The sequence below is a fragment of the Schistocerca piceifrons genome, chromosome 2, assembly GCF_021461385.2.
Source record: "Schistocerca piceifrons isolate TAMUIC-IGC-003096 chromosome 2, iqSchPice1.1, whole genome shotgun sequence".
In the NCBI taxonomy this organism is placed as follows: Eukaryota; Metazoa; Arthropoda; class Insecta; order Orthoptera; family Acrididae; genus Schistocerca; species Schistocerca piceifrons.
This window is the reverse complement of record NC_060139.1, coordinates 1,137,033,431-1,137,105,519: the sequence shown is the minus strand read 5'-3', so window position 1 is coordinate 1,137,105,519 and position 72,089 is coordinate 1,137,033,431.

Below are 72,089 nucleotides of genomic sequence, written 5' to 3'. Positions count from 1 at the left end.
TTATAGATCCTGATGCTTCACTTCAGGTTTTCTGTATACCTTGGACCTTCTTATTGACGATGAAACACAGAAATTGCATCGGAATTAAATAGAAAAGGTACAATGCCGATATAAGTACAAGAAGACTGACTCTTATTACTGACTATGTTTTGAACGATTACTGTGACACCAGTTATACATTCCGATGCTTCACCTCAGGTTTACTATATCCCTTGGACCTTCTTATTGACGATGAAACACAGAAATTGCATCGGAATTAAATACAAAAGGCAAAATGCCGACTTAAGTACACGAAGACTGACTCTTCTTACTGTCTATGTTTTGAACCATTCCTGTTACAATAGTTATAGATTCCGATGCTACACTCCAGCTTTACTGTATTCGTTGGACCTTTTTATTGACGATGAAACAAAGAAATTGCATCGGAATTAAATACAAAAGGCACAATGCCGACTTAAGGACAAGAAGACTGACTCTTCTTACTGACTTTGTTTTGAACCATTCCTGTGTCACTATCTATAGATTCCGATGCTTCACTTCAGGTTTACTGTATCCCTCTGACCTTCTTATTGACGATGAAACACAGAAATTGCATCGGAATTAAATACAAAAATCACAATGCCGACTTATGTACAAGAAGACTGACTCTTCTTACTGTCTATGTTTTGAATCATACCATTGATACTAGTTATAGATTCCGATGCTTCACTCCAGGTTTACTGTATCCCTTGGACCCTCTTATTGACGATGAAACACAGAAATTGCATCGGAATTAAATAGAAAGGGCACAATGCCGACTTAAGTAGAAGAAGGCTGACTCTTCATACTGATTATAGTTTGAACCATTCGTGTGACACTAATTATGGATTCCGATGTTCACTTCAGGTTTAATCTATCCCACTGACCTTCTCATTGACGATGAAACACAGAAATTGCATCGGAATTAAATACAAAAGGCACAATGCCGAATTAAGTACAAAAAGACTGTTTCTTCTTACTGTCTATTTTTGAACCAGTCCTGTGACACTAGTTGTTGACTCCGATGCTTCACTCTGGGTTTACTGTATCCCTTGGACCTTCTTATCCACGATGAAACACAGAAATTTCATCGGAATTAAATACAAGAGGCACAATGCCGACTTAAGGACAAGAAGACTGACTCTTCTTACTGACTATAATTTGAACCATTCCTGTGGCAATAATTATAGATTCCGATGCTTCACTTCAGCTGTACTGTATCCCTCTGACCGTCTTATTGACGATGAAACACAGAAATTGCATCGGAAATAAATAGAAAAGGCATAATGCCGACTTAAGTACTAGAAGACTGACTCTTCCTACTGTCTATGTTTGAACCATTCCTGTTACATTAGTTATAGATTCCGATGCTTCACTTCAGGTTTACTGTATCCCTTGGACCTTCTTATTGACGATGAAACACAGAAATTGCATCGGAATTCAATACAAAAGGCACAATGCCGACTTAACTACAAGAAGACTGACTCTTCTTACAGACTATGCTTTGAAGCATTATTGTAACACTAGTTATAGATTCTGATGCTTAACTTCAGGATTACTGTACCCCTCTGACCTTCTCAGTGACGATGAAACACAGAAATTGCATCGGAAATAAATACAAAAAGCACATTGCCGACTTAAGTACAAGAATACTGACTCATCTTACTGTCTATGTTATGAACCGTCCCTGTGACACTAGTTACAGATTCCGATGCCTCACTCCAGGTTTACTGTATCCCTTGGACCTTCTTATTGACGATGAAACACAGAAATTGCATCGGAATTAAATACCAGAGCACAATGCCGACATAAGTACAAGAGGACTGACTCTTCATACTGACTATGTTTTGAACCATTCCTGTGACACTAGTTATGGATTCCGATGTTCACTTCAGGTTTAATCTATCCCACTGACCTTCTCATTGACGATGAAACTCAGAAATTGCATCGGAATTAAATACAAAAGGCACAATGCCGAATTAAATACAAGAAGACTGACTCTACTTACTGTCTATTTTTGAACCAGTCCTGTGACACTAGTTATGGACTCCGATGCTTCACTCCAGGTTTACTGTATCCCTTTGACCTTCTTATTGACGATGAAACACAGAAATTGCATCGGAATTAAATACAAAAGGCACAATGCCGACCCAAGGAAAAGATGTCTGACTCTTCTTACTGTCTATGATTTGAACCATTCCTGTGACACTAGTTATAGATTCCGATGCTTCACTCCAGGTTTACTGTATCCCTTGGACCTTCTTATTGACGATGATACACAGAAATTGCATCAGAATTAACTAGAAAATGCACAATGATGTCTTAAGTACAAGAAGACTGACTATTCTTACTGACTATCATTTGAAACATTCCTGTGACACTAGCTATAGATTCCGATGCTTCACTTCAGGATTTCTGTATCCCTCTGACCTTCATATTGACGATGAAACACAGAAATTGCATCGGAATTAAGTACAAAAGGCATAATGCCGACTTAACGACAAGAAGACTGACTCTTCTTACTGACAATGTTTTGAACCATTCCTTTGACACTAGCTATAGAGTCCGATGCATCACTTCAGGTTTACTGTATCCCTCTGTCTTCTTATTGACCATGAAGCACAGAAATTGCATCGGAATTAAATACAAAAGGCACAATGCCGACTTAAGTACAAGAAGACTGACTCTTCTTAATGTCTATGTTTTGAACCATTCCATTGACACTAGTTATAGATTCAGATGCTTCACTCCAGGTTTACTGTATCCTTTGGACCTTGTTATTGACGATGAAACACAGAAATTGCATGGGAATTAAATAGAAAAGGTACAATGCCGACTTAAGTACAAGAAGACTGACTCTTCTTACTGACTTTGTTTTGAACCATTCCTGTGTCACTAGTTGTAGATTACGATGCTTCACTCCAGGTTTACTGTATCCCTTGGACCTTCTTATTGACAATGAAACACAGAATTTGCATCGGAATTAAATGCAAAAGGCACAATGACGAATTAATTACAAGAAGACTGACTCTTCTTACTGTCTATGTTTTGAACCATTCCTGTGACACTAGTTATTGTTTCCGATGCCTCACTCCAGGTTTACTGTATCCCTTGGACCATCTTATCGACGAAGAAACACAGAAATTGCATCGGAATTAAATACAAAAGGCATAATGCCCACTTAAGGACAAGAAGACTGACTTTTCTTACTGACTATGTTTTCAACCATTCCTCTGACACCAGCTATAGATTCCGATGCTTCACTTCAGGTTTACTGTATCCCTCTGACCTTATTGACGATGAAACACAGGAATTGCATCGGAATTAAATACAAAAGGCACAATGCTGATATAAGTACAAGAAGACTGACTCTTCTTACTGTTTCTGTTTTGTACCATACCATTGACACTAGTGATAAATTCCGAAGCTTCACTCCAGGTCTAATGTATCCCTTGGACCTTCTTATTGACAATGAAACACAGAATTTGCATCGGAATTAAATAGAAAAGGCACAATGACGAATTAAGTACAAGAAAACTGACTCTTCTTACTGTCAATGCTTTGAACCATTCCTGTGACACTAGTTATACATTCCGATGCTTCGCTCCAGGTTTACTGTATCCCTTGGACCTTCTTATTGACGATGAAACACAGAAATTCCATCGGAATTAATTACAAAAGGCACAATGCCGACATAAGTACACGAAGACTGACTCTTCTTACTGACTATGTTTTGAACCATTCCTGGGACACTAGTTATAGATTCCGATGCTTCACTTCAGGTTTACTGTATCCCTTGGACCTTCTTATTGACGATGAAACACAAAAATTGCATCGGAATTAAATACAAAAGGCAAAATGCAGAGTTAAGTACACTAAGACTGACTCTTCTTACTGTCTATGATTCGAACCATTCCTGTGACACTAGTTACAGATTCCGATGCTACACTCCAGGTTTACTGTATCCCTCTCACCGTCTTAGTGGCGATGAAACACAGAAATTGCATCGGAAATAAATACAAAAGGCACAATGCCGAATTAAGAACAAGAAGACTAACTCTTCTTACTGACTATGTTTTGAACCATTCCTGTGACACTAGTTATGGATTCCGATGCTTCACTTCAGGTTTACTGTATCGCTCTGACCTTCTTATTGACGATGAAACACAGATATTGCATCGGAATGAAATACAAAAGGCACATGCCGAATTAAGTACAAAAAGACTGTTTCTTCTTACTGTCTATTTTTGAACCAGTCCTGTGACACTAGTTGTAGACTCCGATGCTTCACTCCAGGTTTACTGTATCGCTTGGACGTTCTTATCCACGATGAAACACAGAAATTGCATCGGAATTAATTACAAAAGGCACAATGCCGACACAAGTGCACGAAGACTGACTCTTCTTACTGACTATGTTTTGAACCATTCCTGTGACACTAGTTACAGATTCCGATGCTACACTCCAGGTTTACTGTATCCCTCTCACCGTCTTAGTGGCGATGAAACACAGAAATTACATCGGAAATAAATACAAAAGGCACAATGCCGAATTAAGTACAAGAAGACTAACTCTTCTTACTGACTATAATTTGAACCAATCCTGTGGCACTAGTTATAGATTCCGATGCTTCACTTCAGGTTTACTGTATCGCTCTGACCGTCTTATTGACGATGAAACACAGACATTGCATCGGAAATAAATAGAAAAGGCACAATGCCGACTTAAGTACTAGAAGACTGACTCTTCCTACTGTCTATGTTTTGAACTATTCCTATTACAGTAGTTATAGATTCCGATGCTTCACTTCAGGTTTACTGTATCCCTTGGACCTTTTTATTGACGATGAAACACAGAAATTGCATCGGAATTAAATACAAAAGGCACAATGCCCACTTAACTACAAGAAGACTGACTCTTCTTGCTGACTATGCTTTGAACCATTATTGTAACACTAGTTATGGATTTCGATGCTGAACTTTAGGATTACTGTACCCCTCTGACCTTCTCAGTGACGATGAAAGACAGAAATTGCATCGGAAATAAATACAAAATGCACATTGCCGACTTAAGTACAAGAATACTGACTCATCTTACTGTCTATGTTATGAACCGTCCCTATGACACTAGTTACAGATTCCGATGCCTCACTGCAGGTTTAATGTATCCCTTGGACCTTCTTATTGACGATGAAACACAGAAATTGTTTCGGAATTAAATACCAAAGGCACAATGCCGACTTAACTACAAGAGGACTGACTCTTCTTACTGACTATGCTTTGAACCATTCCTGTGACACTAGTTATGGATTCCGATGCTTCACTTCAGGTTTAATCTATCCCTCTGACCTTCTTATTGACGATGAAACACAGAAAATGCATCAGAATTAAATAGAAAATGCACAATGATGACTTAAGTACAAGAAGACTGACTCTTCTTACTGACTATGATTTGAACCATTCCTGTGACACTAGCTATAGAGTCCGATGCATCACTTCAGGTTTACTGTATCCCTTTGACTTTTTATTGACGATGAAGCACAGAAATTGCATCGGAATTAAATACAAAAGGCACAATGGCGACTCAAGTACAAGAAGACTGACTCTTCTTAATGTCTATGTTTTGAACCATTCCATTGACACTAGTTATAGATTCAGATGCTTCACTCCAGGTTTACTGTATCCTTTGGACCTTGTTATTGACGATGAAACACAGAAATTGCATGGGAATTAAATAGAAAAGGTACAATGCCGACTTAAGTACAAGAAAACTGACTCTTCTTACTGTTTATGTTTTGTACCATACCATTGACACTAGTTATAGATACCGATGCTTCACTCCAGGGTTATTGTATCCCTTGGACCTTCTTATTGACAATGAAACACAGAATTTGCATCGGAATTAAATACAAAAGGCACAATGACGAATTAAGTACAAGAAGACTGACTCTTCTTACTGTCAATGCTTTGAACCATTGCTGTGACACTAGTTATACATTCCGATGCTTCACTCCAGGTTTACTGTATCCCTTGGACCTTCTTATTGACGATGAAACACAGAAATTGCATCGGAATTAATTACAAAATGCACAATGCCGACTTAAGGACAAGAAGACTGACTCTTCTTACTGACTATGTTTTCAACCATTCCTGTGACACTAGCTATAGATTCAGATGCTTCACTTCAGGTTTACTGTATCCCTCTGACCGCCTTATTGACGATGAAATACAGAAATCGCATCGGAATTAAATAGAAAAGATACAATGCCAACTTAAGTACTAGAAGACTGACTCTTCCTACTGTCTATGCTTTGAACCATTCCTGTGACACTAGTTATAGATTCCGATGCTTCACTTCGGGTTTACTGTATCCCTTGGACCATCTTATTGACGATGAAACACAGAAATTGCATCGGAATTCAAAACAAAAGGCACAATGCCGACTTAACTACAAGAAGACTGACTCTTCTTACTGACTATGCTTTGAACCATTCCTGTTACACTAGTTATAGATTCCGATGCTTAATTTCTGGATTACTGTATCTCTCTCACCGTCTTAGTGACGAGGAAGCACAGAAATTGCATTGGAAATAAATACAAAAAGCACAATGCCGAATTAAGTACAAGAATACTGACTCATCTTACTGTTTATGTTTTGAACCGTCCCTGTGACACTAGTTATGGCTTCCGATGCTTCACTCCAGGTTTACTGTATCCCTTGGACCTTCTTATTGACGATGAAACACAGAAATTGCATCGGAATTAAATACAAAAGGCACAATGCCGACTTAGGTACAAGAAGACTTACTCTTCTTACTGACTATGTTTCGAACCATTCCAGTGACACTAGTTATGGATTCCGATGCTTAACTTCAGGTTTACTGTATCGCTCTGACCTTCTTATTGACGATGAAACACAGATATTGCATCGGAATTAAATACAACAATCAAAATGCCGAGTTAAGTACACGAAGACTGACTCTTGTTACTGTCTATGTTTTGAACCATTCCTGTGACACTAGTTATAGATTCCGATGCTACTCTCAAGGTTTACTGTATCCCTTGGACCTTCTTATTGACGATGAAACACAGCAATTTCAACGGAATTAAATAAAAAATGCACCATGCCGACTTAAGGACAAGAAGACTGACTCTACTTACTGACTTTGTTTTGAACCATTCCTGTGACACTAGTTATAGATTCCGATGCTACTCTCCAGGTTTACTGTATCCCTAGGACCTTCTTATTGACGATGAAACACAGCAATTTCAACGGAATTAAATAGAAAAGATACAATGCCAACTTAAGTACTAGAAGACTGACTCTTCCTACTGTCTATGCTTTCAACCATTCCTGTGACACTAGTTATAGATTCCGATGCTTCACTTCGGGTTTACTGTATCCCTTGGACCATCTTATTGACGATGAAACACAGAAATTGCATCGGAATTCAAAACAAAAGGCACAATGCCGACTTAACTACAAGAAGACTGAATCTTCTTACTGACTATGCTTTGAACCATTCCTGTTACACTAGTTATAGATTCCGATGCTTAATTTCTGGATTACTGTATCTCTCTCACCGTCTTAGTGACGAGGAAGCACAGAAATTGCATTGGAAATAAATACAAAAAGCACAATGCCGAATTAAGTACAAGAATACTGACTCATCTTACTGTTTATGTTTTGAACCGTCCCTGTGACACTAGTTATGGCTTCCGATGCTTCACTCCAGGTTTACTGTATCCCTTGGACCTTCTTATTGACGATGAAACACAGAAATTGCATCGGAATTAAATACAAAAGGCACAATGCCGACTTAGGTACAAGAAGACTTACTCTTCTTACTGACTATGTTTCGAACCATTCCAGTGACACTAGTTATGGATTCCGATGCTTAACTTCAGGTTTACTGTATCGCTCTGACCTTCTTATTGACGATGAAACACAGATATTGCATCGGAATTAAATACAACAATCAAAATGCCGAGTTAAGTACACGAAGACTGACTCTTGTTACTGTCTATGTTTTGAACCATTCCTGTGACACTAGTTATAGATTCCGATGCTACTCTCAAGGTTTACTGTATCCCTTGGACCTTCTTATTGACGATGAAACACAGCAATTTCAACGGAATTAAATAAAAAATGCACAATGCCGACTTAAGGACAAGAAGACTGACTCTACTTACTGACTTTGTTTTGAACCATTCCTGTGACACTAGTTATAGATTCCGATGCTACTCTCCAGGTTTACTGTATCCCTAGGACCTTCTTATTGACGATGAAACACAGCAATTTCAACGGAATTAAATAAAAAATGCACAATGCCGACTTAAGTACAAGAAGACTGACTCTTGTTACTGTCTATGTTTTGAACCATTCCTGTGACACTAGTTATGGATTCCGATGCTTAACTTCAGGTTTACTGTATCGCTCTGACCTTCTTACTGACGAAGAAACACAGAAATTGCATCGGAATTAAATAGAAAAGTCACAATGTCGACTTAAGTAGAAGAAGACTGACTCTTCTTACTGTCTATGATTTGAACCATTCCTGTGACACTAGTTATAGATTCCGATGCTTCACTCCAGGTTTACTGTTTCCCTTGGACCTTCTTGTTGACGATGAAACACAGAAATTGCATCGGAATTAAATAGTAAAGGCACAATGCCGACTTAAGTACAAGAAGACTGACTCTTCTTACTGACTATGTTTTGAACCATTCCTGTAACACTAGTTACGGATTCCGATGCTTCACTTCAGGATTACAGTATCCCACTGACCTTCTTATTGACCTTGAAAGACAGAAATTGCATCGGAATAAGATAGAAAAGGCACAATGCCGACTTAGGTACAAGAAGACTGACTTTTCTTACTGTCTATGTTTTGAACCTTTACTGTGACACTAGTTATAGATTCCGATGCTTCACTTCAAGTTTACTGTATCCCTTGGTCCTTCTTATAGACGATGAAACACAGAATTTGCATCGGAATTAAGTACAAAAGGCACAGTGCCGACTTAAGTACAAGAAGATTGACTCTTCTTGCTGTCTATGTTTTGAACCATCCCTGTGACACTAGTTATAGATTCCAATGCTTCACTTCAGGTTTACTGTATCCCTTGGACCTTCTTCTTGACGATGAAGCACAGAAATTGCATCGGAATTAAATACAAAAGGCACAATGCGGAATTAAGTACAAGAAGACTGACTCTTCTTACTATCTATGTTTTGAACCATTCCTGTGACACTAGTTATAGACTCCGATGCTTCACTCCAGGTTTACTGTATCTCTTGGACCTTCATATTGTCGATGAAACACAGAAATTGCATCGGAATTAAATACAAAAGTCACAATGCCGACTTAAGGACAAGAAGACTGACTGTTCTTACTGTCTATTTTTGAACCAGTCGTGTGACACTAGTTATAGATTCCGATGCTTCACTCCAGGTTTACTGTACCCCTCTGGCCTTGTTATTGACGATGAAACACAGAAATTGCATCGGAATTAAATACAAAAGGCACAATGCCGACTTAAGTACAAGAAGACTGACTCTTCTTACTATCTAAGTTTTGAATCATTTCATTGACACTAGTTAATGATTCCGATGCTTCACTCCAGGTTTACTGTATCCCTTGGACCTTCTTATTGACGATGAAACACAGAAATTGCATCGGAATTAAATACAACAATCAAAATGCTGACTTAAGTACACGAAGACTGACTCTTCTTACTGTCTGTGTTTTGAACCATTCCTGTGACACTAGTTATAGATTCCGATGCTACACTCCAGGTTTACTGCATCCCTTGGACCTTCTTATTGACGACGAAACACAGAAATTGCATCGGAATTAAATACAAAAGGCACAATGCCGACTTAAGCACATGAAGACTAACTCTTCTTACTGACTTTATTTTGAACCATTCCTGTGACACTAGTTATAGATTGCGATGCTTCACTTCAGGTTTATTGTATCCCTCTGACCTTCTTACTGACGAAGTAACACAGAAATTGCATCGGAATTAAATTGAAAAGTCACAATGTCGACTTAAGTAGAAGAAGACTGACTCTTCTTACTGTCTATGATTTGAACCATTCCTGTGACACTAGTTATAGATTCCGATGCTTCACTCCAGGTTTACTGTTTCCCTTGGACCTTCTTATTGACGATGAAACACAGAAATTGCATCGGAATTAAATAGAAAAGGCACAATGCCGACTTAAGTACACGAAGACTGACTCTTCTTACTGACTATGTTTTGAACCATTCCTGTAACACTAGTTACGGATTCCCATGCTTCACTTCAGGATTACTGTATCCCTCTGACCTTCTTATTGACGATGAAAGACAGAAATTGCATCGGAATAAGATAGAAAAGGCACAATGCCGACTTAGGTACAAGAAGACTGACTTTTCTTACTGTCTATGTTTGAACCATCCCTGAGACAGTAGTTATAGATTCCGATGCTTCACTTTAGGTTTACAGTATCCCTTGGTCCTTGTTATAGACGATGAAACACAGAAATTGCATCGGAATTAAATACAAAAGGCAGAATGCCGACTTAAGGACAAGAATACCTACTCTTCTTACTGACTATGCTTTGAACCATTCCTGTGACACTAGCTATAGATTCCGATGCATCACCTCCGTGTTACTGTATCCCTCTGCCCTTCTTATAGACGATGAAACACAGAAATTGCACCGAAATTGAATACAATAGGGCACAATGCTGACTTAAGTACCAGAAGACTGACTCTTCTTACTGTCTATGTTTTGAACCATTCCATTGACACTAGTTATAGATTCCGATGCTTCACTCCAGGTTTACTGTATCCATTGGACCTTGTTATTGACGATGAAGCACAGAAATTACATCGGAATTAAATAGAAAAGTTACAATGCCGACTTAAGTTTAAGAAGACTGACCTTTCTTACTATATATTTTTGAACCAGTCCTGTGACACTAGTTACAGACTCCGATGTTTCACTCCAGGTTTACTGTATCCCTTGGACCTTCTTATTGACGATGAAACACAGAAATTGCATCGGAATTAAATACAAAAGGCACATGCCGACTTAAGTAAAAGAGATCTGACTCTTCTTACTGTCTATGATTTGAACCATTCCTGTGACACTAGTTATAGATTCCGATGCTTCACTCCAGGTTTACTGTATCCTTTGGACATTCATATTGACGATGAAACACAGAAATTGCATCAGAATTAAACAGAAAATGCACAATGATGACTTAAGTACAAGAAGACTGACTATTCTTACTAACTATGTTTTGAACCATTCCTGTGACACTAGTTATAGATGCCGATGCTTCACTTCAGGATTAATGTATCCCTCTGACCTTCGTATTGACGATGAAATACAGAAATTGCATCGGAGTTAAGTACAAAAGCACAATGCCGACTTAAGTACTAGAAGACTGACTCTTCTTACTGCCTATGTTTTGAACCATTCCTGTGACACTAGCTATAGATGCCGATACTTCACTTCAGGTTTACTTTACCCCTCTGAACTTCTTATTGACGATAAAACACAGAAATTGCATCGGAATTAAATACAAGAGGCACAATGCCGACTTAAGTACAAGAACACTGACTCTTCTTACTGTCTATGTTTTGAACCATTCCATTGACACTAGTTATAGATTCTGATGCTTCACTCCAGGTTTACTGTACCCCTCTGACCTTCTTATTGACGATGAAACACAGTAATTGCATCGGAATTTAATAGAAAAGGCACAATGCCGAGTAAAGGACAAGTAGACTGACTCTTCTTACTGACTTTGTTTTGAACCATTCCTGTGACACTAGTTATAGATTCCGATGCTTCGATTCAGGTTTCTTGTATCCCTTTGACCTTCTTACTGATTATGAAACACAGAAATTGCATCGGAATTAAATAGAAAAGGCACAATGTCGACGTAAGTTCAAGAAGACTGACTCTTCTTACTGTCTATGCTTTGAACCATTCCTGTGACACCAGTTAGAGATTCCGATGCTTCACTCCAGGTTTACTGTATCCCTTAAACCATCTTATTGACGATGAAACACAGAAATTGCATCAAAATTAAATAGAAAAGTCACAATGGCGACTTAAGTACAAGAAGACTGACTCTTGTTACTGACTATGCTTTGAACCATTCCTGTGACACTAGTTATAGATTCCGAAGCTACACTTCAGGATTACTGTATCCCTCTGACCTTCTTATTGACGATGAAACACAGAAATTGCATCGGAAAAAAATAGAAAAGGCACAGTGCCGACTTAAGTACAAGAAGAGTGACGCTTCTTACTGTCTATGTTGTGAAACATCCCTGTGACACTAATTATAGATTCCGATGCTTCACTCCAGGTTTACTGTATCCCTTGGACCTTCTTATTGACGATGAAACACAGAAATTGCATTGGAATTAAATACAAATGGCACAATGCCGATTTAAGTACAAGAAGACTGACTCTCCTTACTGACTATGTTTTGAACCATTCCTGTGACACTAGTTATCGATTCCGATGCTTCACTCCGGATTTATTGTATCCCTTGGACCTTCTTATTGACGATGAAGCACAGAAATTGCTACGGAATTAAATACAAAAGGCACAATGCCGACTTAAGGAGAAGAAGACTGACTCTTCTTACTGACTATGTTTTGAACCATTCCTGTGACACTAGTTATAGATTCCGATGCTTCACCTCAGGTTTACTGTATCCCTTGGACCTTCTTATTGACGATGAAACACAGAAATTGCATCGTAATTAAATACAAAAGGCACAATGCCAACTTAAGGAAAAGAAGACTGACTCTTCGTACTGACTTTGCTTTGATCCAATCCTGTGACACAAGTTATAGATTCCGATGCTTCACTTCAGGTTTATTGTATCCCTCTGACCTCCTTATTGACGATGAAACACAGAAATTGCATCGGAATTAAATTGAAAAGGCACAATGTCGACGTAAGTATAAGATGACTGACTCTTCTTACTGTCTATGTTTTGAACCATTCCTGTGACACTAGTTATAGATTCCGATGCTTCACTCCAGGTTTACTGTATCCCTTGGACCTTCTTATTGACGATGAAACACAGAAATTGCATCGGAATTAAATAGAAAAGGCACAATGCCGACTTAAGTACAGGAAGACTGTCTCCTCTTACTGACTATGTTTTGAACCATTCCTGTGACACTAGTTATAGATTTCGATGCTTCACTTAAGGATTACTGTATCCCTCTGACCTTCTTATTAACGATGAAACACAGAAATTGCATCGGAATTAAATATAAAAGGAACAATGCCGACTTAAGTACAAGAAGAATGACTCTTCTTACTGTCTATGTTTTGAACCATCCTTGTGACACTAGTTTAGATTCCGATGCTTCACTCAAGGTTTCCTGTATCTCTTGGTCTTTCTTATTGACGAGGAAACACAGAAATTGCATCGGAATTAAATACAAAAGGCACAATGATGACTTAAGTACAAGAAGGCTGACTCTCCTTACTGACTATGTTTTGAACCATTCCTGTGACACTAGTTATTAATTCCGACGCATCACTTCAGGTTTACTGTATCCGTTGGACCTTCTTATTGACGATGAAACACAGAAATTGCATGGAAATTAATTACAAAATGCACAAAGCAGAATTAAGTACAAGAAGACTGACTCTTCTTACTGTCTATGCTTTGAACCATTCCTGTGACACTAGTTAAAGATTCCGATGCTTCACTCCAGGTTTACTGTATCCCTTGGACCATCTTATTGACGATGAAACACAGATATTGCATCGGAATTAAATGCAAAAGGCACAATGCCGACTTAAGGACAAGAAGACTGAATCTTCTTACTGACTTTGCTTTGAACCATTCCTGTGACACTAGTTATAGATTCCGATGCATCACTTCAGGTTTATTGTATCCCTCTGACCTTCTTATTGACGATGAAACACAGAAATTGCATCGGAATTAAATAGAAAAGACACAATGCCGACTTAAGTACCAGAAGACTGACACTACTTACTGACTATGTTTTGAACCATTCCTGTGACACTAGTTATAGATTCCGATGCTTCACTTCAGGATTACTGTATCCCTCTGACCCTCTTATTGACGATGAAACACAGAAATTGCATCGGAATTAAATAGAAGAGACACAATGCCGACTTAAGTACAAGAAGACTGACTCTTCTTACTGTCTATGATTTGAACCATCCCTGTGACACTAGGTATAGATTCCGACGCTTCACTCCAGGTTTACTGTATCCCATGGTCCTTCTTATTGACGATGAAACACAAAAATTGCATCGGAATTAAATACAAAAGGCACAATGCCGACTTAAGTACAAGAAGACTGACTCTCCTTACTGACTAAGATTTGAACCATTCCTGTGACACTAGTTATAGATTCCGATGCTTCACTCCAGGTTTACTGTATCCCTTGGACCTTCTTATTGACGATGAAACACAGAAAATGCATCGGAATTAAATACAAAAGGCACAATGCCGACTTAAGTACAAGAAGACTGAATCTTCTTACTGTCTAAGTTTTGAATCATTCCATTGACACTAGTTATAGATTCCGATGCTACACTGCAGGTTTACTGCATCCCTTGGACCTTCTTATTGACGATGAAACACAGAAATAGCATCGGAATTAAATACAAAAGGCACAATGCCGACTTAAGCACATGAAGACTAACTCTTCTTACTGACTTTATTTTGAACTATTCCTGTGACACTAGTTATAGATTGCGATGCTTCACTTCAGGTTTATTGTATGCCTCTGACCTTCTTACTGACGAAGTAACACAGAAATTGCATCGGAATTAAATTGAAAAGTCACAATGTCGACTTAAGTAGAAGAAGACTGACTCTTCTTACTGTCTATGATTTGAACCATTCCTGTGACACTAGTTATAGATTCCGATGCTTCACTCCAGGTTTACTGTATCCATTGGACCTTGTTATTGACGATGAAGCACAGAAATTGCATCGGAATTAAATAGAAAAGTTACAATGCCGACATAAGTTTAAGAAGACTGACCCTTCTAACTGTCTATTTTTGAACCAGTCCTGTGAAACTAGTTATAGACTCCGATGCTTCACTCCAGGCTTACTGTATCCCTTGGACCTTCTTATTGACGATGAAACACAGAAATTGCATCGGAATTAAATACAAAAGGCACGATGCCGACTTAAGTAAAAGAGATCTGACTCTTCTTACTGTCTATGATTTGAACCATTCCTGTGACACTAGTTATAGATTCCGATGCTTCACTCCAGGTTTACTGTATCCTTTGGACCTTCATATTGACGATGAAACACAGAAATTGCATCGGAATTAAATACAAAAGGCACAATGCCGACTGAAGTACAAGAACACTGACTCTTCTTACTGTCTATGCTTTGAACCATTCCATTGACACTAGTTATAGATTCTGATGCTTCACTCCAGGTTTAGTGTACCCCTCTGACCTTCTTATTGACGTTGAAACACAGAAATTGCATCGGAATTAAATACAAAAGGCACAGTGCAGAATTAAGTACAAGGAGACTGACTCTTTTTACTGTCTACGTTTTGAACCATTCCTGTGACACAAGTTACAGATTCCGAAGCTTCACTCCAGGTTTACTGGATAACTTGGACCTTCTTATAGACGATGAAACACAGAAATTGCATTGGAATTAAATACAAAAAGCACAACGAAGACTTAAGGACAAGAAGACTGACTCTTCTTACGGACTATGTTTTGAACCATTCCTGTGACACTAGCTATAGATTCCGATACTTCACTTCAGGTTTACTTTACCCCTCTGACCTTCTTATTGACGATGAAACACAGAAATTGCATCGGAATTAAATACAAAAGGCACAATGCCGACTTAAGTACAAGAACACTGACTCTTCTTACTGTCTATGCTTTGAACCATTCCATTGACACTAGTTATAGATTCTGATGCTTCACTCTAGGTTTAGTGTACCCCTCTGACCTTCTTATTGACGTTGAAACACAGAAATGGCATCGGAATTAAATACAAAAGGCACAGTGCCGACTTAAGTACAAGAAGACTGACGCTTCTTACTGTCTATGTTGTGAAACATCCCTGTGACACTAGTTTTAGATTCCGATGCTTCACTCCAGGTTTACTGTATCCGTTGGTCCTTCTTATTGACGATGAAACACAGAAATTGCATCGGAATTAAATACAAATGGCACAATGCCGATTTAAGTACAAGAAGACTGACTCTCCTTACTGACTATGTTTTGAACCATTCGTGTGACACTAGTTACAAATTCCGATGCTTCACTTCAGTTTTACTGTATCCCTTGGACCTTCTTATTGACGATAAAACACAGAAATTGCATCGGAATTAAATACAAAAGGCACAATGCAGAATTAAGTACAAGAATTCTGACTCTTATTACTGTCTATGCTTTGAACCATTCCTGTGACACTAGTTATCGATTCCGATGCTTCCCTCCAGGTTTACTGTATCCGTTGGTCCTTCTTATTGACGATGAAACACAGAAATTGCATCGGAATTAAATAGAAAAGGCACAATGTCGGCGTAAGTATAATAAGGCTGACTCTTCTTACTGTCTATGATTTGAACCATTCCTGTGACACTACTTATAGATTCCGATGCTTCACTCCAGGTTTACTGTATCCCTTGGACCTTCTTATTGACGATGAAACACAGAAATTGCATCGGAATTATATAGAAAAGGCACAATGCCGACTTAAGTACAAGAAGACTGACTCTTCTTACTGACTATGTTATGAACCATTCCTGTGACACTAGTTATAGATTTCGATGCTTCACTTAAGGATTACTGTATCCCTCTGACCTTCTTATTGACGATGAAACACAGAAATTGCATCGGAATTAAATACAAAACGCACAATGATGACTTAAGTACAAGAAGGCTGACTCTCCTTACTGACTATGTTTTGAACCATTCCTGTGACACTAGTTATTAATTCCGATGTATCACTTCAGGTTTACTGTATCTCTTGGACCTTCTTATTGACGATGAAACACAGAAATTGCATGGAAATTAATTACAAAATGACAAAGCAGAAATAAGTACAAGAAGACTGACTCTTCTTACAGTCTATGCTTTGAACCATTCCTGTGACACTAGTTAAAGATTCCGATGCTTCACTCCCGGTTTACTGTATCCCTTGGACCTTCTTATTGACGATGAAACACAGATATTGCATCGGAATTAAATACAAAAGGCACAATGCCGACTTAAGGACAAGAAGACTGACTCTTCTTACTGACTTTGCTTTGAACCATTCCTGTGACACTAGTTATAGATTCCGATGCATCACTTCAGGATTACTGTATCCCTCTGACCTTCTTATTGACGATGAAAAACAGAAATTGCATCGGAATTAAATAGAAGAGACACAATGCCGACTTAAGTACAAGAAGACTGACTCTTCTTACTGTCTATGATTTGAACCATCCCTGTGACACTAGGTATAGATTCCGTTGCTTCACTCCAGTTTTACTGTATCCCATGGTCCTTCTTATTGACGATGAAACACAAAAATTGCATCGGAATTAAATAGAAAAGGCACAATGTCGGCGTAAGTATAATAAGGCTGACTCTTCTTACTGTCTATGATTTGAACCATTCCTGTGACACTAGTTATTAATTCCGATACATCACTTCAGGTTTACTGTATCCCTTGGTCCTTCTTATTGACGATGAAACACAGAAAATGCATCGGAATTAAATACAAAAGGCACAATGCCGACTTAAGTACATGAAGACCAACTCTTCCTACTGACTATGTTTTGAACCATTCCTGTGACACCCGTTTTAGATTCCGATGCTTCACTTGAGGTTTACTGTATCCCTTGGACCTTCTTATTGACGATGAAACACAGAAATTGCATCGGAATTAAATACAAAAGACACAATGCCGAATTAAGTACAAGAAGACTGACTCTTCTTACTGTCTATGATTTGAACCATTCCTGTGCCACTAGTTACAGATTCCGATGCCTCACTCCAGGTTTACTGTATCCCTTGGACCTTCTTATTGATGATGAAACACAGAAATTGCATCGGAATTAAATGCAAAAGGCACAATGCCGACTTAAGGACAAGAAGACTGAATCTTCTTACTGACTTTGCTTTGAACCATTCCTGTGACACTAGTTATAGATTCCGATGCATCACTTCAGGTTTATTGTATCCCTCTGACCTTCTTATTGACGATGAAACACAGAAATTGCATCGGAATTAAATAGAAAAGACACAATGCCGACTTAAGTACCAGAAGACTGACACTACTTACTGACTATGTTTTGAACCATTCCTGTGACACTAGTTATAGATTCCGATGCTTCACTTCAGGATTACTGTATCCCTCTGACCCTCTTATTGACGATGAAACAGAGAAATTGCATCGGAATTAAATAGAAGAGACACAATGCCGACTTAAGTACAAGAAGACTGACTCTTCTTACTGTCTATGATTTGAACCATCCCTGTGACACTAGGTATAGATTCCGACGCTTCACTCCAGGTTTACTGTATCCCATGGTCCTTCTTATTGACGATGAAACACAAAAATTGCATCGGAATTAAATACAAAAGGCACAATGCCGACTTAAGTACAAGAAGACTGACTCTCCTTACTGACTAAGATTTGAACCATTCCTGTGACACTAGTTATAGATTCCGATGCTTCACTCCAGGTTTACTGTATCCCTTGGACCTTCTTATTGACGATGAAACACAGAAAATGCATCGGAATTAAATACAAAAGGCACAATGCCGACTTAAGTACAAGAAGACTGAATCTTCTTACTGTCTAAGTTTTGAATCATTCCATTGACACTAGTTATAGATTCCGATGCTACACTGCAGGTTTACTGCATCCCTTGGACCTTCTTATTGACGATGAAACACAGAAATAGCATCGGAATTAAATACAAAAGGCACAATGCCGACTTAAGCACATGAAGACTAACTCTTCTTACTGACTTTATTTTGAACTATTCCTGTGACACTAGTTATAGATTGCGATGCTTCACTTCAGGTTTATTGTATGCCTCTGACCTTCTTACGGACGAAGTAACACAGAAATTGCATCGGAATTAAATTGAAAAGTAACAATGTCGACTTAAGTAGAAGAAGACTGACTCTTCTTACTGTCTATGATTTGAACCATTCCTGTGACACTAGTTATAGATTCCGATGCTTCACTCCAGGTTTACTGTATCCATTGGACCTTGTTATTGACGATGAAGCACAGAAATTGCATCGGAATTAAATAGAAAAGTTACAATGCCGACATAAGTTTAAGAAGACTGACCCTTCTAACTGTCTATTTTTGAACCAGTCCTGTGAAACTAGTTATAGACTCCGATGCTTCACTCCAGGCTTACTGTATCCCTTGGACCTTCTTATTGACGATGAAACACAGAAATTGCATCGGAATTAAATACAAAAGGCACGATGCCGACTTAAGTAAAAGAGATCTGACTCTTCTTACTGTCTATGATTTGAACCATTCCTGTGACACTAGTTATAGATTCCGATGCTTCACTCCAGGTTTACTGTATCCTTTGGACATTCATATTGACGATGAAACACAGAAATTGCATCGGAATTAAATACAAAAGGCACAATGCCGACTGAAGTACAAGAACACTGACTCTTCTTACTGTCTATGCTTTGAACCATTCCATTGACACTAGTTATAGATTCTGATGCTTCACTCCAGGTTTAGTGTACCCCTCTGACCTTCTTATTGACGTTGAAACACAGAAATTGCATCGGAATTAAATACAAAAGGCACAGTGCAGAATTAAGTACAAGGAGACTGACTCTTTTTACTGTCTACGTTTTGAACCATTCCTGTGACACAAGTTACAGATTCCGAAGCTTCACTCCAGGTTTACTGGATAACTTGGACCTTCTTATAGACGATGAAACACAGAAATTGCATTGGAATTAAATACAAAAAGCACAACGAAGACTTAAGGACAAGAAGACTGACTCTTCTTACGGACTATGTTTTGAACCATTCCTGTGACACTAGCTATAGATTCCGATACTTCACTTCAGGTTTACTTTACCCCTCTGACCTTCTTATTGACGATGAAACACAGAAATTGCATCGGAATTAAATACAAAAGGCACAATGCCGACTTAAGTACAAGAACACTGACTCTTCTTACTGTCTATGCTTTGAACCATTCCATTGACACTAGTTATAGATTCTGATGCTTCACTCCAGGTTTCGTGTACCCCTCTGACCTTCTTATTGACGTTGAAACACAGAAATGGCATCGGAATTAAATACAAAAGGCACAGTGCCGACTTAAGTACAAGAAGACTGACGCTTCTTACTGTCTATGTTGTGAAACATCCCTGTGACACTAGTTTTAGATTCCGATGCTTCACTCCAGGTTTACTGTATCCGTTGGTCCTTCTTATTGACGATGAAACACAGAAATTGCATCGGAATTAAATACAAATGGCACAATGCCGATTTAAGTACAAGAAGACTGACTCTCCTTACTGACTATGTTTTGAACCATTCGTGTGACACTAGTTACAAATTCCGATGCTTCACTTCAGTTTTACTGTATCCCTTGGACCTTCTTATTGACGATAAAACACAGAAATTGCATCGGAATTAAATACAAAAGGCACAATGCAGAATTAAGTACAAGAATTCTGACTCTTATTACTGTCTATGCTTTGAACCATTCCTGTGACACTAGTTATCGATTCCGATGCTTCCCTCCAGGTTTATTGTATCCCTTGGACCTTCTTATTGACGATGAAGCACAGAAATTGCTACGGAATTAAATACAAAAGGCACAATGCCGACTTAAGGACAAGAAGACTGACTCTTCTTACTGACTTTGCTTTGATCCAATCCTGTGACACAAGTTATAGATTCCGATGCTTCACTTCAGGTTTATTGTATCCCTCTGACCTTCTTATTGACGATGAAACACAGAAATTGCATCGGAATTAAATAGAAAAGGCACAATGTCGGCGTAAGTATAATAAGGCTGACTCTTCTTACTGTCTATGATTTGAACCATTCCTGTGACACTACTTATAGATTCCGATGCTTCACTCCAGGTTTACTGTATCCCTTGGACCTTCTTATTGACGATGAAACACAGAAATTGCATCGGAATTATATAGAAAAGGCACAATGCCGACTTAAGTACAAGAAGGCTGACTCTCCTTACTGACTATGTTTTGAACCATTCCTGTGACACTAGTTATTAATTCCGATGTATCACTTCAGGTTTACTGTATCTCTTGGACCTTCTTATTGACGATGAAACACAGAAATTGCATGGAAATTAATTACAAAATGACAAAGCAGAAATAAGTACAAGAAGACTGACTCTTCTTACAGTCTATGCTTTGAACCATTCCTGTGACACTAGTTAAAGATTCCGATGCTTCACTCCCGGTTTACTGTATCCCTTGGACCTTCTTATTGACGATGAAACACAGATATTGCATCGGAATTAAATACAAAAGGCACAATGCCGACTTAAGGACAAGAAGACTGACTCTTCTTACTGACTTTGCTTTGAACCATTCCTGTGACACTAGTTATAGATTCCGATGCATCACTTCAGGATTACTGTATCCCTCTGACCTTCTTATTGACGATGAAAAACAGAAATTGCATCGGAATTAAATAGAAGAGACACAATGCCGACTTAAGTACAAGAAGACTGACTCTTCTTACTGTCTATGATTTGAACCATCCCTGTGACACTAGGTATAGATTCCGTTGCTTCACTCCAGTTTTACTGTATCCCATGGTCCTTCTTATTGACGATGAAACACAAAAATTGCATCGGAATTAAATAGAAAAGGCACAATGTCGGCGTAAGTATAATAAGGCTGACTCTTCTTACTGTCTATGATTTGAACCATTCCTGTGACACTAGTTATTAATTCCGATACATCACTTCAGGTTTACTGTATCCCTTGGTCCTTCTTATTGACGATGAAACACAGAAAATGCATCGGAATTAAATACAAAAGGCACAATGCCGACTTAAGTACATGAAGACCAACTCTTCCTACTGACTATGTTTTGAACCATTCCTGTGACACCCGTTTTAGATTCCGATGCTTCACTTGAGGTTTACTGTATCCCTTGGACCTTCTTATTGACGATGAAACACAGAAATTGCATCGGAATTAAATACAAAAGACACAATGCCGAATTAAGTACAAGAAGACTGACTCTTCTTACTGTCTATGATTTGAACCATTCCTGTGCCACTAGTTACAGATTCCGATGCCTCACTCCAGGTTTACTGTATCCCTTGGACCTTCTTATTGATGATGAAACACAGAAATTGCATCGGAATTAAATACAAAAGGCACAACGCCGACTTAACTACAAGAAGACTAACTCCTCTTACTGACTATGTTTTAACCATTTCTGTGACTCTAGATATGGATTCCAATGCTTCACTTCAGGTATACTGTAACCCTCTGACCTCCTTATTGACGATGAAACACAGAAATTGCGTCGGAATTAAATACAAAAGGCACAATGCCGACTTAAGTAAAAGAAGTCTAACTCTTCTTAATGTCTATGATTTGAACCATTCCTGTGACACTAGTTATAGATTCCGATGCTTCACTCCAGGTTTACTGTATCCCTTGGACCTTCATATTGACGATGAAACACAGAAATTGCATCAGAATTAAATAGAAATTGCACAATGGTGACTTAAGTACAATAAGACTGACTATTCTTACAGACTATGTTTTGAACCATTCCTGTGACACTAGTTATAGATTCCGATGCTTCACTTCAGGATTACTGTATCCCTCTGACCTGCTTATTGACGATGAAACACAGAAATTGCATCGGAGTTAAATACTAAAGGCACACTGCCGACTTAAGTACAAGAAGACTGACTCTTCTTACTGTCTATGTTTTGAACCATTCCTGTGACACTAGTTATAAATTCTGATGCTTTACTTCAGGTTTACTGTATCGCCTGGCCCTTCTTATTGACGATGAAACACAGAAACTGCATCGTAGTTAAATACAAAAGGCACAAAGGTGAATTAAGTACTAGAGGACTGACTCCTCTTACTGTCTATGTTTTGAACCATTCCTGTGACACTAGCTATAGATTCCGATGCTTCACTTCAGGTTTCAGGTTTACTGTACCCCTCTGACCTTCTTATTGACGATGAAACACAGAAATTGCATCGGAATTAAATACAAAATTCACAATGCCGACTTAAGTACAAGAAGACTGACTCTCCTTACTGACTATGTTTTGAACCATTTCTGTGACACTAGTTAAAATTCCGATGCTTCACTTCAGGATTACTGTATCCCTTGGACCTTCTTATTGACGATGAAACACAGAAACAGCATCGGAATTAAATACAAAAGGCACAAAGCAGAATTAAGTACAAGAAGACTGACTCTTTTTAATGGCTATGTTTTGAACCATTCCTGTGACACTAGTTATAGATTCCGATGCTTCACTCCAGGTTTACTGTATCCCTTGGACCTTCGTATTGACGATGAAACACAGAAATTGCATCGGAATTAATTACAAAAGGCACAATGCCGACTTAAGGACAAGAAGACTGACTCTTCTTACCGACTATGTTTTGAACCATTACTGTGACACTAGCTATAGATTCCGAAGCTTCACTTCAGGTTTACTGTATCCCTTGGACCTTCTAATTGACGATGAAACACAGAAATTGCATCGGAATTAATTAGAAAAGGCAGAATGCCGACTTAAGTACAAGAAGACTGACTCTTCTTACTGACTTTGTTATGAACCATTCCTGTGACACTCGTTAAACATTCCGATGCTTCGCATCAGGTTTATTATATCCCTCTGACCTTCTTATTGACGATGAAACACAGAAATTGCATCGGTATTAAATAAAAAAGGCACAATGTCGACGTACGTACAAGAAGACCGACTCATCTTACTGACTATGTTCTGAACCATTCCTGTGACACCCGATATAGATTCCGATGCTTCACTCGAGGTTTACTGTATCCCTTGGACCTTCTTATTGACCATGAAACGCAGAAATTGCATCGGAATTAAATACAAAAGGCACAATGCCGACTTAAGGACAAGAAGACTGACTATTCTTACTGACTATGTTTTAAAACATTCCTGTGACACTAGTTATAGATTCCGATGCTGCACTTCAGGATTACTGTATCCCAGTGACCTTCTTATTGACGATGAAACGCAGAAATTGCATCGGAGTTAAATACAAATGGCACTAAGCCGACTTAAGTACAAGAAGACTAACTCTTCTTACTGACTATGTTTTGAACCATTCCTGTGACACTAGTTATGGATTCCGATGCTTCACTTCAGGTTTACTGTATCCCTCTGACCTTCTTTTTGACGATGAAACACAGAAATTGCATCGGAATTAAATAGAAAAGTTACAATGCCGACTTAAGTACAAGAAGACTGACTCTTCTTGCTGTCTATGTTTTGAACCATCCCTGTGACACTAGTTATAGATTCCGATGTTTCACTCCAGGTTTACTGTATCCCTTGGTCCTTCTTATTGACGATGAAACACAGAAATTGCATCGGAATTAAATACAAAAGGCACAATGCCGACTTAAGTACAAGAAGACTGACTCCCCTTACTGACTATGATTTGAACCATTCCTGTGACATTAGTTATAAATTCCGATGCTTCACTTCAGGTTTACTGTATCCCGTGGACGTTCTTATTGACGATGAAACACAGAAATTACATCGGAATTAAATACAAAATGCACAAAGCAGAATTAAGTACAAGAAGACTGACTCATCTTACTGTCTATGTTTTGAACAATTCCTGTGACACTAGTTATAGATTCCGATGCTTCACTCCAGGTTTACTGTATCCTTTGGACCTTCTTATTGACGATGAAACACAGAAATTGCATCGGAAATAAATACAAAAAGCACAATGCCGACTGAAGGACAAGAAGACTGACACTTCTTACTGACTTTGCTTTGAACCATTCCTGTGACACTAGTTATAGATTCCGATGCTTAACTTCAGGTTTATTGTATCCCTCTGACCTTCTTATTGAAGATGAAACACAGAAATTGCATCGGAATTAAATAGAAAAGGCACAATGCAGACTTAAGTACAAGAGGACTGACTCTTCTTACTGACTATGTTTAGAACCATTCCTGTGACACTAGTTATAGATTCCGATGCTTCACTTCAGGATTAATGTATCCCACTGACCCTCTTGTTGACGATGAAACACAGAAATTGCATCGGAATTAAATAGAAAATGCACAATGCCGACTTAAGTACAAGAAGGCTGACTCTTCTTACTGTCTGTGTTTTGAACCATCCCTGTGACACTAGTTATAGATACCGATCCATCACTCCAGGTTTACTGTATCCCTTGGTCCTTCTTATTAACGATGAAACACAGAATTTGCATCGGAATTAAATACAAAAGGCACAATGCCGACCTAAGTATATGAAGACTGACTCTCCTTTCTGACTATGTTTTGAACCATTCCTGTGACACTAGTTAGTAATTCCGAACCTTCACTTCACGTTTACTGTATCCCTTGGACCTTCTTATTGACGATGAAACACAGAAAATGCATCAGAATTAAATGCAAATGGCACAATGCCCACTTAAGTACATGAAGACCGACTCTTCCTACTGAGTATGATTTGAACCATTCCTGTGACACCCGTTATAGATTCTGATGCTTCACTTGAGGTTTACTGTATCCCTAGGACCCTCTTATTGACGATGAAACATAGAAATTACATCGGAATTAAATACAAAAGGCACAATGCAGAATTAAGTACAAGAAGACTAACTCTTCTTACTGTCTATGTTTTGAACCATTCCTGTGACACTAGTTATAGATTCCGATGCTTCACTCCATGTTTACTGTATCCCTTGGACCTCCTTGTCGACGATGAAACACAGAAATTGCATCGGAATTAATTACATAAGGCACAATGACGACTTAAGGACAAGAAGACTGTCTCTTCTTACTGACTATGTTTTGAACCATTCCTGTGACACTAGCTATAGATTCCGATGCTTCACTTCAGGTTAACTGTATCCCTCTGACCTTCTTATTGACGATAAAACACAGAAATTGCATCGGAATTAAATACAAAAGGCACTATGCCGAATTCAGTTCAAGAAGACTGACTCTTCTTACTGTCTATTTTTGAACCAGTCCTGTGACACTAGTTAAAGACTCCGATGCTTCACGCCAGGTTTACTGTATCCCTTGGACCTTCTTATTGACGATGAAACACAGAAATTGCACCGGAATTAAATACAAAAGGCACAATGCCGACTTAAGTAAAAGAAGTCTGACTCTTCTTACTGTCTATGATTTGAACCATTCCTGTGACACTAGTTATAGATTCCGATGCTTCACTCCAGGTTTACTGTATCCCTTGGACCTTCATATTGACGATGAAACACAGAAATTGCATCAGAAATAAATAGAAAATGCACAATGATGACTTAAGTACAATAAGACTGACTATTCTTACTGACTATGTTTTGAACCATTCCTGTGACACTAGTTATAGATTCCGATGCTTCACTGCAGGTTTACTGTATCCCTTGGACCTTCTTATTGACGATGAAACACAGAAATTGCATCGGAATTAAATACAAAGGGCGCAAAGCAGAATTAAGTACAATAAGACTGACTATTCTTACTGACTATGTTTTGAACCATTCCTGTAACACTAGTTATAGATTCCGATGCCTCACTCCAGGTTTACTGTACCCCTTGGACATTCTAATTGACGATGAAACACAGAAATTGCATCGGAATTAATTACAAAAGGCACAATGCCGACTTGAGGTCAAGAAGACTGACTCTTCTTACTTACTATGTTTTGAACCATTCCATTGACACTAGTTATCGATTACGATACTTCACTGCATGTTTACTGTATCCCTTGGACCTTCGTATTGACGATGAAACACAGAAATTGCATTGGAATTAAGTAGAAATGGCAGAATGCCGACTTAAGTACAACAAGACTGACTCCTCTTACTGACTATGTTTTGAACCATTCATGTGCCACTAGTAATAGATCCGATGCTTCACTTCAGGTTTACTGTATACCTTGGACCTTCTTATTGACCATGAAACACAGAAATTGCATCGGAATTAAATACAAAAGAAACAATGCCGACATAAGGACAAGAAGACTGACTCTTCTTACTGACTATGTTTTGAACTATTCCTGTGACACTAGCAATAGATTCCGATGCTTCACTTCAGGTTTACTGTATCCCTCTGACCTTCTTAATGACGATGAAACAGAGAAATTGCATCGTAATTAAATTCAAAAGGCACAATGCCGACTTAAGAAGAAGAAGACTTACTCTTCTTACTGTCTATGATTAGAAACATACCATTGACACTATGTATAGATTCCGATGCTTCACTCCAGGTTTACTGTATCCCTTGGTCCTTCTTATTGACCATGAAACACACAAATTGCATCGGAATTAAATACAAAAGGCACAATGCCGACTTAAGTACAAGAAGACTAACTCCTCTTACTGACTATGCTTTGAACCATTCCTGTGACACTAGTTATGGATTCCGATGCTTCACTTCAGGTTTACTGTATCCCTCTGACCTTCTTATTGACGATGAAACACAGAAATTGCATCGGAATTAAATACAAAAGGCACAATGCCGAATTAAGTTCAAGAAGACTGACTCTTCTTACTGTCTATTTTTGAACCAGTCCTGTGACACTAGGTATAGACTCCGATGCTTTACTCCAGGTTTACTGTATGCCTCGGTTCTTCTTATTGACGATGAAACACAGAAATTGCATCGGAATTAAATAGAAAAGGCACAATGCCGACTTAAGTACAAGAAGACTGACTCTTCTTACTGTCTATGTTTTGAACAATTCCTGTGACACTAGTTATAGATTCCGATGCTTCACTCCAGGTTTACTGTATCCCTTGGACCTTCTTATTGACGATGAAACACAGAAATTGCTTCGCAATTAAATACAAAAGGCACAATGCCGACTGAAGGACAAGAAGACTGACACTTCTTACTGACTTTGTTTTGAACCATTCCTGTGACACTAGTTATAGATTCCGATGCTTCACTTCAGGTTTATTGTATCCCTCTGACCTTCTTATTGACGATGAAACACAGAAATTGCATCGGAATTAAATAGAAAAGGCACAATGCAGACGTAAGTACAAGAGGACTGACTCTTCTTACTGACTATGTTTAGAACCATTCCTGTGGCACTAGTTATAGATTCCGATGCTTAACTTCAGGATTACTGTATCCCTCTGACCTTCTTATTGACGTAGAAACACAGAAATTGCATCGGAATGAAATAGAAAAGGCACAGTGCCGACTTAAGTACAAGAAGACTGACGCTTCTTACTGTCTATGTTGTGAAACATCCCTGTGACACTAGTTTTAGATTCCGATGCTTCACTCCAGGTTTACTGTATCCCTTGGACCTTCTTATTGACGATGAAACACAGATATTGCATCGGAATTAAATACAAAAGGCACAATGCCGACTTAAGGACGAGAAGACTGACTCTTCTTACTGACTTTGCTTTGAACCATTCCTGTGACACTAGTTATAGATTCCGATGCATCACTTCAGGATTACTGTATCCCTCTGAGCTTCTTATTGACGATGAAAAACAGAAATTGCATCGGAATTAAATAGAAGAGACACAATGCCGACTTAAGTACAGGAAGACTGACTCTTCTTACTGTCTATGATTTGAACCATCCCTGTGACACTAGGTATAGATTCCGATGCTTCACTCCAGTTTTACTGTATCCCATGGTCCTTCTTACTGACGATGAAACAAAAAAATTGCATCGGAATTAAATACAAAAGGCACAATGCCGACTGAAGTACAAGAAGACTGACTCTCCTTACTGACTAAGATTTGAACTATTCCTGTGACACTAGTTATAAATTCCGATGCTTCACTTCATGTTTACTGTATCCCTTGGACCTTCTTATTGACGATGAAACACAGAAAATGCATCGGAATTAAATACAAAAGGCACAATGCCGACTTAAGTACATGAAGACCGACTCTTCCTACTGACTATGTTTTGAACCATTCCTGTGACACCCGTTATAGATTCCGATGCTTCACTTGAGGTTTACTGTATCCCTTGGACCTTCTTATTGACGACGAAACACAGAAATTGCATCGGAATTAAGTACAAAAGGCACAATGCCGAATTAAGTACAAGAAGACTGACTCTTCTTACTGTCTATGATTTGAACCATTCCTGTGCCACTAGTTACAGATTCCGATGCCTCACTCCAGGTTTGCTGTATCCCTTGGACCTTCTTATTGATGATGAAACACAGAAATTGCATCGCAATTAAATACAAAAGGCACAACGCCGACTTAACTACAAGAAGACTAACTCCTCTTACTGACTATGTTTTGAACCATTTCTGTGACTCTAGATATGGATTCCAATGCTTCACTTCAGGTTTACTGTAACCCTCTGACCTCCTTATTGACGATGAAACACAGAAATTGCATCGGAGTTAAATACTAAAGGCACAATGCCGACTTAAGTACAAGAAGACTGACTCTTCTTACTGTCTATGTTTTGAACCATACCTGTGACACTAGTTATAAATTCTGATGCTTTACTTCAGGTTTACTGTATCGCCTGGCCCTTCTTATTGACGATGAAACACAGAAACTGCATCGTAATTAAATACAAAAGGCACAAAGGTGAATTAAGTACTAGAGGACTGACTCTTCTTACTGTCTATGTTTTGAACCATCCCTGTGACACTAGCTATAGATTCCGATGCTTCACTTCAGGTTTCAGGTTTACTGTACCCCTCTGACCTTCTTATTGACGATGAAACACAGAAATTGCATCGGAATTAAATACAAAAGGCACAATGCCGACTTAAGTACAAGAAGACTGACTCTCCTTACTGACTATGTTTTGAACCATTTCTGTGACACTAGTTAAATCTCCGATGCTTCACTTCAGGTTTACTGTATCCCTTGGACCTTCTTATTGACGATGAAACACAGAAACAGCATCGGGATTAAATACAAAAGGCACAAAGCAGAATTAAGTACAAGAAGACTGTCTCTTTTTAATGTCTATGTTTTGAACCATTCCTGTGACACTAGTTATAGATTCCGATGCTTCACTCCAGGTTTACTGTATCCCTTGGACCTTAGTATTGACGATGAAACACAGAAATTGCATCGGAATTAATTACAAAAGGCACAATGCCGACTTAAGGACAAGAAGACTGACTCTTCTTACCGACTATGTTTTGAACCATTACTGTGACACTAGCTATAGATTCCGAAGCTTCACTTCAGGTATACTGTATCCCTTGGACCTTCTAATTGACGATGAAACACAGAAATTGCATCGGAATTAATTAGAAAAGGCAGAATGCCGACTTAAGTACAAGAAGACTGACTCTTCTTACTGACTTTGTTATGAACCATTCCTGTGACACTCGTTAAACATTCCGATGCATCACATCAGGTTTATTATATCCCTCTGACCTTCTTATTGACGATGAAACACAGAAATTGCATCGGTATTAAATAAAAAAGGCACAATGTCGACGTACGTACAAGAAGACCAACTCATCTTACTGACTATGTTTTGAACCATTCCTGTGACACCCGATATAGATTCCGATGCTTCACTCGAGGTTTACTGTTTCCCTTGGACCTTCTTATTGACCATGAAACACAGAAATTGCATCGGAATTAAATACAAAATGCACAATGCCGACTTAAGGACAAGAAGACTGACTATTCTTACTGACTATGTTTTAAAACATTCCTGTGACACTAGTTATGGATTCCGATGCTTCACTTCAGGTTTACTGTATCCCTCTGACCTTCTTTTTGACGATGAAACACAGAAATTGCATCGGAATTAAATACAAAAGGCACAATGCCGACTTAAGTACAAGAAGACTGACTCCCCTTACTGACTATGATTTGAACCATTCCTGTGACACTAGTTATAAATTCCGATGCTTCACTTCAGGTTTACTGTATACCTTGGACGTTCTTATTGACGATGAAACACAGAAATTACATCGGAATTAAATACAAAATGCACAAAGCAGAATGAAGTGCAAGAAGACTGACTCATCTTACTGTCTATGTTTTGAACAATTCCTGTGACACTAGTTATAGATTCCGATGCTTCACTCCAGGTTTACTGTATCCCTTGGACCTTCTTATTGACGATGAAACACAGAAATTGCATCGGAATTAAATACAAAAAGCACAATGCCGACTGAAGGACAAGAAGACTGACACTTCTTACTGACTTTGCTTTGAACCATTCCTGTGACACTAGTTATAGATTCCGATGCTTAACTTCAGATTTATTGTATCCCTCTGACCTTCTTATTGAAGATGAAATACAGAAATTGCATCGGAATTAAATAGAAAAGGCACAATGCAGACTTAAGTACAAGAGGACTGACTCTTCTTACTGACTATGTTTAGAACCATTCCTGTGACACTAGTTATAGATTCCGTTGCTTCACTTCAGGATTAATGTATCCCACTGACCTTCTTGTTGACGATGAAACACAGAAATTGCATCGGAATTAAATAGAAAATACACAATGCCGACTTAAGTACAAGAAGGCTGACTCTTCTTACTGTCTATGTTTTGAACCATCCCTGTGACACTAGTTATAGATACCGATCCATCACTCCAGGTTTACTGTATCCCTTGGTCCTTCTTATTAACGATGAAACACAGAATTTGCATCGGAATTAAATACAAAAGGCACAATGCCGACCTAAGTATATGAAGACTGACTCTCCTTACTGACTATGTTTTGAACCATTCCTGTGACACTAGTTATTAATTCCGAACCTTCACTTCAGGTTTACTGTATCCCTTGGACCTTCTTATTGACGATGAAACACACAAAATGCATCAGAATTAAATACAAATGGCACAATGCCCACTTAAGTACATGAAGACCGACTCTTCCTACTGAGTATGATTTGAACCATTCCTGTGACACCCGTTATAGATTCTGATGCTTCACTTGAGGTTTACTGTATCCCTAGGACCTTCTTATTGACGATGAAACACAGAAATTACATCGGAATTAAATACAAAAGGCACAATGCAGAATTAAGTACAAGAAGACTATCTCTTCTTACTCTCTATGTTTTGAACCATTCCTCTGACACTAGTTATAGATTCCGATGCTTCACTCCATGTTTACTGTATCCCTTGGACCTTCTTATTGACGATGAAACACAGAAATTGCACCGGAATTAAATACAAAAGTCACAATGCTGACTTAAGTAAAAGAAGTCTGACTCTTCTTACTGTCTATGATTTGAACCATTCCTGTGACACTAGTTATAGATTCCGATGCTTCACTCCAGGTTTACTGTATCCCTTGGACCTTCATATTGACGATGAAACACAGAAATTGCATCAGAAATAAATAGAAAATGCACAATGATGACTTAAGTACAATAAGACTGACTATTCTTACTGACTATGTTTTGAACCATTCCTGTGACACTAGTTATAGATTCCGATGCTTCAGTGCAGGTTTACTGTATCCCTTGGACCTTCTTATTGACGATGAAACACAGAAATTGCATCGGAATTAAATACAAAGGGCACTAAGCAGAATTAAGTACAAGAAGACTGACTCTTCTTACTGTCTTTTTTTGAACCATTCCTGTGACACTAGCTATTGATTCCGATGCTTCACTTCAGGTTTCAGGTTACTGTACCCCTCTGTCCATCCTATTGACGATGAAACACAGAAATTGCATCGGAATTAAATACAAAAGGCACAATGCCGACTTAAGTACAAGAAGACTGACTCTCCTTACTGACTATGGTTTGAACCATTCCTGTGACACTAGCTATAAATTCCGATGCTTTACTTCAGGTTTACTGTATCCCTTAGACCTTCATATTGACGATGAAACACAGAAATTGCATCGAAATTATATATAAAAGGCACAAAGCAGAATTAAGTACAAGAAGACTAACTCTTCTTACTGTCTATGTTTTGAACCATACCTGTAACAGTAGTTATAGATTCCGATGCCTCACTCCAGGTTTACTGTACCCCTTGGACATTCTAATTGACGATGAAACACAGAAATTGCATCGGAATTAATTACAAAAGGCTCAATGCCGACTTAAGGACAAGAAGACTGACTCATCTTACTTACTATGTTTTGAACCATTCCATTGACACTAGTTATAGATTACGATACTTCACTGCATGTTTACTGTATCCCTTGACCTTCGTATTGACGATGAAACACAGAAATTGCATTGGAAATTAAGTAGAAAAGGCAGAATGCCGACTTAAGTACACAAGACTGACTCCTCTTACTGACTATGTTTTGAACCATTCATGGGCCACTAGTAATAGATCCGATGCTTCACTTCACGTTTACTGTATACCTTGGACCTTCTTATTGACCATGAAACACAGAAATTGCATCGGAATTAAATACAAAAGGCACCAATGCCGACATAAGGACAAGAAGACTGACTCTTCTTACTGACTATGTTTTGAACTATTCCTGTGACACTAGCTATAGATTCCGATGCTTCACTTCAGGTTTACTGTATCCCTCTGACCTTCTTAATGACGATGAAACAGAGAAATTGCATCGTAATTAAATTCAAAAGGCACAATGCCGTCTTAGGAAGAAGAAGACTTACTCTTCTTACTGTCTATGATTAGAAACATACCATTGACACTAGGTATAGATTCCGATGCTTCCCTTCAGGTTTACTGTATCCCTTGGTCCTTCTTATTGACCATGAAACACACAAATTGCATCGGAATTAAATACAAAAGGCACAATGCCGACTTAAGTACAAGAAGACTAACTCCTCTTACTGACTATGCTTTGAACCATTCCTGTGACACTAGTTAAGGATTCCCGATGCTTCACTTCAGGTTTACTGTATCCCTCTGACCTTCTTATTGACGATGAAACACAGAAATTGCATCGGAATTAAATAGAAAAGGCACAATGCAGACGTAAGTACAAGAGGACTGACTCTTCTTATTGACTATGTTTAGAACCATTCCTGTGACACTAGTTATAGATTCCGATGCTTAACTTCAGGATTACTGTATCCCCTCTGACCTTCTTATTGACGATGAAACACAGAAATTGCATAGGAATTAATAGAAAAGGCACAATGCCGACTTAAGTACAAGAAGACTGACTCTTCTTACTGACTATGCTTTGAACCATCCCTGTGACACTAGTTATAGTTACCGATGCATCACTCCAGGTTTCCTGTATCCCTTGGTCCTTCTTATTAAACGATGAAACACAGAATTGGCATCGGAATTAAATACAAAAGGCACAATGCCGACTTAAGTATAAGAAGACTGACTCTCCTTACTGACTATGTTTTGAATAATTCCTGTGACACTAGTTATTAATTCCGAACCTTCACTTCAGGTTTACTGTATCCCTTGGACCTTCTTATTGACGATGAAACACAGAAAATAGCATCGGAATTAAATACAAATGGCACAATGACGACTTAAGTACATGAAGACCGATTCTTCCTACTGAATATGATTTGAACCATTCTGTGACACCCGTTATAGATTCTGTTGCTTCACTTGAGGTTTACTGTATCCCTAGGACCATTCTTATTGACAATGAAACACAGAAATTACATCGGAATTAAATACAAAAGGCACAATGCCGAATTAAGTACAAGAAGACTAACTCTTCTTACTGTCTATGTTTTGAACCATTCCTGTGACACTAGTTATAGATTCCGATGCTTCACTCCAGGTTTACTGTATCCCTTGGACCTTCTTATTGACGATGAAACACACAAATTGCATCGGAAGTAAATAGAAAAGGCACTATGCCGACTTAAGTACAAGAAGACGGACTCTTCTAACTGACTATGTTTTGAACGATTCCTGTGACACTAGTTATAGATCCCGATGCTTCACTTCAGGTTTACTGTATCCCTTGGACCTTCTTATTGACGATGAATCACAAAAATTGCATCGGTTATTAAATACAAAAGGCAAAATGCCGAGTGAAGTACACGAAGACTGACTATTCTTACTGTGTATGATTTGAACCATTCCTGTGACATTAGTTACAGATTCCGATGCTTCACTCCCACGTTTACTGTATCGCTTGGACCTTCATATTGACGATGAAACACAGAAATTGCATCGGAATTAAATACAAAAGGCACAATGCCGACTTAAGTACAAGAAGAGCAACTCCTCTTACTGACTATGTTTTGAACCATTCCTGTGACACTAGTTATGGATTCCTATGCTTCACTTCAGGTTTACTGTTTCCCTCTGATCTTCTTATTGACGATGAAACACAGAAATTGCATCGGAATTAAATACAAAAGGCACAATGCCGAATTAAGTTCAAGAAGACTGACTCTTTCTTACTGTCCTATTTTGAACCAGTCCCTGTGACACTAGTTATAGACTCCAATGCTTTACTCCAGGTTTACTGTATCCCTCGGTCCTTCTTATTGACGATGAAACACAGAAATTGCATCGGAATTAAATAGAAAAGGCACAATGCCGACTTAAGTACAAGAAGACTGACTCTTCTTACTGTCTATGATTTGAACCATTCCTGTGCCACTAGTTACAGATTCCGATGCCTCACTCCAGGTTTGCTGTATCCCTTGGACCTTCTTATTGATGATGAAACACAGAAATTGCATCGCAATTAAATACAAAAGGCACAACGCCGACTTAACTACAAGAAGACTAACTCTCATACTGACTATGTTTTGAAACCATTTCTGTGACTCTAGATATGGATTCCAATGCTTCACTTCAGGTTTACTGTAACCCTCTGACCTCCTTATTGACGATGAAACACAGAAATTGCATCGGAGTTAAATACTAAAGGCACAATGCCGACTTAAGTACAAGAAGACTGACTCTTCTTACTGTCTATGTTTTGAACCATACCTGTGACACTAGTTATAAATTCTGATGCTTTACTTCAGTTTACTGTATCGCCTGGCCCTTCTTATTGACGATGAAAACACAGAAACTGCATCGTAATTAAATACCAAAAGGCACAAAGGTGAAGTAAGTACTAGAGGACTGACTCTTCTTACTGTCTATGTTTTGAACCATTCCTGTGACACTAGCTATAGATTCCGATGCTTCACTTCAGGTTTCAGGTTTACTGTACCCCTCTGACCTTCTTATTGACGATGAAACACAGAAATTGCATCGGAATTAAATACAAAAGGCACAATGCCGACTTAAGTACAAGAAGACTGACTCTCCTTACTGACTATGTTTTGAACCATTTCTGTGACACTAGTTAAAATTCCGATGCTTCACTTCAGGTTTACTGTATCCCTTGGACCTTCTTATTGACGATGAAACACAGAAACAGCATCGGGATTAAATACAAAAGGCACAAAGCAGAATTAAGTACAAGAAGACTGACTCTTTTTAATGTCTATGTTTTGAACCATTCCTTGTGACACTAGTTATAGATTCCGATGCTTCACTCCAGGTTTACTGTATCCCTTGGACCTTAGTATTGACGATGAAACACAGAAATTGCATCGGAATTAATTACAAAAAGGCACAATGCCGACTTAAGGACAAGAAGACTGACTCTTCTTACCGACTATGTGTTGAACCATTACTGTGACACTAGCTATAGATTCCGAAGCTTCACTTCAGGTATACTGTATCCCTTGGACCTTCTAATTGACGATGAAACACAGAAATTGCATCGGAATTAATTAGAAAAGGCAGAATGCCGACTTAAGTACAAGAAGACTGACTCTTCTTACTGACTTTGTTATGAACCATTCCTGTGACACTCGTTAAACATTCCGATGCATCACATCAGGTTTATTATATCCCTCTGACCTTCTTATTGACGATGAAACACAGAAAATTGCATCGGTATTAAATAAAAAGGCACAATGTCGACGTACGTACAAGAAGACCAACTCATCTTACTGACTATGTTTTGAACCATTCCTGTGACACCCGATATATATTCCGATGCTTCACTCGAGGTTTACTGTTTCCCTTGGACCTTCTTATTGACCATGAAACACAGAAATTGCATCGGAATTAAATACAAAATGCACAATGCCGACTTAAGGACAAGAAGACTGACTATTCTTACTGACTATGTTTTAAACCATTCCTGTGACACTAGTTATGGATTCCGATGCTTCACTTCAGGTTTACTGTATCCCTCTGACCTTCTTTTTGACGATGAAACACAGAAATTGCATCGGAATTAAATAGAAAAGTTACAATGCCGACTTAAGTACAAGAAGACTGACTCTTCTTGCTGTCTATGTTTGAAACATCCCTGTGACACTAGTTATAGATTCCGATGTTTCACTCCAGGTTTACTGTATCCCTTGGTCCTTCTTATTGACGATGAAACACAGAAATTGCATCGGAATTAAATACAAAAGGCACAATGCCGACTTAAGTACAAGAAGACTGACTCCCCTTACTGACTATGATTTGAACCATTCCTGTGACACTAGTTATAAATTCCGATGCTTCACTTCAGGTTTACTGTATACCTTGGACGTTTTTATTGACGATGAAACACAGAAATTACATCGGAATAAATACAAAATGCACAAAGCAGAATGAAGTGCAAGAAGACTGACTCATCTTACTGTCTATGTTTTGAACAATTCCTGTGACACTAGTTATAGATTCGATGCTTCACTCCAGGTTTACTGTATCCCTTGGACCTTCTTATTGACGATGAAACACAGAAATTGCATCGGAATTAAATACAAAAAGCACAATGCCGACTGAAGGACAAGAAGACTGACACTTCTTACTGACTTTGCTTTGAACCATTCCTGTGACACTAGTTATAGATTCCGATGCTTAACTTCAGATTTATTGTATCCCTCTGACCTTCTTATTGAAGATGAAATACAGAAATTGCATCGGAATTAAATAGAAAAGGCACAATGCAGACTTAAGTACAAGAGGACTGACTCTTCTTACCTGACTATGTTTAGAACCATTCCTGTGACACTAGTTATAGATTCCGATGCTTCACTTCAGGATTAATGTATCCCACTGACCTTCTTGTTGACGATGAAACACAGAATTGCATCGGAATTAAATAGAAAATACACAATGCCGACTTAAGTACAAGAAGGCTGACTCTTCTTACTGTCTATGTTTTGAACCATCCCTGTGACACTAGTTATAGATACCGATCCATCACTCCAGGTTTACTGTATCCCTTGGTCCCTTCTTATTAACGATGAAACACAGAATTTGCATCGGAATTAAATACAAAAGGCACAATGCCGACCTAAGTATATGAAGACTGACTCTCCTTACTGACTAAGTTTTGAACCATTCCTGTGACACTAGTTATTAATTCCGAACCTTCACTTCAGGTTTACTGTATCCCTTGGACCTTCTTATTGACGATGAAACACACAAAATGCATCAGAATTAAATACAAATGGCACAATGCCCACTTAAGTACATGAAGACCGACTCTTCCTACTGAGTATGATTTGAACCATTCCTGTGACACCCGTTATAGATTCTGATGCTTCACTTGAGGTTTACTGTATCCCTAGGACCTTCTTATTGACGATGAAACACAGAAATTACATCGGAATTAAATACAAAGGCACAATGCAGAATTAAGTACAAGAAGACTAACTCTTCTTACTCTCTATGTTTTGAACCATTCCTGTGACACTAGTTATAGATTCCGATGCTTCACTCCATGTTTACTGTATCCCTTGGACCTTCTTATTGACGATGAAACACAGAAATTGCACCTGAATTAAATACAAAAGTCACAATGCTGACTTAAGTAAAAGAAGTCTGACTCTTCTTACTGTCTATGATTTGAACCATTCCTGTGACACTAGTTATAGATTCCGATGCTTCACTCCAGGTTTACTGTATCCCTTGGACCTTCATATTGACGATGAAACACAGAAATTGCATCAGAAATAAATAGAAAATGCACAATGATGACTTAAGTACAATAAGACTGACTATTCTTACTGACTATGTTTTGAACCATTCCTGTGACACTAGTTATAGATTCCGATGCTTCAGTGCAGGTTTACTGCATCCCTTGGACCTTCTTATTGACGATGAAACACAGAAATTGCATCGGAATTAAATACAAAGGGCACTAAGCAGAATTAAGTACAAGAAGACTGACTCTTCTTACTGTCTTTTTTTGAACCATTCCTGTGACACTAGCTATTGATTCCGATGCTTCACTTCAGGTTTCAGGTTACTGTACCCCTCTGTCCATCCTATTGACGATGAAACACAGAAATTGCATCGGAATTAAATACAAAAGGCACAATGCCGACTTAAGTACAAGAAGACTGACTCTCCTTACTGACTATGGTTTGAACCATTCCTGTGACACTAGCTATAAATTCCGATGCTTTACTTCAGGTTTACTGTATCCCTTAGACCTTCATATTGACGATGAAACACAGAAATTGCATCGAAATTATATATAAAAGGCACAAAGCAGAATTAAGTACAAGAAGACTAACTCTTCTTACTGTCTATGTTTTGAACCATACCTGTAACAGTAGTTATAGATTCCGATGCCTCACTCCAGGTTTACTGTACCCCTTGGACATTCTAATTGACGGTGAAACACAGAAATTGCATCGGAATTAATTACAAAAGGCTCAATGCCGACTTAAGGACAAGAAGACTGACTCATCTTACTTACTATGTTTTGAACCATTCCATTGACACTAGTTATAGATTACGATACTTCACTGCATGTTTACTGTATCCCTTGGACCTTCGTATTGACGATGAAACACAGAAATTGCATTGGAATTAAGTAGAAAAGGCAGAATGCCGACTTAAGTACAACAAGACTGACTCCTCTTACTGACTATGTTTTGAACCATTCATGGGCCACTAGTAATAGATCCGATGCTTCACTTCACGTTTACTGTATACCTTGGACCTTCTTATTGACCATGAAACACAGAAATTGCATCGGAATTAAATACAAAAGGCACAATGCCGACATAAGGACAAGAAGACTGACTCTTCTTACTGACTATGTTTTGAACTATTCCTGTGACACTAGCTATAGATTCCGATGCTTCACTTCAGGTTTACTGTATCCCTCTGACCTTCTTAATGACGATGAAACAGAGAAATTGCATCGTAATTAAATTCAAAAGGCACAATGCCGTCTTAGGAAGAAGAAGACTTACTCTTCTTACTGTCTATGATTAGAAACATACCATTGACACTAGGTATAGATTCCGATGCTTCACTTCAGGTTTACTGTATCCCTTGGTCCTTCTTATTGACCATGAAACACACAAATTGCATCGGAATTAAATACAAAAGGCACAATGCCGACTTAAGTACAAGAAGACTAACTCCTCTTACTGACTATGCTTTGAACCATTCCTGTGACACTAGTTATGGATTCCGATGCTTCACTTCAGGTTTACTGTATCCCTCTGACCTTCTTATTGACGATGAAACACAGAAATTGCATCGGAATTAAATACAAAAGGCACAATGCCGAATTAAGTTCAAGAAGACTGACTCATCTTACTGTCTATTTTTGAACCAGTCCTGTGACACTAGGTATAGACTCCGATGCTTTACTCCAGGTTTACTGTATGCCTCGGTTCTTCTTATTGACGATGAAACACAGAAATTGCATCGGAATTAAATAGAAAAGGCACAATGCCGACTTAAGTACAAGAAGACTGACTCTTCTTACTGTCTATGTTTTGAACAATTCCTGTGACACTAGTTATAGATTCCGATGCTTCACTCCAGGTTTACTGTATCCCTTGGACCTTCTTATTGACGATGAAACACAGAAATTGCATCGGAATTAAATAGAAAAGGCACAATGCAGACTTAAGTACAAGAGGACTGACTCTTCTTACTGACTATGTTTAGAACCATTCCTGTGACACTAGTTATAGATTCCGATGCTTCACTTCAGGATTAATGTATCCCACTGACCTTCTTGTTGACGATGAAACACAGAAATTGCATCGGAATTAAATAGAAAATACACAATGCCGACTTAAGTACAAGAAGGCTGACTCTTCTTACTGTCTATGTTTTGAACCATCCCTGTGACACTAGTTATAGATACCGATCCATCACTCCAGGTTTACTGTATCCCTTGGTCCTTCTTATTAACGATGAAACACAGAATTTGCATCGGAATTAAATACAAAAGGCACAATGCCGACCTAAGTATATGAAGACTGACTCTCCTTACTGACTAAGTTTTGAACCATTCCTGTGACACTAGTTATTAATTCCGAACCTTCACTTCAGGTTTACTGTATCCCTTGGACCTTCTTATTGACGATGAAACACACAAAATGCATCAGAATTAAATACAAATGGCACAATGCCCACTTAAGTACATGAAGACCGACTCTTCCTACTGAGTATGATTTGAACCATTCCTGTGACACCCGTTATAGATTCTGATGCTTCACTTGAGGTTTACTGTATCCCTAGGACCTTCTTATTGACGATGAAACACAGAAATTACATCGGAATTAAATACAAAAGGCACAATGCAGAATTAAGTACAAGAAGACTAACTCTTCTTACTCTCTATGTTTTGAACCATTCCTGTGACACTAGTTATAGATTCCGATGCTTCACTCCATGTTTACTGTATCCCTTGGACCTTCTTATTGACGATGAAACACAGAAATTGCACCTGAATTAAATACAAAAGTCACAATGCTGACTTAAGTAAAAGAAGTCTGACTCTTCTTACTGTCTATGATTTGAACCATTCCTGTGACACTAGTTATAGATTCCGATGCTTCACTCCAGGTTTACTGTATCCCTTGGACCTTCATATTGACGATGAAACACAGAAATTGCATCAGAAATAAATAGAAAATGCACAATGATGACTTAAGTACAATAAGACTGACTATTCTTACTGACTATGTTTTGAACCATTCCTGTGACACTAGTTATAGATTCCGATGCTTCAGTGCAGGTTTACTGCATCCCTTGGACCTTCTTATTGACGATGAAACACAGAAATTGCATCGGAATTAAATACAAAGGGCACTAAGCAGAATTAAGTACAAGAAGACTGACTCTTCTTACTGTCTTTTTTTGAACCATTCCTGTGACACTAGCTATTGATTCCGATGCTTCACTTCAGGTTTCAGGTTACTGTACCCCTCTGTCCATCCTATTGACGATGAAACACAGAAATTGCATCGGAATTAAATACAAAAGGCACAATGCCGACTTAAGTACAAGAAGACTGACTCTCCTTACTGACTATGGTTTGAACCATTCCTGTGACACTAGCTATAAATTCCGATGCTTTACTTCAGGTTTACTGTATCCCTTAGACCTTCATATTGACGATGAAACACAGAAATTGCATCGAAATTATATATAAAAGGCACAAAGCAGAATTAAGTACAAGAAGACTAACTCTTCTTACTGTCTATGTTTTGAACCATACCTGTAACAGTAGTTATAGATTCCGATGCCTCACTCCAGGTTTACTGTACCCCTTGGACATTCTAATTGACGGTGAAACACAGAAATTGCATCGGAATTAATTACAAAAGGCTCAATGCCGACTTAAGGACAAGAAGACTGACTCATCTTACTTACTATGTTTTGAACCATTCCATTGACACTAGTTATAGATTACGATACTTCACTGCATGTTTACTGTATCCCTTGGACCTTCGTATTGACGATGAAACACAGAAATTGCATTGGAATTAAGTAGAAAAGGCAGAATGCCGACTTAAGTACAACAAGACTGACTCCTCTTACTGACTATGTTTTGAACCATTCATGGGCCCACTAGTAATAGATCCGATGCTTCACTTCACGTTTACTGTATACCTTGGACCTTCTTATTGACCATGAAACACAGAAATTGCATCGGAATTAAATACAAAAGGCACAATGCCGACATAAGGACAAGAAGACTGACTCTTCTTACTGACTATGTTTTGAACTATTCCTGTGACACTAGCTATAGATTCCGATGCTTCACTTCAGGTTTACTGTATCCCTCTGACCTTCTTAATGACGATGAAACAGAGAAATTGCATCGTAATTAAATTCAAAAGGCACAATGCCGTCTTAGGAAGAAGAAGACTTACTCTTCTTACTGTCTATGATTAGAAACATACCATTGACACTAGGTATAGATTCCGATGCTTCACTTCAGGTTTACTGTATCCCTTGGTCCTTCTTATTGACCATGAAACACACAAATTGCATCGGAATTAAATACAAAAGGCACAATGCCGACTTAAGTACAAGAAGACTAACTCCTCTTACTGACTATGCTTTGAACCATTCCTGTGACACTAGTTATGGATTCCGATGCTTCACTTCAGGTTTACTGTATCCCTCTGACCTTCTTATTGACGATGAAACACAGAAATTGCATCGGAATTAAATACAAAAGGCACAATGCCGAATTAAGTTCAAGAAGACTGACTCATCTTACTGTCTATTTTTGAACCAGTCCTGTGACACTAGGTATAGACTCCGATGCTTTACTCCAGGTTTACTGTATGCCTCGGTTCTTCTTATTGACGATGAAACACAGAAATTGCATCGGAATTAAATAGAAAAGGCACAATGCCGACTTAAGTACAAGAAGACTGACTCTTCTTACTGTCTATGTTTTGAACAATTCCTGTGACACTAGTTATAGATTCCGATGCTTCACTCCAGGTTTACTGTATCCCTTGGACCTTCTTATTGACGATGAAACACAGAAATTGCATCGGAATTAAATACAAAAGGCACAATGCCGACTGAAGGACAAGAAGACTGACACTTCTTACTGACTTTGTTTTTGAACCATTCCTGTGACACTAGGTATAGATTCCGATGCTTCACTTCAGGTTTATTGTATCCCTCTGACCTTCTTATTGACGATGAAACACAGAAATTGCATCGGAATTAAATAGAAAAGGCACAATGCAGACTTAAGTACAAGAGGACTGACTCTTCTTACTGACTATGTTTAGAACCATTCCTGTGACACTAGTTATAGATTCCGATGCTTAACTTCAGGATTTACTGTATCCCTCTGACCTTCTTATGGACGATGAAACACAGAAATTGCATAGGAATTAATAGAAAAGGCACAATGCCGACTTAAGTACAAGAAGACTGACTCTTCTTACTGACTATGCTTTGAACCATCCCTGTGACACTAGTTATAGTTACCGATGCATCACTCCAGGTTTCCTGTATCCCTTGGTCCTTCTTATTAACGATGAAACACAGAATTGGCATCGGAATTAAATACAAAAGGCACAATGCCGACTTAAGTACAAGAAGACTGACTCTCCTTACTGACTATGTTTTGAATAATTCCTGTGACACTAGTTATTAATTCCGAACCTTCACTTCAGGTTTACTGTATCCCTTGACCTTCTTATTGACGATGAAACACAGAAAATGCATCGGAATTAAATACAAATGGCACAATGACGACTTAAGTACATGAAGACCGATCTTCCTACTGAATATGATTTGAACCATTCCTGTGACACCCGTTATAGATTCTGTTGCTTCACTTGAGGTTTACTGTATCCCTAGGACCTTCTTATTGACAATGAACACAGAAATTACATCGGAATTAAATACAAAAGGCACAATGCCGAATTAAGCACAAGAAGACTAACTCTTCTTACTGTCTATGTTTTGAACCATTCCTGTGACACTAGTTATAGATTCCGATGCTTCACTCCAGGTTTACTGTATCCCTTGGACCTTCTTATTGACGATGAAACACACAAATTGCATCGGAATTAAATAGAAAAGGCACTATGCCGACTTAAGTACAAGAAGACGGACTCTTCTAACTGACTATGTTTTGAACGATTCCTGTGACACTAGTTATAGATCCCGATGCTTCACTTCAGGTTTACTGTATCCCTTGGACCTTCTTATTGACGATGAATCACAAAAATTGCATCGGTATTAAATACAAAAGGCAAAATGCCGAGTGAAGTACACGAAGACTGACTCTTCTTACTGTGTATGATTTGAACCATTCCTGTGACATTAGTTACAGATTCCGATGCTTCACTCCACGTTTACTGTATCGCTTGGACCTTCATATTGACGATGAAACACAGAAATTGCATCGGAATTAAATACAAAAGGCACAATGCCGACTTAAGTACAAGAAGAGCAACTCCTCTTACTGACTATGTTTTGAACCATTCCTGTGACACTAGTTATGGATTCCTATGCTTCACTTCAGGTTTACTGTTTCCCTCTGACCTTCTTATTGACGATGAAACACAGAAATTGCATCGGAATTAAATACAAAAGGCACAATGCCGAATTAAGTTCAAGAAGACTGACTCTTCTTACTGTCTATTTTTGAACCAGTCCTGTGACACTAGTTATAGACTCCAATGCTTTACTCCAGGTTTACTGTATCCCTCGGTCCTTCTTATTGACGATGAAACACAGAAATTGCATCGGAATTAAATAGAAAAGGCACAATGCCGACTTAAGTACAAGAAGACTGACTCTTCTTACTGTCTATGGTTTGAACAATTCCTGTGACACTAGTTATAGATTCCGATGCTTCACTCCAGGTTTACTGTATCCCTTGGACCTTCTTATTGACGATGAAACACAGAAATTGCATCGGAATTAAATACAAAAGGCACAATGCCGACTGAAGGACAAGAAGACTGACACTTCTTACTGACTTTGTTTTGAACCAATCCTGTGACACTAGTTATAGATTCCGATGCTTCACTTCAGGTTTATTGTATCCCTCTGATCTTCTTATTGACGATGAAACACAGAAATTGCATCGGAATTAAATAGAAAAAGCACAATGCAGACTTAAGTACAAGAGGACTGACTCTTCTTACTGACTATGTTTAGAACCATTCCTGTGACACTAGTTATAGATTCCGATTCTTCACTTCTGGATTACTGTATCCCTCTGACCTTCTTATTGATGATGAAACATAGAAATTGCATCGGAATTAATAGAAAAGCACAATGCCGACTTAAGTACAAGAAGACTGACTCTTCTTACTGTCTGTGTTTTGAACCATCCCTGTGACACTAGTTATAGATACCGATGCATCACTCCAGGTTTAGTGTATCCCTTGGCATTTCGTATTAACGATGAAACACAGAATTTGCATCGGAATTAAATACAAAAGGCACAATGCCGACATAAGTACATGAAGACTGACTCTCCTTACTGACTATGTTTTGAACCATTCCTTTGACACTTGTTATTAATTCCGAACCTTCACTTCAGGTTTACTGTATCCCTTGGACCTTCTTATTGACGGTGATACACAGAGAATGCATCGGAATTAAATACAAATGGCACAATGCCGACTTAAGTACATGAAGACCGACTCTTCCTACTGACTATGATTTGAACCATTCCTGTGACACCCGTAGTAGATTCTGATGCTTCACTTGAGGTTTACTGTATCCCTAGGACCTTCTTATTGACGATGAAACACAGAAATTACATCGGAATTAAATACAAAATGCACAAAGCAGATTGAAGTGCAAGAAGACTGACTCATCTTACTGTCTATGTTTTGAACAATTCCTGTGACACTAGTTATAGATTCCGATGCTTCACTCCAGGTTTACTGTATCCCTTGGACCTTCTTATTGACGATGAAACACAGAAATTGCATCGGAATTAAATACAAAAAGCACAATGCCGACTGAAGGACAAGAAGACTGACACTTCTTACTGACTTTGCTTTGAACCATTCCTGTGACACTAGTTATAGATTCCGATGCTTAACTTCAGATTTATTGTATCCCTCTGACCTTCTTATTGAAGATGAAATACAGAAATTGCATCGGAATTAAATAGAAAAGGCACAATGCAGACTTAAGTACAAGAGGACTGACTCTTCTTACTGACTATGTTTAGAACCATTCCTGTGACACTAGTTATAGATTCCGATGCTTCACTTCAGGATTAATGTATCCCACTGACCTTCTTATTGACGATGAAACACAGAAATTACATCGGAATTAAATACAAAAGGCACAATGCAGAATTAAGTACAAGAAGACTAACTCTTCTTACTCTCTATGTTTTGAACCATTCCTGTGACACTAGTTATAGATTCCGATGCTTCACTCCATGTTTACTGTATCCCTTGGACCTTCTTATTGACGATGAAACACAGAAATTGCACCGGAATTAAATACAAAAGGCACAATGCTGACTTAAGTAAAAGAAGTCTGACACTTCTTACTGTCTATGATTTGAACCATGCCTGTGACACTAGTTATAGATTCCGATGCTTCACTCCAGGTTTACTGTATCCCTTGGACCTTCATATTGACGATGAAACACAGAAATTGCATCAGAAATAAATAGAAAATGCACAATGATGACTTAAGTACAATAAGACTGACTATTCTTACTGACTATGTTTTGAACCATTCCTGTGACACTAGTTATAGATTCCGATGCTTCAGTGCAGGTTTACTGTATCCCTTGGACCTTCTTATTGACGATGAAACACAGAAATTGCATCGGAATTAAATACAAAGGGCACTAAGCAGAATTAAGTACAAGAAGACTGACTCTTCTTACTGTCTTTTTTTGAACCATTCCTGTGACACTAGCTATTGATTCCGATGCTTCACTTCAGGTTTCAGGTTACTGTACCCCTCTGTCCATCCTATTGACGATGAAACACAGAAATTGCATCGGAATTAAATACAAAAGGCACAATGCCGACTTAAGTACAAGAAGACTGACTCTCCTTACTGACTATGGTTTGAACCATTCCTGTGACACTAGCTATAAATTCCGATGCTTTACTTCAGGTTTACTGTATCCCTTAGACCTTCATATTGACGATGAAACACAGAAATTGCATCGAAATTATATATAAAAGGCACAAAGCAGAATTAAGTACAAGAAGACTAACTCTTCTTACTGTCTATGTTTTGAACCATACCTGTAACAGTAGTTATAGATTCCGATGCCTCACTCCAGGTTTACTGTACCCCTTGGACATTCTAATTGACGATGAAACACAGAAATTGCATCGGAATTAATTACAAAAGGCTCAATGCCGACTTAAGGACAAGAAGACTGACTCATCTTACTTACTATGTTTTGAACCATTCCATTGACACTAGTTATAGATTACGATACTTCACTGCATGTTTACTGTATCCCTTGGACCTTCGTATTGACGATGAAACACAGAAATTGCATTGGAATTAAGTAGAAAAGGCAGAATGCCGACTTAAGTACAACAAGACTGACTCCTCTTACTGACTATGTTTTGAACCATTCATGGGCCACTAGTAATAGATCCGATGCTTCACTTCACGTTTACTGTATACCTTGGACCTTCTTATTGACCATGAAACACAGAAATTGCATCGGAATTAAATACAAAAGGCACAATGCCGACATAAGGACAAGAAGACTGACTCTTCTTACTGACTATGTTTTGAACTATTCCTGTGACACTAGCTATAGATTCCGATGCTTCACTTCAGGTTTACTGTATCCCTCTGACCTTCTTAATGACGATGAAACAGAGAAATTGCATCGTAATTAAATTCAAAACGCACAATGCCGTCTTAGGAAGAAGAAGACTTACTCTTCTTACTGTCTATGATTAGAAACATACCATTGACACTAGGTATAGATTCCGATGCTTCACTTCAGGTTTACTGTATCCCTTGGTCCTTCTTATTGACCATGAAACACACAAATTGCATCGGAATTAAATACAAAAGGCACAATGCCGACTTAAGTACAAGAAGACTAACTCCTCTTATTGACTATGCTTTGAACCATTCCTGTGACACTAGTTATGGATTCCGATGCTTCACTTCAGGTTTACTGTATCCCTCTGACCTTCTTATTGACGATGAAACACAGAAATTGCATCGGAATTAAATACAAAAGGCACAATGCCGAATTAAGTTCAAGAAGACTGACTCATCTTACTGTCTATTTTTGAACTAGTCCTGTGACACTAGGTATAGACTCCGATGCTTTACTCCAGGTTTACTGTATGCCTCGGTTCTTCTTATTGACGATGAAACACAGAAATTGCATCGGAATTAAATAGAAAAGGCACAATGCCGACTTAAGTACAAGAAGACTGACTCTTCTTACTGTCTATGTTTTGAACAATTCCTGTGACACTAGTTATAGATTCCGATGCTTCACTCCAGGTTTACTGTATCCCTTGGACCTTCTTATTGACGATGAAACACAGAAATTGCATCGGAATTAAATACAAAAGGCACAATGCCGACTGAAGGACAAGAAGACTGACACTTCTTACTGACTTTGTTTTGAACCATTCCTGTGACACTAGGTATAGATTCCGATGCTTCACTTCAGGTTTATTGTATCCCTCTGACCTTCTTATTGACGATGAAACACAGAAATTGCATCGGAATTAAATAGAAAAGGCACAATGCAGACTTAAGTACAAGAGGACTGACTCTTCTTACTGACTATGTTTAGAACCATTCCTGTGACACTAGTTATAGATTCCGATGCTTAACTTCAGGTTTACTGTATCCCTTGGACCTTCTTATTGACGATGAATCACAAAAATTGCATCGGTATTAAATACAAAAGGCAAAATGCCGAGTGAAGTACACGAAGACTGACTCTTCTTACTGTGTATGATTTGAACCATTCCTGTGACATTAGTTACAGATTCCGATGCTTCACTCCACGTTTACTGTATCGCTTGGACCTTCATATTGACGATGAAACACTGAAATTGCATCGGAATTAAATACAAAAGGCACAATGCCGACTTAAGTACAAGAAGAGCAACTCCTCTTACTGACTATGTTTTGAACCATTCCTGTGACACTAGTTATGGATTCCTATGCTTCACTTCAGGTTTACTGTTTCCCTCTGACCTTCTTATTGACGATGAAACACAGAAATTGTATCGGAATTAAATACAAAAGGCACAATGCCGAATTAAGTTCAAGAAGACTGACTCTTCTTACTGTCTATTTTTGAACCAGTCCTGTGACACTAGTTATAGACTCCAATGCTTTACTCCAGGTTTACTGTATCCCTCGGTCCTTCTTATTGACGATGAAACACAGAAATTGCATCGGAATTAAATAGAAAAGGCACAATGCCGACTTAAGTACAAGAAGACTGACTCTTCTTACTGTCTATGGTTTGAACAATTCCTGTGACACTAGTTATAGATTCCGATGCTTCACTCCAGGTTTACTGTATCCCTTGGACCTTCTTATTGACGATGAAACACAGAAATTGCATCGGAATTAAATACAAAAGGCACAATGCCGACTTAAGTACAAGAAGAGCAACTCCTCTTACTGACTATGTTTTGAACCATTCCTGTGACACTAGTTATAGATTCCGATGCTTCACTTCAGGTTTATTGTATCCCTCTGATCTTCTTATTGACGATGAAACACAGAAATTGCATCGGAATTAAATAGAAAAAGCACAATGCAGACTTAAGTACAAGAGGACTGACTCTTCTTACTGACTATGTTTAGAACCATTCCTGTGACACTAGTTATAGATTCCGATTCTTCACTTCTGGATTACTGTATCCCTCTGACCTTCTTATTGACGATGAAACATAGAAATTGCATCGGAATTAATAGAAAAGCACAATGCCGACTTAAGTACAAGAAGACTGACTCTTCTTACTGTCTATGTTTTGAACCATCCCTGTGACACTAGTTATAGATACCGATGCATCACTCCAGGTTTAGTGTATCCCTTGGTCCTTCGTATTAACGATGAAACACAGAATTTGCATCGGAATTCAATACAAAAGGCACAATGCCGACATAAGTACATGAGGACTGACTCTCCTTACTGACTATGTTTTGAACCATTCCTTTGACACTTGTTATTAATTCCGAACCTTCACTTCAGGTTTACTGTATCCCTTGGACCTTCTTATTGACGGTGATACACAGAGAATGCATCGGAATTAAATACAAATGGCACAATGCCGACTTAAGTACATGAAGACCGACTCTTCCTACTGACTATGATTTGAACCATTCCTGTGACACCCGTAGTTGATTCTGATGCTTCGTTGAGGTTTACTGTATCCCTAGGACCTTCTTATTGACGATGAAACACAGAAATTACATCGGAATTAAATACAAAAGGCACAATGCCGAATTAAGTACAAGAAGACTAACTCTTCTTACTGTCTATTTTTGAACCATTCCTGTGACACTAGCTATAGATTCCGATGCTTCACTTCAGGTTTACTGTATCCCTCTGACCATCTTATTGACGATGTAACACAGAAATTGTATCGGAATTAAATAGAAAAGGCACAATGCCGAATTAAGTTCAAGAAGACTGACTCTTCTTACTGTCTATTTTTGAACCAGTCCTGTGACACTAGTAATAGACTCCGATGCTTCACTCCAGGTTTACTAAATCCCTTGGACCTTCTTATTGACGATGAAACACAGAAATTGCACCGGAATTAAATACAAAAGGCACAATGCCGACTTAAGTAAAAGAAGTCTGACTCTTCTTACTGTCTATGATTTGAACCATTCCTGTGACACTAGTTATAGATTCCGATGCTTCACTCCAGGTTTACTGTATCCCTTGGACCTTCATATTGACGATGAAACACAGAAATTGCATCAGAAATAAATAGAAAAAGCGCAATGATGACTTAAGTACAATAAGACTGACTATTCTTACTGACTATGTTTTGAACCATTCCTGTGACACTAGTTATAGATTCCGATGCTTCACTTGAGGTTTACTGTATCCCTAGGACCTTCGTATTGACGATGAAACACAGAAATTACATCGGAATTAAATACAAAAGGCACAATGCCGAATTAAGTACGAGAAGACTAACTCTTCTTACTGTCTATGTTTTGAACCATTCCTGTGACACTAGTTATAGATTTCGATGCTTCACTCCATGTTTACTGTATCCCTTGGACCTTCTTGTTGACGATGAAACACAGAAATTGCATCGGAATTAATTACATAAGGCACAATGCCGACTTAAGGACAAGAAGACTGACTCTTCTAACTGACTATGTTTTGAACCATTCCTGTGACACTAGCTATAGATTCCGATGCTTCACTTCAGGTTTACTGTATCACTCTGACCATCTTATTGACGATGTAACACAGAAATTGCATCGGAATTAAATAGAAAAGGCACAATGCCGAATTAAGTTAAAGAAGACTGACTCTTCTTACTGTCTATTTTTGAACCAGTCCTGTGACACTAGTAATAGACTCCGATGCTTCACTCCAGGTTTACTGTATCCCTTGGACCTTCTTATTGACGATGAAACACAGAAATTGCACCGGAATTAAATACAAAAGGCACAATGCCGACTTAAGTAAAAGAAGTCTGACTCTTCTTACTGTCTATGATTTGAACCATTCCTGTGACACTAGTTATAGATTCCGATGCTTCACTCCAGGTCTACTGTATCCCTTGGACCTTCATATTGACGATGAAACACAGAAATTGCATCAGACATAAATAGAAAAAGCGCAATGATGACTTAAGTACAATAAGACTGACTATTCTTACTGACTATGTTTTGAACCATGCCTGTGACACTAGTTATAGATTCCGATGCTTCACTTCAGGATTACTGTAACCCAGTGACCTTCTTATTGACGATGAAGCACAGAAATTGCATCGGAGTTAAATACAAAAGGCACAATGCCGACTTAAGTACAAGAAGACTAACTCCTCTTACTGACTATGTTTTGAACCATTCCTGTGACACTAGTTATGGATTCCGATGCTTCACTTCAGGTTTACTGTTTCCCTCTGACCTTCTTATTGACGATGAAACACAGAAATTGGATCGGAATTAAATACAAAAGGCACAATGCCGAATTAAGTTCAAGAAGACTGACTCTTCTTACTGTCTATTTTTGAACCAGTCCTGTGACACTAGTTATAGACTCCGATGCTTTACTCCAGGTTTACTGTATCCCTCGGTCCTTCTTATTGACGATGAAACACAGAAATTGCATCGGAATTAAATAGAAAAGGCACAATGCCGACTTAAGTACAAGAAGAATGACACTTCTTACTGTCTATGCTTTTGAACAATTCCTGTGACACTAGTTATAGATTCCGATGCTTCACTCCAGGTTTACTGTATCCCTTGGACCTTCTTATTGACGATGAAACACAGAAATTGCATCGGAATTAAATACAAAAGGCACAATGCCGACTGAAGGACAAGAAGACAGACACTTCTTAGTGACTTTGTTTTGAACCATTCCTGTGACACTAGTTATAGATTCCGATGCTTCACTTCAGGTTTATTGTATCCCTCTGATCTTCTTATTGACGATGAAACACAGAAATTGCATCGGCATTAAATAGAAAAAGCACAATGCAGACTTAAGTACAAGAGGACTGACTCTTCTTACTGACTATGTTTAGAACCATTCCTGTGACACTAGTTATAGATTCCGATGCTTCACTTCAGGATTACTGTATCCCTCTGACCTTCTTATTGACGATGAAACATAGAAATTGCATCGGAATTACTAGAAAAGGCACAATGCCGACTTAAGTACAAGAAGACTGACTCTTCTTACTGTCTACGTTTTGAACCATCCCTGTGACACTAGTTATAGATACCGATGCATCACTCCAGGTTTAGTGTATCCCTTGGTCCTTCGTATTAACGATGAAACACAGAATTTGCATCGGAATTAAATACAAAAGGCACAATGCCGACATAAGTACAAGAAGACTGACTCTCCTTACTGACTATGTTTTGAACCATTCCTTTGACACTTGTTATTAATTCCGAACCTTCACTTCAGGTTTACTGTATCCCTTGGACCTTCTTATTGTCGATGATACACAGAAAATGCATCGGAATTAAATACAAATGGCACAATGCCGACTTAAGTACATGAAGACCGACTCTTCCTACTGACTATGATTTGAACCATTCCTGTGACACCCGTTGTAGATTCTGATGCTTCACTTGAGGTTTACTGTATCCCTAGGACCTTCTTATTGACGATGAAGCACAGAAATTACATCGGAATTAAATACAAAAGGCACAATGCCGAATTAAGTACAAGAAGACTAACTCTTCTTACTGTCTATGTTTTGAACCATTCCTGTGACACTAGTTATAGATTTCGATGCTTCACTCCATGTTTACTGTATCCCTTGGACCTTCTTGTTGACGATGAAACACAGAAATTGCATCGGAATTATTTACATAAGGCACAATGCCGACTTAAGGACAAGAAGACTGACTCTTCTAACTGACTATGATTTGAACCATTCCTGTGACACTAGCTATAGATTCCGATGCTTCACTTCAGGTTTACTGTATCCCTCTGACCATCTTATTGACGATGTAACACCGAAATTGCATCGGAATTAAATAGAAAAGGCACAATGCCGAATTAAGTTCAAGAAGACTGACTCTTCTTACTGTCTATTTTTGAACCAGTCCTGTGACACTAGTAATAGACTCCGATGCTTCACTCCAGGTTTACTGTATCCCTTGGACCTTCTTATTGACGATGAAACACAGAAATTGCACCGGAATTAAATACAAAAGGCACAATGCCGACTTAAGTAAAAGAAGTCTGACTCTTCTTACTGTCTATGATTTGAACCATTCCTGTGACACTAGTTATAGATTCCGATGCTTCACTCCAGGTTTACTGTATCCCTTGGAACTTCATATTTACGATGAAACACAGAAATTGCATCAGAAAGAAATAGAAAAAGCGCAATGATGACTTAAGTACAATAAGACTGACTATTCTTACTGACTATGTTTTGAACAATTCCTGTGACACTAGTTATAGATTCCGATGCTTCACTTCAGGATTACTGTATCCCAGTGACCTTCTTATTGACGATGAAGCACAGAAATTGCATCGGAGTTAAATACAAAAGGCACAATGCCGACTTAAGTACAAGAAGACTGACTCTTCTTACTGTCTATGTTTTGAACCATTCCTGTGACACTAGTTATAAATTCCGATGCTTCACTTCAGGTTTACTGTATCCCTTGGACCTTCTTATTGACGATGAAACACAGAAATTCCATCGGAATTAAATACAAAGGGCACAAAGCAGAATTAAGTACAAGAACACTGACTCTTCTTACTGTCTTTTTTTTGAACCATTCCTGTGACACGAGCTATTGATTCCGATCCTTCACTTCGGGTTTCAGGTTTACTGTACCCCTCTGGCTTTCTTATTGACGATGAAACACAGAAATTGCATCGGAATTAAATACAAATGGCACAATGCCGACTTAAGTACAAGAAGACTGACTCTCCTTACTGACTATGGTTTGAACCATTCCTGTGACACTAGCTATAAATTCCGATGCTTTACTTCAGGTTTACTGTATCCCTTGGACCTTCATATTGACGATGAAACACAGAAATTTCATCGAAATTAAATATAAAAGGCACAAAGCAGAATTAAGTACAAGAAGACTAACTCTTCTTACTGTCTATGTTTTGAACCATTCCTGTGACACTAGTTATAGATTCCGATGCTTCACTCCTGATTTACTGTATCCCTTGGACCTTCATATTGACGATGAAACACAGAAATTTCATCGAAATTAAATATAAAAGGCACAAAGCAGAATTAAGTACAAGAAGACTAACTCTTCTTACTGTCTATGTTTTGAACCATTCCTTTGACACTAGTTATAGATTACGATGCTTCACTCAATGTTTACTGTATCCCTTGGACCTTCGTATTGACGATGAAACACAGAAATTACAACGGAATTAAATAGAAAAGGCACAATGCCGACTTAAGTACAACAAGACTGACTCTTGTTACTGACTATGTTTTGAACCATTCCTGTGCCACTAGTAATAGATCCGATGCTTCACTTCAGGTTTACTGTATACCTTGGACCTTCTTATTGACCATGAAACACAGAAATTGCATCGGAATTAAATACAAAAGGCACAATGCCGACATAAGGACAAGAAGACTGACTCTTCTTACTGTCTACGTTTTGAATCATACCATTGACACTAGGTATAGATTCCGATGCTTCACTCCAGGTTTACTGTATCCCTTGGACCTTCGTATTGACGATGAATCACAAAAATTGCATCGGAATTAAATACAAAGGCAAAATGCCGACTGAAGTACACGAAGACTGACTCTTCTTACTGTCTATGATTTGAACCATTCCTGTGACACTAGTTACAGATTCCGATGCTTCACTCCAGGTTTACTGTATCGCTTTGACCTTCTTATTGACGATGAAACACAGAAATTGCATCGGAATGAAATACAAAAGGCACAATGCCGAATTAAGTTCAAGAAGACTGACTCTTCTTACTGTCTATTTTTGAACCAGTCCTGTGACACGAGTTATAGACTCCGATGCTTTACTCCAGGTTTACTGTATCCCTCGGTCCTTCTTATTGACGATGAAACACAGAAATTGCATCGGAATTAAATAGAAAAGGCACAATGCCGACTTAAGTACAAGAAGACTGACTCTTCTTACTGACTATCTTTTGAACCATTCCTGTGACACTAGTTATAAATTCCGATGCTTCAATTCAGATTTACTGTATCCCTTCTACCTTCTTATTGACGATGAAACACTGAAAATACATCGGTATTAAATACAAATGGCACAGTGCAGAATTAAGTACAAAAAGACTGACTCTTCTTACTGTTTATGTTTTGAACCATTCCCGTGACACTAGTTATAGATTCCGATGCTTCACTCCAGGTTTACTGTATCCCTTGGACCTTGTTATTGACGATGAAACACAGAAACTGCATCGGAATTAAATAGAAAAGGTACTATGCCGACTTAAGTACAAGAAGACTGACTCTTCTTACTGTCTATGCTTTGAACCATTCCTGTGACTCTATTTATAGATTCCGATGCTACACTCCAGGTTTACTGTATCCCTTAGACCTTCTTATTGTCGATGAAACACAGAAATTGCATCGGAATTAAATACAAAAAGCACAATGCCGACTTAAGGACAGGAAGACTGACTCTTCCTACTGACTTTGTTTGAACCATTCCTGTGACACTACTTATAGATTCCGATGCTTCACTTAAGGTTTATTGTATCCCTCTGACCTTCTCATTGACGATGAAACACAGAAAGTGCATCGGAATTAAATAGAAAAGGCACAATGTCGAAGTAAGTACATAAAGACTGACTCTTCTTACTGTCTATGCTTTGAACCATTTCTGTGACACTAGTTATAGATTCCGATGCTTCACTCCAGGTTTACTGTATCCCTTGGACCTTCTTATTGACGATGAAACACAGAAATTGCATCGGAATTAAATAGAAAAGGCACAATGCCGACTTAAGGACAAGAAGACTGACTCTTCTTACTGACTATGCTTTGAACCATTCCTGTGACACTAGCTATAGATTCCGATGCTTCACTTCAGGTTTACTGTATCCCTCTGACCTTCTTATTGACGATGAAACACAGAAATTGCATCGGAATTAAATACAAAGGGCACAATACCGACGTAAGTACAAGAAGACTGACTCTTCTTACTGTCTGTTTTTTGAACCATACCATTGACACTAGTTATAGATTCCGATGCTTCACTCCAGGTTTACTATATCCCTTGGACCGTCTTATTGACGATGAAACACAGACATTGCATCGGAATTAAATACAAAAGGCACAAAGCAGAATTAAGTACAAGAAGACTGACTCTTAATACTGTCTATGTTTTGAACCACTCCTGTGACACTAGTTATAGATTCCGATGCTTCACTCCTGGATTACTGTATCCCTTGGAGCTTCTTATTGACGATGAAACACAGACATTGCATCGGAATTATTTACAAAAGTCACAATGCCGACTTAAGGACAAGAAGACTGACTCTTCTTACTGTCTATGTTTTGAACCATTCCTGTGACACTAGTTATAGATTCCGATGCTTCACTTCAGGTTTACTGTATCCCTTGGACTTTCGTATTGACGATGAAAAACAGAAGATACATCGGAATTAAATGCAAAAGGCACAATGCCGACATAAGTACATGAAGACCGACTCTTCCTACTGACTATGCTTTGAACCATTCCTGTGACACCCGTTATAGATTCCGATGCTTCACTTGAGGTTTACTGTATCCCTTGGACCTTCTTATTGACGATGAAACACAGAAATTGCATCGGAATTAAATACAAAAGGCACAATGCCGAATTAAGTACAAGAAGCCTTACTCTTCTTACTGTCTATGTTTTGAACCATTCCTGTGACACTAGTTATAGATTCCGATGCTTCACTCCTGGTTTACTGTACCCCTTGGACTTTCTTATTGACGATGAAACACAGAAATTACATCGGAATTAAATACAAAAGGCACAATGCCGACTTAAGGACAAAAAGGCTGACTCTTCTTACTGACTATGTTTTGAACCATTCCTGTGACACTAGCTATAGATTCCGATGCTTCACTTCAGGTTTACTGTATCCCTCTGACCTTCTTAATGACGATGAACACAGAAATTGCAGCGTAACTAAATACAAAAGGCACAATGCCGACATAAGTACATGAAGACCGACTCTTCCTACTGACTATGTTTTGAACCATTCCTGTGACACCCGTTATAGATTCCGATGCTTCACTTGAGGTTTACTGTATACCTCTGACCTTCTTATTGACGATGAAACACAGAAATTGCATCGGAATTAAATACAAAAGGCTCAATGCCGAATTAAGTACAAGAAGACTGACTCTTATTACTGTCTATTTTTGAACCATTCCTGTGACACTAGTTATAGATTCCGATGCTTCACTCCAGGTTTACTGTATCCCTTAGACCTTCTTATTGCTGATGAAACACAGAAATTGCATTGGAATTAAATACAAAAGGCACAATGCCGACTTAAGGACAAGAAGTCTGACTCTTCTTACTGACTATGTTTTTAAACATTCCTGTGACACTAGCTATAGATTCCGATGCTTTACTTCAGGTTTACTGTACCCCTCTGACCCTCTTATTGACGATGAAACACAGAAATTGCATCGGAATTAAATACAAAAGCCACAATGCCGACTTAAGTACAAGAAGACTGACTCTTCTTACTGTCTAAGTTTTGAGCCATTCCATTGACACTAGTTATAGATTCCGATGCTTCACTCAAGGTTTACTGTATCCCTTGGACCTTGTTATTGACGATGAAACACAGAAATTGCATCGGAATTAAATGGAAAATGTACAATGCCGACTTAAGTACAAGAAGAGTGACTCTTCTTACTGACTATGTTTGAACCATTCCTGTGACACTAGTTATAGATTCCGATGCTTCACGTCAGGTTTACTGTATCCCTTGGACCTGTTTATTTACGATGAAACACAGAAATTGCATCGGAATTAAATACAAAAAGCAAAATGCCGACTTAAGTACACGAAGACTGACTCTTCTTACTGTCTACGCTTTGAACCATTCCTGTGACACTAGTTATAGATTCCGATGCTACACTCCAGGTTTACTGTATTCCTTGGACGTTCTTATTGACGATGAAACACAGAAATTGAATCGGAATTAAATACAAAAGGCACAATGCCGACTTAAGGACAAGAAGACCGACTCTTCTTACTGACTTTGCTTTGAACCATTCCTGTGACACTAGTTATGGATTCCGATGCCTCACTTCAGGTTTACTGTAGCCCTCTGACCTTCTTATTGACGATGAAACACAGAAATTGCATCGGAAATAAATACAAAAGGCACAATGCCGAATTAAGTACAAGAAGACTGACTCTTATTACTGTCTTTTTTGAACCAGTCCTGTGACACTAGTTATAGACTCCGATGCTTCACTTCATGTTTACTGTATCCCTTGGACCTTCTTATTGACGATGAAACACAGAAATTGCATCGGAATTAAATACAAAAGGGACAGTGCAGAATTAAGTACAAGGAGACTGACTCTTCTTACTGGCTATGTTTTGAACCATTCCTGTGACACTAGTTATAGATTCCGTTGCTTCACTTCAGGTTTACTGTATCCCTTGGACTTTCTTATTGACGATGGAACACAGAAAATACATCGGAATTAAATACAAAATGCACAATGCCGACATAAGTACATGAAGACCGACTCTTCCTACTGACTATGTTTTGAACCATTCCTGTGACACCCGTTATAGATTCCGATGCTTCACTTGAGGATTACTGTATAACTCTGACCTTCTTCTTGACGATGAAACGCAGAAAATGCATCGGAATTAAATACAAAAGGCACAATGCCGAATTAAGTACAAGAAGACTGACTCTTATTACTGTCTATATTTGAACCATTCCTGTGACACTAGTTATAGATTCCGATGCTTCACTCCAGGTTTACTGTATCCCTTGGACCTTCTTATTGCTGATGACACACAGAAATTGCATTGGAATTAAATGCAAAAGGCACAATGCCGACTTAAGGACAAGAAGTCTGACTCTTCTTACTGACTATGTTTTTAACCATTCCTGTGACACTAGTTATAGATTCCGCTGCTTCACCTCAGGTTTACTGTATCCTTTGGACCTGTTTATTGAAGATGAAACACAGAAATTGCATCGGAAGTAAATACAAAAGGCAAAATGCCGACTTAAGTACACGAAGACTGACTCTTCTTACTGTCTACGTTTTGAACCATTCCTGTGACACTAGTTATAGATTCCGATGCTACACTCCAGGTTTACTGTATCCCTTGGACTTTCTTATTGACGATGAAACACAGAAATTGCATCGGATTTAAATACAAAAGGCACAGTGCAGAATTAAGTACAAGGAGGCTGACTCTTCTTACTGGCTATGTTTTGAACCATTCCTGTGACATTAGCTATAGATTCCGATGCATCACTTCAGGATTACTGCATCCCTCTGACCTTCTCATTGACGATGAAACACCGAAATTGCATCGGAATTAAAAAGAAAAGTCACAATGCCGACCTAAGTACAAAAAGACTGACTCTTCTTACTGACTATGTTTTGAACCATTCCTGTGACACTAGCTATAGATTCCGATGCTTCACTTCAGGTTTACTGTATCCCTCTGACCTTCTTAATGACGGTGAAACACAGAAATTTCATCGTAATTAAATACAAAAGGCACATTGCCGACTTAAGTACAAGAAGACTGACTCTTCTTACTGTCTATGTTTTGAACCACACCATTGACACTAGTTATAGATTCCGATGCTTCACTCCAGGTTTACTGTATCCCTTGGACCTTCTTATTGACGATGAAACACACAAATTGCATCGGAATTAAATAGCAAAGGCACTATGCCGACTTAAGTACAGGAACACTGACTCTTCTAACTGACTATGATTTGAACGATTCCTGTGACACCAGTTATAGATCCAGATGCTTCACTTCAGGTTTACTGTATCAGTTGGACCTTCTTATTGACGATGAAACAGAAAAATTGCATCGGAATTAAATACAAATGGCAAAATGCCGACTGAAGTACACGAAGACTGACTCTTCTTACTGACTATGATTTGAACCATTCCTGTGACACTAGTTGCAGATTCCGATGCTTCACTCCAGGTTTACTGTATCCCTTGGACCTTCGTATTGACGATGAAACACAGAAATTGCATCGGATTTAAATACAAATAGCACAATGCCGACTTAAGTACAAGAAGACTAACTCTTCTTACTGACTATGTTTTGAACCATTCCTGTGACGCTAGTTATGGATTCCGATGCTTCACTTCAGGTTTACTGTATCCCTCTGACCCTCTTATTGACGATGAAACACAGAAATTGCATCGGAATTAAATACAAAGGGCACAATGCGGAATTAAGTTCAAGAAGACTGACTCTTATTACTGTCTATTTTTAAACCAGCCCTGTGACACCAGTTATATACTCCGATGCTTCACTCTAGGTTTACTGTATCCCTTGGTCCTTCTTATTGACGATGAAACGCAGAAATTGCATCGGAATTAAATAGAAAAGGCACAATGCCGACGTAAGTACAAGAAGACTGACTCTTCTTACTGACTTTGTTTTGAACCATTCCTGTGACACTAGTTATAAATTCCGATGCTTCACTTCATGTTTACTGTATCCCTTGGACCTTCTTATTGACGACGAAACACAGAAATTGCATCGAAATTAAATACAAAAGGCACAGTGCAAAATTAAGGACAAGGAGACTGACTCTTCTTACTGTCTATGTTTTGAACCATTCCTGTGACACTAGTTATAGATTCCGATGCTTCACTCCAGGTTTACTGTATCCCTTGGACCTTCTTATTGATGATGAAACACAAGAATTGCATCAGAATTAAATACAACAGGCACAATGCCGACTTAAGGAAAAGAAGTCCGACTCTTCTTACTGACTATGTTTGAACCATTCCTGTGACACTAGCTACAGATTCCGATGCTTCACTTCATATTTACTGTACCCCTCTGACCTTGTTATTGACGATGAAACACAGAAATTGCATCGGAATTAAATACAAAAGGCACAATGCCGACTTAAGTACAAGAAGACTGACTCTTCTTACTGTCTATGTTTTGAACCATTCCATTGACACTACTTATAGATTCCGATGCTTCACTCCAAGTTTATTGTATCCCTTGGACCTTGTTATTGACGATGAAACACAGAAATTGCATCGGAATTAAATAGAAAAGGTACAATGCCGACTTAAGTACAAGAAGACTGACTCTTCTTACTGACTATGATTAGAACCATTCCTGTGACACTAGCTATAGATTCCGATGCTTCACTTCAGGTTTACTGTATCCCTCTGACCTTCTTAATGACGATGAAACACACAAATTGCATCGGAATTATATACAAAAGGCACAATGCCGTCTAAAGTACAAGAAGACTGACTCTTCTTACTGTCTATGTTTTGAGCCATACCATTGACACTAGTTATAGATTCCGATGCTTCATTAGAGGTTTACTGTATCCCTTGGACCTTCTTATTGACGATGAAACACAGTTATTGCATCGGAATTAAATAGAAAAGGTACAATGCCGACTTATGTACAAGAAGACTGACTCTTCTTACTGACTATGTTTGAACCATTCCTGTGACACTAGTTATAGATTCCGGTGCTTCACCTCAGGTTTACTGTATCCCTTGGACCTTCTTATTGACGATGAAACACACAAATTGCATCGGAATTAAATAGCAAAGGCACTATGCCGACTTAATTACAGGAACATTGACTCTTCTAACTGACTATGATTTGGGCGATTCCTGTGACACCAGTTATAGATTCCGATGCTTCACTTCAGGTTTACTGTATCCCTTGGACCTTCTTTTTGACGATGAAAAACAGAAATTGCATCGGAATTAAATACAAAAGGCACAGTGCAGAATTAAGTACAAGGAGACTGACTCTTCTTACAGTCTATGTTTTGAACCATTCCTGTGACACTAGTTATAGATTCTGATGCTTCAGTCCAAGTTTACTGTATCCGTTGGACCTTCTTATTGATGATGAAACACAGAAATTGCATCGGAATTAAATACAAAAGGCACAATGCCGACTTAAGGACAAGACGTCTGACTCTTCTTACTGACTATGCTTTGAACCATTCCTGTGACACTATCTATAGATTCCGATGCTACACTTCAGCTTAACTGTACCCCTCTGACCTTCTTATTGACGATGAAACACAGAAATTGCATCGGAATTAAATACAAAAGGCACAATGCCAACTTAAGTACAAGAAGACTAATTCATATTACTGCCTATGTTTTTAACCATTCCAATGACACTAGTTATAGATTCCGATGCTTCACTCCAGGTTTACTGTATCCCATGGACCTTGTCATTGACGATGAAACACAGATATTGCATCGAAATTGAATAGAGAAGGTACAATTATGACTTAAGTACAAGAAGACTGACTCTTTTTACTGACTATGTTTGAACCATTCCTGTGACACTAGTTATAAATTCCGATGCTTCACCTCAGGTTTACTGTATCCATTGGACCTTCTTATTGACGATGAAACACAGAAATTAAATCGGAATTAGACACAAAAGGCAAAATGCCGACTTAAGTACACGAAGACTGACTATTCTTACTGTCTATGTTTTGAACCATTCCTCCAAAACTAGTTATAGATTCCGATCCTACACTCCAGGTTTACTGTATCCCTTGGACCTTCTTGTTGACGATGAAACACAGAAACAGCATCGGAATTAAATACAAAACGCACAATGCCGAATTAAGGACAAGAAGACTGGCTCTTCTTACTGACTTTGTTTTGAACCATTCCTGTGACACTAGTTATAGATTCCGATGCTTCACTTTAGGATTAGTGTATCCCTCTGCCCTTCTTATTGACGATGAAACACAGAAATTGCATCGGAATTAAATAGAAAAGGCACAATGCCGACTTAAGTACAAGAAGACTGACTCTTCTTACTGTCTATGTTTTGAACCATACCATTGACACTAGTTATAGATTCCGATGCTTCACTCCAGGTTTACTGTATCCCTTGGACCTTCTTATTGACGATGAAACACACAAATTGCATCGGAAATAAATTGCAAAGGCACTATGCCGGCTTAAGTACAAGAAGACTAACTCTTCTTACTGACTATGTTTTGAACCATTCCTGTGACGCTAGTTATGGATTCCGATGCTTCACTTCAGGTTTACTGTATCCCTCTGACTTTCTTATTGACGATGCAACACAGAAATTGCATCGGAATTAAATACAAAAGGCACAATGCCGAATTAGGTTCAAGAAGACTGACTCTTATTACTGTCTATATTTGAACCATTCCTGTGACACTAGTTATAGATTCCGATGCTTCACTTTAGGATTAGTGTATCCCTCTGCCCTTCTTATTGACGATGAAACACAGAAATTGCATCGGAATTAAATAGAAAAGGCACAATGCCGACTTAAGTACAAGAAGACTGACTCTTCTTACTGTCTATGTTTTGAACCATACCATTGACACTAGTTATAGATTCCGATGCTTCACTCCAGGTTTACTGTATCCCTTGGACCTTCTTATTGACGATGAAACACACAAATTGCATCGGAAATAAATTGCAAAGGCACTATGCCGGCTTAAGTACAAAAAGACTAACTCTTCTTACTGACTATGTTTTGAACCATTCCTGTGACGCTAGTTATGGATTCCGATGCTTCACTTCAGGTTTACTGTATCCCTCTGACCTTCTTATTGACGATGAAACACAGAAATTGCATCGGAATTAAATACAAAAGGCACAATGCCGAATTAGGTTCAAGAAGACTGACTCTTCTTACTGACTATGTTTTGAACCATTCCTGTGACACTAGTTATAAATTCCGATGCTTCACTTCATGTTTACTGTATCCCTTGGACTTTCTTATTGACGATGAAACACAGAAATTGCATCGGAATTAAATACAAAAAGCACAGTGCAAAATTAAGTACAAGGAGACTGACTCTTCTTACTGGCTATGTTTTGAACCATTCCTGTGACACTAGTTATAGATTCCGATTCTTCACTCCAGGTTTACTGTATCCCTTGCACCTTCTTATTGATGATGAAACACAAGAATTGCATCGGAATTAAATACAAAAGGCACAATGCCGACTTAAGGACAAGAAGTCTGACACTTCTTACTGACTATATTTTGAACCATTCCTGTGACACTAGCTATAGATTCCGATGCTTCATTTCAGGTTAACTGTACCCCTCTGACCTTCTTAATGACGATGAAACACAGAAATTGCATCGTAATTAAATACAAAAGGCACAATGCCGACTTAAGTACAAGATGACTGACTCTTCTTACTGACTATGATTTGAACGATTCCTGTGACACCAGTTATAGATCCCGATGCTTCACTTCAGGTTTACTTTATCCCTTGGACCTTCTTATTCACGGTGAAACACAAAAATTGCATCGGAATTAAATACAAAAGGCAAAATGCCGACTGAGGTACACGAAGACTGACTCTTCTTACTGTCTATGATTTGAACCATTCCTGTGACACTAGCTACAGATTCCGATGCTTCACTCCAGGTATACTGTATCCCTTGGACCTTCTTATTGACGATGAAACACAGAAATTGCATCGGAACTAAATACAAAAGGCACAATGCCGACATGAGTACAAGAAGACTAACTCTTCTTACTGACTATGTTTTGAACCACTCCTGTGACACTAGTTATGGATTCCGATGCTTCACTTCAGGTTTACTGTATCCCTCTGACCTTCTTATTGACGATGAAACACAGAAATTGCATCCTAATTAAATACAAAAGGCACAATGCCGAATTAAGTTCAAGAAGACTGACTCTTATTGCTGTCTATTTTTGAACCACTCCTGTGACACTAGTTATAGACTCCGATTTTTCACTCCAGGTTTACTGTATCCCTTGGTCCTTCTTATTGACGATGAAACACAGAAATTGCATCGGAATTAATTTGAAAAGGCACAATGCCGTCTTATGTACAAGAAAGCTGACTCTTCTTACTGTCTATGATTTGAACCATAACATTGACACTAGTTATAGATTCCGATGCTTCATTCCAGGTTTACTGTATCCCTTGGACCTTCGTATTGACGATGAAACACAGAAATTGCGTCGGAAATAAATAGAAAAGGCACTATGCCGACTTAAGTACAAGATGACTGACTCTTCTTACTGACTATGTTTTGAACGATTCCTGTAACACCAGTTATAGGTCCCGATGCTTCACTTCAGGTTTACTGTATCCCTTGGACCTTCTTCTAGACGATGAAACACAAAAATTGCATCGTAATTAAATACAAAAGGCAAAATGCCGACTGAAGTACACGAAGACTGACTCTTCTTACTGTCTGTGATTTGAACCATTCCTGTGACACTAGCTACAGATTCCGATGCTTCACTCCAGGTTTACTGTATCCCTTGGAACTTCTTATTGACGATGAAACACAGAAATTGCATCGGAATACAATACAAAATTCACAATGCCGACATAAGTACAAGAAGACTAACTCTTCTTACTGACTATGCTTTGAACCATTCCTGTGACACTAGTTATGGATTCCGATGCTCCACTTCAGGTTTACTGTATCCCTCTTACCTTTTTATTGACGATGAAACACAGAAATTGCATCGGAATTAAATACAAAAGGCACAATGCCGAATTAAGTTCAAGAAGACTGACACTTATTACTGTCTATTTTTGAACCACTCCTGTGACACTTGTTATAGACTCCGATGCTTCACTCCAGGTTTACTGTATCCCTTGGTCCTTCTTATTGACGATGAAACACAGAAATTGCATCGGAATTAAATAGAAAAGGCACAATGCCGAGTAAAGTACAAGAAGACTAATTCATATTACTGTCTATGTTTTTAACCATTCCATTGACACTAGTTATAGATTCCGATGCTTCACTCCAGGTTTACTGTATACCTTGGACCTTGTCATTGGCGATGAAACACAGAAATTGCATCGAAATTAAATAGAAAAGGTACAATGCCGACTTAAGTACAAGAAGACTGACTCTTTTTACTGGCTATGTTTGAACCATTCCTGTGACACTAGTTATAATTCCGATGCTTCACTTTAGGATTAGTGTATCCCTCTGCCCTTCTTATTGACGATGAAACACAGAAATTGCATCGGAATTAAATAGAAAAAGCACAATGCCGACTTAAGTACAAGAAGACTGTCTCTTCTTACTGTCTATGTTTTGAACCATACCATTGACACTAGTTATAGATTCCGATGCTTCACTCCAGGTTTACTGTATCCCTCTGCCCTTCTTATTGACGATGAAACACAGAAATTGCATCGGAATTAAATAGAAAAGGCACAATGCCGACTTAAGTACAAGAAGACTGTCTCTTCTTACTGTCTATGTTTTGAACCATACCATTGACACTAGTTATAGATTCCGATGCTTCACTCCAGGTTTACTGTATCCCTTGGACCATCTTATTGACGATGAAACACACAAATTGCATCGGAATTAAATACAAAAGGCACAATGCCGACTTAAGTACAAGAAGACTGACTCTTCTTACTGTCTATGTTTTGAACCATACCATTGAAACTAGTTATAGATTCCGATGCTTCATTCCAGGTTTACTATATCCCTTGGACCTTCTTATTGACGATGAAACACAGAAATTGCATCGGAAATAAATAGAAAAGGCACTATGCCGACTTATGTACAAGATGACTGACTCTTCTTACTGACTATGTTTTGATCGATTCGTGTGACACCAGTTATAGATCCCGATGCTTCACTTCAGGTTTACTGTATCCCTTGGACCTTCTTCTAGACGATGAAACACAAAAATTGCATCGGAATTAAATACAAAAGGCAAAATGCCGACTGAAGTACACGAAGACTGACTCTTCTTACTGTCTGTGATTTGAACCATTCCTGTGACACTAGCTACAGATTCCGTTGCTTCACTCCAGGTTTACTGTATCCCTTGGACCTTCTTACTGACGATGAAACACAGAAATTGCATCGGAATTCAATACAAAAGGCACAATGCCGACATAAGTACAAGAAGACTAACTATTCTTACTGACTATGTTTTGAACCATTCCTGTAACACTAGTTATGGATTCCGATGCTCCACTTCAGGTTTACTGTATCCCTCTGACCTTTTTATTGACGATGAAACACAGAAATTGCATCGGAATTAAATACAGAAGGCAAAATGCCGACAGAAGTACACGAAGACTGACTCTTCTTACTGCCTATGATTTGAACCATTCCTGTGACACTAGTTACAGATTCCGATGCTTCACTCCAGGTTTACTGTATCCCTTGGTCCTTCTTATTGACGATGAAACACAAATATTGCATCGGAATTAAATAGAAAAGGCACAATGCCGACTTAAGTCAAGAAGACTGACTCTTCTTACTGACTATGTTTTGAACCATTCCTGTGACACTAGTTATAAATTCCGATGCTTCACTTCATGTTTACTGTATCCCTTGGACCTTCTTATTGACGATGAAACACAGAAATTGCATCGGAATTAAATACAAAAGGCACAGTGCAAAATTAAGTACATGGAGACCGACTTTTCTTACTGTCTATGTTTTGAACCATTCCTGTGACACTAGTTATAGATTCCGATGCTTCATTAAAGGTTTACTGTATCCCTTGGAGCTTCTTATTGATGATGAAACACAAGAATTGCATCGGAATTAAATACAATAGGCACAATGCCGACTTAAGGACAAGAAGTCTGACTCTTCTTACTGACTATCTTTTGAACCATTCCTGTGACACTAGCTATAGATTCCGATGCTTCACTTCAGGTTAACTCTACCCCTCTGACCTTCTTAATGACGATGAAACACAGAAATTGCATCGTAATTAAATACAAAAGGCACAATGTCGACTTAAGTACAAGAAGACTGACTCTTCTTACTGTCTATGTTTTGAACCACACCATTGACACTAGTTATAGATTCCGATGCTTCACTCCAGGTTTACTGTATCCCTTGGACCTTCTTATTGATGATGAAACACAGAAATTGCATCGGAATTAAATACCAAAGGCACAATGCCGACTTAAGGACAAGAAGTCTGACTCTTCTTACTGACTATGTTTTGAACCATTCCTGTGACACTATCTATAGATTCCGATGCTTCACTTCAGCTTAACAGTACCCCTCTGACCTTCTTATTGACGACGAAACACAGAAATTGCATCGGAATTAAATACAAAAGTCACAATGCCAACTTAAGTACAAGAAGACTAATTCATATTACTGCCTATGTTTTTAACCATTCCAATGACACTAGTTATAGATTCCGATGCTTCACTCCAGGTTTACTGTATCCCTTGGACCTTGTCATTGAAGATGAAACACAGATATTGCATCGAAATTGAATAGAGAAGGTACAATTCCGACTTAAGTACAAGAAGACTGATTCTTTTTACTGACTATGTTTGAACCATTCCTGAGACACTAGTTATAAATTCCGATGCTTCACCTCAGGTTTACTGTATCCATTGGACCTTCTTGTTGACGATGAAACACAGAAACTGCATCGGAATTAAATACAAAAGGCACAATGCCGAATTAAGGACAAGAAGACTGGCTCTTCTTACTGACTTTGTTTTGAACCATTCCGGTGACACTAGTTAGAGATTCCGATGCTTCACTTTAGGATTAGTGTATCCCTCTGCCCTTCTTATTGACGATGAAACACAGAAATTGCATCGGAATTAAATAGAAAAGGCACAATGCCGACTTAAGTACAAGAAGACTGACTCTTCTTACTGTCTATGATTTGAACCATACCATTGACACTAGTTATAGATTCCGATGCTTCACTCCAGGTTTACTGTATCCCTTGGACCTTCTTATTGACGATGAAACACACAAATTGCATCGGAAATAAATAGAAAAGGCACTATGCCGACTTAAGTACAAGAAGACTAACTCTTCTTACTGACTATGTTTTGAACCATTCTTGTGACGCTAGTTATGGATTCCGATGCTTCACTTCAGGTTTACTGTATCCCTTGGTCCTTCTTATTGACGATGAAACACAGAAATTGCATCGGAATTAAATAGAAAAGTCACAATGCCGACCTAAGTACAAAAAGACTGACTCTTCTTACTGACTATGTTTTGAACCATTCCTGTGACACTAGCTATAGATTCCGATGCTTCACTTCAGGTTTACTGTATCCCTCTGACCTTCTTAATGACGATGAAACACAGAAATTGCATCGTAATTAAATACAAAAGGCACATTGCCGACTTAAGTACAAGAAGACTGACTCTTCTTACTGTCTATGTTTTGAACCACACCATTGACACTAGTTATAGATTCCGATGCTTCACTCCAGGTTTACTGTATCCCTTGGACCTTCTTATTGACGATGAAACACACAAATTGCATCGGAATTAAATAGCAAAGGCACTATGCCGACTTAAGTACAGGAACACTGACTCTTCTAACTGACTATGATTTGAACGATTCGTGTGACACCAGTTATAGATCCAGATGCTTCACTTCAGGTTCACTGTATCAGTTGGACCTTCTTATTGACGATGAAACAGAAAAATTGCATCGGAATTAAATACAAATGGCAAAATGCCGACTGAAGTACACGAAGACTGACTCTTCTTACTGACTATGATTTGAACCATTCCTGTGACACTAGTTGCAGATTCCGATGCTTCACTCCAGGTTTACTGTATCCCTTGGACCTTCGTATTGACGATGAAACACAGAAATTGCATCGGAATTAAATACAAATAGCACAATGCCGACTTAAGTACAAGAAGACTAACTCTTCTTACTGACTATGTTTTGAACCATTCCTGTGACGCTAGTTATAGATTCCGATGCTTCACTCCAGGTTAACTGTATCCCTTGGACCTTCTTATTGATGATGAAACACAAGAATTACATCAGAATTAAATACAACAGGCACAATGCCGACTTAAGGACAAGAAGTCCGACTCTTCTTACTGACTATGTTTGAACCATTCCTGTGACACTAGCTACAGATTCCGATGCTTCACTTCATATTTACTGTACCCCTCTGACCTTGTTATTGACGATGAAACACAGAAATTGCATCGGAATTAAATACAAAAGGCACAATGCCGACTTAAGTACAAGAAGACTGACTCTTCTTACTGTCTATGTTTTGAACCATTCCATTGACACTAGTTATAGATTCCGATGCTTCACTCCAGGTTTATTGTATCCCTTGGACCTTGTTATTGACGATGAAACACAGAAATTGCATCGGAATTAAATAGAAAAGGTACAATGCCGACTTATGTACAAGAAGACTGACTCTTCTTACTGACTATGTTTGAACCATTCCTGTGACACTAGTTATAGATTCCGATGCTTCACCTCAGGTTTACTGTATCC